Source organism: Sminthopsis crassicaudata, chromosome 4 (genome assembly GCF_048593235.1).
Source record: "Sminthopsis crassicaudata isolate SCR6 chromosome 4, ASM4859323v1, whole genome shotgun sequence".
NCBI classification, from domain to species: domain Eukaryota; kingdom Metazoa; phylum Chordata; class Mammalia; order Dasyuromorphia; family Dasyuridae; genus Sminthopsis; species Sminthopsis crassicaudata.
In genome coordinates, this window is record NC_133620.1 from 306,932,341 (window position 1) to 307,004,429 (window position 72,089).

The 72,089-nt window shown below is 35.0% G+C and overlaps 1 protein-coding gene and 1 pseudogene across 2 annotated transcripts; both read left to right on the forward strand.

Moving 5' to 3' along the window:
* The first annotated feature begins 12,008 nt into the window (after positions 1 to 12,008).
* Positions 12,009 to 49,165, forward strand: PMP22 (peripheral myelin protein 22). 2 transcript variants are annotated; one of them, XM_074265094.1, is made up of 5 exons: positions 12,009 to 12,168; positions 14,015 to 14,118; positions 15,229 to 15,328; positions 35,538 to 35,678; positions 47,883 to 49,165. In XM_074265094.1, exons 2-5 carry the CDS (start codon positions 14,041 to 14,043, stop codon positions 48,044 to 48,046), a joined length of 483 nt encoding a protein of 160 aa, XP_074121195.1. In that variant the 5' UTR covers positions 12,009 to 12,168; positions 14,015 to 14,040; the 3' UTR covers positions 48,047 to 49,165. The 2 variants fall into 2 exon arrangements, with proteins under 2 accessions (XP_074121195.1, XP_074121196.1); XM_074265095.1 differs by having other exon boundaries at positions 12,014 to 12,168; positions 14,018 to 14,118.
* Positions 49,166 to 64,611: 15,446 nt separating this feature from the next.
* LOC141540769 (omega-amidase NIT2 pseudogene) lies at positions 64,612 to 65,391 on the forward strand (annotated as a pseudogene).
* The last annotated feature ends 6,698 nt before the right edge of the window (positions 65,392 to 72,089 follow it).

Below are 72,089 nucleotides of genomic sequence, written 5' to 3' on the forward strand. Positions count from 1 at the left end.
TTTCCGCATCCTCTTGCAGAGTTTTTCTTTCCTTTCCCCATTTTTCTTCTAGCTCTCATTTGAAATCCTTTTTAATTTCTTCTAGGAGAAATTGTGTGATGGAGACCAGGTTATATCACTTTTGGGGGCTTCATCTGGAAACAATCTTCTTTTACTCTCCTCAGAATTTGGAAGCTGCTCTTCTCTTTCACCATAGAAATTATAGAATTCACTTTGCCTTTTTACTCTTTTTTTTTTGTTGTTGTTGGGATGTGTTTTTAGGGCAAGGAAAGTTTTCCAAGCTTCCTCTACAGGCAACAGTAGAGCAGCATCAGGTGCACTGGGATTGTGCTGACTCAATCCCAGTGTTGGGTGGGTGTGGCTCCCAGTGAGACTCCAATGATTCAGGGTTCACTCTTTATTTTTTGTGTTTATGTTGGATGTTTTGTAACTTTTCTGCTGATCTACTGCCTTGCAACCAGGGCAGAGTAGCCAACACTGTGGTAGAGTCCTCCTCATAGATTCTCCACTGCAGAGAGTCTACATCACCCTGTGGAGACTTGGACCTCAACCTGGCTCTGCACAGCACGTACTGGCATCCTGTGCCTGGCCTCTCCCTCTGTGAGCAACCAAAACAAACCTTTTCTGGCTATCTTCAAAATTATCTTCTGCTGTTAATTTGCTCCACTTCCAATATTCATGAATTCTGCCAGTCTGGAACTAATTCAGAGGCTGAATTTGATAATTAGGTGAGGATCCAGGATGAAGATCAGAAAGAAGCATATGTCTTCTCCGCCATCTTGGCTCCACCTTCCCTTGATTTACTTTCTAGGAATTCTTGTTCTTTTGTCCAATTATCATTTTTCTTTGAGGTTTTCTTTGCAGTTGTTTTCAAGTCATTCCATATTTCTTAGTTTTATATTGAGCTCTCCTGTCATCATCTTTATTGCAAAATTTTGTTTGCTTAGTTTCCAGATGACTAACTGATTTTGGACTTCATAGTGCTGATTTCTTCACACTTTTCTGAAGGGATGTTTGGACTTTTATACACTCTGCTGCTTTTACAGTTAAGGCTGAGGGTATGCAAACTTCCAGTGCTCCCAAAATCATATATTTATTAAGAAAAATTAAACAAGCCACAGAAGAACTCCCAAAGAAAAACATCCTAGTACCAGATGGATTTACAGGTGAATTCTACTAAATATTTAAGAAATAATTGATTCCAATACTACATAAATTATTTGGGAAAATAGGAAAAATGAGTCCTGTCAAATCTTCATCAGATGTTGATTCATTTTCATTTATTTGCAATACTTATTATATTTGCTGGAACTATTTTTATCTGATTTGGAAATTTTTATCTAATCTATCTATTCAATGCCATTTCAATCTAGCAAAAATTATTTTATTGAGTTAGAAAAAATAATAATAAAATTCATTTGGAAGAACAAAAGATCAAGAATATTAAAAGAATTAAAGAAAAAAAAGTAAAAAGAGATTTAGCTGAGTCAGATCTAAAACTATATTATCAATAATTAACAAAAAAGTAGATCAATGGAACAGAGTAGACATACAATACAGGGTAGTAAAAAAACTTTGTATTTGACAAATGTAAAGATTAAAGTTTTAGGATAAGAATATATCATTTGGTTAAAAAGTATTGTAAAAACTGAAAAGCAGTCTGGCAGAAATTGAGTATACACCTTACACCATTTACTAAGATGAAGCCGAAATGGATACATGACCTAGATATAAAGGAAAATATAAGAAAACTGGAAGAATGATGAACACTTTACCTATTAGACTTGTGGAGAAAAATTTATGAATAAACAAGAGATTGTCTAGTTGTTGCCTTTTTTCTCAGAGTCAAATGATAACACCATTTTGGAATCAAGATACAGTGTGTCCAATTGTGGCTCATAAGACTGGTGAAGGATCAGCTTATTAAGAACTCTGGCAAGAATCTTGCCAGCAATGATTAAGAGCAAGGACCTCTGTGATTATCACAGGACAATCAATTTTCTTTACCTTTATAGAAATGGATAATGAAGGCATCTTTGAACTCCTGAGGGCTCAATAATCTCTTCTTGACATGTAACTTAGAAATTTTCAGTCAACTTTTGCATAAGCAGTGGACTCCTTGCTTTTTAAGACTCAGCTGGAATAGAAATATCACCCAAAGCTTTGCAACAGAAGAGGAGTCTAATGGTATTCAAAATTTCTTCTTCAAATGGAAATCCAGTTAGAGAGATATTGACATCAACCTGATATATCTGGTCAGTGACCCAAGCATTGATTCAGATTCCAGCATTGACAGTCTATTGAAAACACTATTCTCCAAGACCATATCCATAACATTAATTAATGTGGCTCCATCAGTACTAAGTAATTGAGCTACATAACTAGTCTGTGTTTAGGTAAACAGAAGACAGTGATGGTGATGAAAGGATTACAAAATACACAAGTCTTCATTAGTAAGTGACCATTGCTATTGCTGTTTCTGACTCCATTCCTCTCCAGGACTCCTGGGCACATCTGATAGTCTGTTTTCTCTCACATTAAAGTCAACCAGAATTATGTTCTTGTTGGAACATTGATGAAGATCTCCATGTTTTCACAGCATTTTTCTTTGACTTTATCAGTGTTCATAATGGTGAGAGTATACTTACTGATGAAAAAAGCATGACACTTTATACTACAAATGACAATTACATTGTCATGATCCTGACCTTCATTCTGTTAGTAGTGATACAAACTTATTGACTAGATTAGTTTTGATTGGAAATGTATGTCAAAATAGATAATTTTGATTATATTAAATTAAAAAGGGTTTGTTCAAACAAAACTGGAAAGCAGAAAACTGGGGGGAAATTTTACATCCAAGGGTTCTGATAAAGGCCTTATTTTTAAAATATATGGGGAATTGACTCAATTGACTCCAATTGATAAATGGTCAAAGGATATGAACAGACAATTTTCAGATGAAGAAATTAAAGCCATTTCTAGTCATATGAAAAATGTTCTCAATCACTGTTGATTAGAGAAATGCAAATTAAGACAATTCTGAGGTATTACTACATACCACTCAGATTGACTAATGTTATGGGCCAGAACTCTGTACTTAAAACAAGGATTTTTACAAGGTGTTAAGTTGGTGGAATTGATGAGACAATGGTTATCTAGTTTTGCATGGTGATTAATAGTTCTCTAAATTCAGTATGATTGATTTAATCTTACAATAAATAATGGTTTCCTAGTAATATGATTGGTTTATACTCAGTGTGGAACATATAAACTGTGACAAACTCAGCCAGGATTACAGCCAGATTCATTCACTTCATCTCACAACACTGTGGTGGCTGGTCTCCTGCACTTCCCCAACTGAGGCCAAGGCTGGTCTGAAAGACCAGAAAGTTGGCCCAGGGCTCCAGGCAAGGAAACTAAATTGTAAAAGAGATAATAAAAGATTTTGGACTTTAACACCTGGCTATTCTTGTGGTGATTACTCTGCAGAAACACAGGCTGATCCAAGACCTCCAGAAAACTAAATGAGAACATTACAGATTAAGATGACAGGAAAAGATAATATAAATGTTGGAGGAGATGTGGGAAAACTGGGACATTGTAGTGGAGTTGTGAACTGATCCAACCATTTTGAAGAACAATTTGGAACTAGGCTCCAATAACTATCAAACTGTGCATATCCTTTGATCCAGCAGTGTCTCTGCTGGGTCTGAATCCCAAAGAGATCATAAGAGAAGGAAAAGGACTCAAATGTGCAAAAATATTTACAGCAGCTCTTTTTGTAGTGGCAAGGAACTGGAAACTGGGTGAATGCCTATCAGTTGGGGGATAGCAGAATAAGTTATATGTATGTTATCAAATATTATTTTATAAGAAACAATAAGAAGGAAGATTTCAGAAAGGCCTGGAGATACTTACATGAACTGATTTTAAGTGATGGACTTGGTCCATCTTTGCCCCCAAAAAACTAAAATAGTATCACAAAGAGTTGATTGAACACTGACTGAACTGACTGAACAATAACAACAATTTCTTTTTCTAGTTATTTGGATATTTGTGTTCATCAAACACTATATCAATATATATTCACTTAGTTCTATATACTATATTGTCAATCTGTTCTTTTGATTAACATCTCTATTTCTTAATAAATAACAAATCATCTTAATAATAACTGCTTTATAATATAGTTTGAAATCTGGTACTAATAGACCTTCTTCTCTGTCACAAAAAAAACAAAAAACACCAGAATCTATGACTACCCCAAACCGGAATTGACTCAACACAGATTGAGGCACAGCTGTGCAGCCGCCTTCTGCTGTTCGGGGCTTGTCCTTGGGGCAGTTAAGGACATGCACAGCAGGGAACACAGCCCAGGGCAGCCTCTAATCCACACAGTGGGGGGCTCATCCTGAGGCAGTGAAACTCCCACAGCAGCGAAACTCTTGCAGCAGTAATTGTGCTTCTCCAGCAGAGACACTTCCAGTCTGTGCGGCTTTTAGCTGGTCAGCTGCTAATATCCACAGTCCCACGGTGGGGCTTTGGCCCTGGCAGTGACGCTTTCACTGTTCAGCCTCTAGCCTCAGGGCAGTCGCTAGGCCACACAGCAAGGATTCTTCATCTCTGAGGCATTTCCTATGGGGGTTGGGGGGACTCTCTCCCAGAGCTCCCCCTTAGCCCCTTCACAAGACTGCTGCAATCCATAGTATCCACATTCTGTGAGGAAGCTAGTAAATTTCCTACCCTAAAGACAGACCCCATAGGTTTTTAATAATGAGCAAGAAATTGAAGAGAATGATTGACACCTTCTATACAGAGAAAGAGCAGGTATCCAACCCTGAGGAGGCTAACATTAGACAGTCTCTAGATAATACCCTAAAGGGGAATGATACCTGGCCCCCATCACATAACTCTCTCCTAGAAGAGACTATTCAAGACCTCAAAAGAAAGTTAGAAGAAAAATGGGCAAAGGAAAGAGAAGCTATGCTAGAGAGTAACAACGTCCTGAAATTTGAATTGGAAAACATAAAGAATTCACAGGAAGTGCAGGGAAACAAAATTTGTGAATTGGAAAAGGTTAAAAAATCACAGGAAAGTGGGATCTGTGAATTGAAAAAGATATAGAATTCCCAAGAAAGTAGGATTTCTAAATTGGAAAAAGAAAATAACTCGCTTAAAAAAAAAAAAAAATTAGTGAAATGGAACAAAAATTCCACAGAGAAAAATAATTCATTTAAAAACTCAATTGGATATATACAAAAAGAACTAAAAAAATGTCAATGAAGAAGATAACTCATTAAAAATCAGGACTGAACAAATAGAAATGAATGATTCATCAAGACACCAAGAATCAGTCAAGCAAAATTTAAAAAAATGAAAATTTGGAGAATAACGTCAAATATTTACTGGGAAAATCAACAGACCTGGAAAATAGATCTACGAGAGTTAATCTAAGGACCATTGGACTTCCCGAAAATTATGATGAAAAAAAGAGCCTAGATTCTATTTTACAGGAAATCATCAAAGAAAACTGTCCAGAGATAATAGAAACAGAAGGGAAAATAGGCATTCTTTCAATGGCATTGAAAGAATTCATCTAACACTTTCTGAAAAAGACCCTAAAAAAAAAAAATTTCCACAGAATATTGTGGCCAAGCTGCAGAAATATCAAACTAAGGAAAAAATATTGCAAGCAACCAGGAAAAAAAAACAATTCAAATATCAAGGAGCCACAATAAGGATCACTCAAGATCTGGTTGCTTCCACATTAAAGGATCAAGGGCCTGGAATCTTATATTCCGAAAGGCAAACGAACTTAGAATGCAGCCAAAAATAAACTATCCAGCTAAGTTTAGCATTTTTTCCATGGAAGAAGATGGACATTTAATGAAACAGAAGAATTCCATTTGTTTCTAAGAAAAAAACCAGATTTAAACAAAAAATTTGATCTCAAGAGACTCAAGAGAAGCAGAAAAAGGTAAAAGGAACTCTTGAGAATTGTATTTGTTGTGGATATACAGAAAGTCCACATGTATAATTTGATTTTACTGATATAACATAAAAAAAGGGAAGTAGAAAGGGAAAGGGGATAGTATCAGAAAACAGGAGAAAAGGGGAGATAAAAATAGGGAAACTACATCCCAGGAAGAGGCAAAGAAAATTTACCATATCTGAGGTAATTTAGACAGGGGGAGGAACATTGTGTGACTCTCATCAGAGTAGGCTCAAAGAGTTAATAATTGACATATTTGTTTTTCAGAGAATCCTCACCTCATTAAAAGGGGGAAGAGGAAAAGAGAAAAGGAAAAAAATAATAAGGGAAGAGTACAAGAAAGGGGAAGGGATTTAAAAGGCGGAGGGAGGAATACTAAAAAGAGAGAGCTGCATGACATAAGTGGAGCCCATAAGTTTAATACTGGGGAAGGGGTTCAGGGAGGACAAGGGAAAAAAGCATAATCTGGGGATAATATGATGGCAGGAAATACAGAATAAGTCATTTTAACTATAAATGTGAATGGGATGAACTCTCCCATTAAGCAGAGACAGATAGCAGACTGGATCAAAAGTCAGAACCTTACAATATGTTGCTTACAGGAAACACACTTAAAGCAGGGAGATACTTACAGAGTAAAGGTAAAAGGTTGGAGCAGAATCTATTATGCTTCAAGTGAAGTCAAAAAAGCAGGGGTGGCCATCATTATCTCAGATTAAGCAAAAGCAGAAATTGATCTAATTAAAAGAGATAATAAGGAAGGAAACTATATCCTGTTAAAGGGTAGCATAGACAATGAAGCATATCAACACTAAACATATATGCACTAAGTGGTATAGCATCTAACTTCCTAAAGGAGAAGTTAAGAGAGTTGCAAGAAGAAACAGACAGAAAAACTATAATAGTGGGAGATCTCAACCTTGTACTCTCAGACCTAGATAAATCAAACCACAAAACAAATAAGAAATAAATCAAGGAGGTGAATAGAACATTAGAAAAATTAGGTATGATAGTTCTTTGGAGAAAACTGAATGGTGATAAAAAAAAGAGTATACTTTCTTCTCAGCAGTTCATGGAACCTATACAAAAATTGACCATATATTAAGACATAAAGATCTCAAAATTAAATGTAGGAAGGCAGAAATAGTAAATGCTTTCTTCTCAGATCACAATGCAATAAAAACTACATTAACAAGAAGTTAGGGGTAAATAGACCAAAAAGTAATTGGAAACTAAACAATCTCATCTTAAAGAATGATTGGGTGAAACAGCAAATTATAGAAACAATTAATAATTTCACCCAAGATAATGACAACAATGAGACATCATACCAAAATTTGTGGGATGCAGCTAAAGTGGTGATAAGGGGAAATTTTATATATTTAGAAGCTTACTTGAATAAACTAGAGAAAGAGAAGATCAATGAATTGGGCCTGCAATTTAAAAAGCTAGAAAAAGACCAAATTAAAAACCCCCAATCAAATACTAAATTTGAAATTCTAAAATTAAAAGGAGAAATCAATAACATTGAAAGTAAAAAAAAAAAAAAAACTATTGAATTAATAAATAAAACTAAGATTTGGTTTTATGAAAAAAAAACAAAAAAATAGATAAACCTTTGGTAAATCTGATCAGAAAAAGGAAAGAGGAAAATCAAATTGTTAGTCTTAAAAATGAAAAGGGGGGATCTTTCCACCAATGAAGAGGAAATTAGAGCAATAATAAGTAGTTACTTTGCCCAACTTTATGCCAATAAATTTGATAACTTAAGTGAAATGGATGACTACTTCCAAAAATATAGCCTTCCCAGATTAACAGAGGAGGAAGTAAATAGCTTAAATAGTCCCATTTCAGAAAAAAGAAATAGAATTAGCTATTAAACAACTCCCTAAGAAAAAATCCCAGGACCAGATGGATTTACATGTGAATTCTATCAAACATTTAAAGAACAATTAGCCCCAATGTTATATACACTATTGAAAAAATAGGGGATGAAGGAGTCCAACCTCTTTTTATGACACAAACATGGTACTGATACCTAAACCAGGTAGGTTGAAAATGGAGAAAGAAAACTATAGACCAATCTCCTTAATTAATATTGATGCTAAAATCTTAAATAAGATATTAGCAAAAAGACTTCAGAAATTCATCCCCAGGATAATACATTATGATCAAGTAGGATTTATACCAGGAATGCAGGACTGGTTCAATATTAGGAAAACTATATTAGTATAATTGACCATATCAATAACCAAATTAACAAAAACCATATGATCATCTCAATAGATGCAAAAAAAGCATTTGATAAAATCCAACATCCATTTCTACTAAAAACACTTGAGAGTATAGGAATAAATGGACTATTACTTAAAATAATAAGGAGCATATATTTAAAACCATCAGTAAACATCATATGTAATGGCAATAAACTGGAACCTTTCCCAGTAAGATCAGGAGTGAAACAAAGTTGCCCACTATCACCATTACTATTCAATATTGTATTGGAAATGCTAGCCTCGGCAATAAGAGTCAAGAAAGAGATTAAAGGAATAAGTAGGTAATAAGGAAATCAAACTATTACTCTTTGTAGATGATATGATGGTATACTTAGAGAACCCCAGAGATTCTAATAAAAAGGTATTAGAAATAATTCACAACAGATACAAAATAAATCCACATAAATCCTCAGCAGTTTTATACATCACCAAAACAATGCAACAGCAAGAGATACAAAGAGAAATTCTATTCAAAACAACTGTTGATAATATAAAATATTTGGGGATCCATCTACCAAAGAAAATCAGGAATTATATGAGCAAAATTACAAAACACTTGCCACAAAAATAAAGTCAGATTTAAATAATTGGAAAGACATTAAGTGCTCTTGGATAGGCTGAGCGAATATAATAAAGATGACAATACTCCCTAAACTAATCTATTTATTTAGTGCTATACCAATCCGACTCCCAAGAAACTATTTTAATGACTTAGAAAAAATAACAACAACATTCATATAGAAGAACAAAAGGTCAAGAATTTCAAGGGAATTAATGAAAAAGAAAATCAAATGAAGGTGATCTAAGTGTACCTGATCTAAAGCTATATTATAAATCAGCAGTCACCAAAACCATTTGGTATTGGCTAAGAAATAGATTAGTTGATCAGTGGAACAGTTTAAGTTCACAGGACAAAATAGTGTACAACTATAGCAATCTAGTGTTTGACAAATTCAAAGATACCAACTTTTGGGATAAGAATTCATTATTTGAAAAAAACTGTTGGGAAAACTGGAAATTAGTATGGCAGAAATTAGATATGGACCCACACTTAACACCATATACCAAAATAAAATCAAAATTGGTCCATGATTTAAGTATAAAGAAGGAGATCATAAATAGATTAGAGGAACATAGGATAGTTTACCTCTCAGACTTGTGGAGGAGGAAGGAATTTATGACCAAAAGAAAACTGGAGATCATTATTGATCACAAAATAGAAAATTTGGTTTTACACACATATGTAGGATAGTAGTATGGATGTAGTATGTGGGATATACTGTAACACAGTTAATATGTATGGGATTGCCTGTCATCTAGGGGAGGGAGTAAAGGGAGGGAGGGGAAATTTTGGAAAAATGAATACAAGGGATAATGTAAAAAAAAAAATTAACCATGGATATGTACTGTAAAAAAAAAAAAAAATGTGTCCAAAGAGCTTTTGTTTATGTGGGTTATATTTATAGATATTCACTATAATAGAAATAAAAAATAATTTTGAATGTGTAGACCTTCTGAAAGTGTTTCAGAGACTCCCATTATTCTCTAGACAACTACAATATGCATATGATGTGACAGACTATTTCTGTACTATAAGAACTGAGGAGCTGGTTGATTTTAGAAAAAATATGTAAAAACTTGCAAAAAAATAATAAAAAATGAAATAAGCAGTTCCAAGAGAACACTGTACATAGTAACAGAAATATTGTCTTAAGAACAACTTTAAATGACCAATCCATCTTGAGTACCATAAAAATTCAAACCAGCTACAAAGAATCTATGAAGCAAGATGTCTTCCACCTCTAGAGAAAGAACTGATAAAAGATGTATAAGGATTCATAAAATGTTTTTGTATGCCAACCAAATCATTCTATTAATTTATTCTTGTGTGTAAATATTCAATATATGAATAGCTGTTTCATATTCTCTGTATTCAGAGAGAATACATGAAATATGTCTCTTTAAATAGTAGAGATTATGTAGTGCTCAGACAATCATGACATATACCAGCAGTGGAAAAATGGTTGAATAAACTGGGAAATCATAAGATCTGGGGTTCTAGTAAGCAGAAGGAATCAGCAAGAGAACTGTTCAAAGAAGCACTTTGAAAAGGGATCTGCCAACCTTGGGATCTTTGTTGCTACTGTTGTCAACTGGAGCTTCTTACCACTTCATGTACTATAAGAAAATAGAGGAAAGAATTGCATTTCTGTAGTTTGACAAGTTTTGTTGACAAGCACATACACATACATTTAATATATTCTATTATTTGTTGGAATTGTTGAGTATTTTAAAAGAGAGAGGGGGGGGAAAGAGGGGGAGAGAGAGAGAGAGAGAGAGAGAGAGAGAGAGAGAGAGAGAGAGAGAAAGAGCGAGAGAGAGAGAGAGAGAGAGAGAGAGAGAGAGAGAGAGAGAGAGAGAGAGAGAGAGAGAGAGAGAGAGAGAGAGAGAGAGAATGAGAATTAAATTCTTGGAGTAGTATCTGATTGTTTAGATAAGGAGGTAAGTCTAAAACTTTTATTTTTAAAATCAAGCTAATCAATCAAACAAACAAAATCAAACCCTAAAACTATTCATATCCTAAGCATAGATAGGAGAGATTTAAATCTTGATCAGAAACATTTTCAATCAATTCTCAACCATCAAGCTGATATATGAGGTTTTTATTTGTGGGCTTGTAAAATTCGAACTAGTCATGTCTAGTACATTCTGTCCACAACACAATCACCTCACCACAAGCTGATTACTTTATGGGCTTACAGGGTGGAGAAGATATTCTCTCAATAATTCAACAATGGAACTTGTGGCCTAAGGTGAAGCAAAGTCCCAGGACAAGCAAAGTCTAAGAGAAAAATTATTGCTGCTCCTTTCTCCTAGCCCACATAAAAAACAACAAACAAACAGGACTGGGAAACATATACCTTTACCTATACCATTCTCCTAAAGTTCATAACTTTAGTCCAGGAAGATTTCATTTTTATGAGCAATAGTGACATATGCATTAATGGACACAGCTTTTATCTGATGAGACTCAAGACTTAATGCAGCCAGATTCTAGAATAAGAAGTTAAACCCATTTTGTGGTGCTACCAGTGCATTCCACACGCTGGGACTTTTTCCTTGGTAAAAGTCAGAAAAGAGAAAAAGATAGAAGGGGCACCAAGGTACAGAGTGAGGACGGGGAGATAGTTCTGATCCTGGTTGCTGGGGCTATGGAGAAATGCCATAGGAAAGAGGAATGCTTTGAAGCTGTTTCTTCACGGACAGGAACAGGTCATCCTGTCCCTCCAGCCGCTGAACCTCTTGAGCTTCACAGAGCCCTACCCACTCAATTTCCCTGGGTCTCCTCTCCATCTGCCCCCAACTCTTTCACTATAGGTGTAATATTCGTTCTAAAAGTACGCAAACGTGGGGGATTTCACTATAGACACTGGGTCTGCAAGAGTAGGCTCTTGGTGAGGGAGGGTATTTTGTCAATTTTGGGATTCCGCGCTGACTGCCCTATAGGACCGGGAGAGGCGAGATGTGAGGTGAGAAATTCTCTTTTGAGCAGTGGAAGTATTTGACTGTCTGACAGAATAAGTCCCAAGGCTGCCTTTCTCTAGATCATCATTTTCCCTGAAAGATTTAAAATTGAGTAACAGTCCTTTTCCCTTCCTCCATCCTTCTACAAACAGACACAGGGACACACCCTAATCCAAAAACAATTAGGGCGTTGTTCCTGTAAAAGGCGAACTAGCAGAGCCTCCCTTTTGCTCACTTCATTTGCATCCAGTCCCAGACAGTTGCCTTTGGGAATAGGAACAGAAAATTAGGCTGTCGCCGGAAGACTTTATTTCCTGGGTCAGTTTTGCATTTGGACTACTTCCTGGAGCAGGGACTACTGATTTTTTGACCGTAAGTTGGTTTGAAGTGGAATTTGTAGGAAGCTGAAGCATATGGAATTTATCTGGATATTCTGGCGCGGGTCCCGGGACAAATGATGCCGAAATTCCGGAATTGACTGCATGGCCTGGCCTTTCAGATGTCTTTTGGGCCATTGTTGGCAATCGGGTTAAACCTTGGGGAAAGCGAGATTGTGCTTGTAAACGTGCCCTCCCTTCCCGCTAATTCTTTCCGATGGAAAGGGTCTCGGGATTAAGTGAAGATATGAAGGGGTGGGAAGAAGATATTTCTCGGGATAACAAAATTTAACCGTGTAATTACCCAAATTTCTACTAAGGAAAAATTTCTGACAGGAAAAAATGATCGTTACCTTATCTCCCATAACTCCAGTCATTTGCCTTAAACCCGTTCGGCTTATGTGTTCTCAGAATTCTCTCCCTAACTCTTTTGATGGTAGGTAGATAAACTTAATCAAAAACATTCGAGGGGTTTTGTTTAATTTCCCTCCCTCTTCTACTCCAGTGGTAAGAGGGAGGTTAGGAAAAGGTGTGTAAAGGGAGAGGTTTTTGTTTTTGTTTTGTTTTTTAAGAAATTACCTTGAAATGTTCGGTTCCCTCGGGATTTTTAGATACGTAAATTTTTAGAGACCTAATTCATCACTTATTCCCTTTCCTTCTCAAAATAAAACTCCATCAGATTTCTCTTCTACTCCACTTTAGTACTGCTGCATCCTAGATCCCACAAGGTTAAGTATCTAGAGAACCAGTTTGCCCTGCCCACCCTGAGTTTGGCCTGAAATTGGTGAGAAGATATATATTAGAACACTTAGTGGCAGGCAATGGAAATAAAGAGTGCAGCTTGGAGATTGAGCCAGAACTGGTTTGGAAAAGTCTATAACCTCCCAGCATGGAGACAGAAAGGGAAACTGTATTGTAGCAACCTAGGTTGTGAGAAGTATAAAAGCCTTACAAGCTAAGCAGCAGGAGGACTGCTTAAGTACTATCCTTTCTTCCCCAAACCTGCGGCATATAAATGTTTAAATTCATGGAAGAACACACAAAGACCCAAGAGTTCAAACTTTTTGAGTTTTCAAGGCAGCTTTGCTTGCATTCCTTTTCTTCTCTCAAAATACCTTCTTGCAAACTTAGACATCTAAAGACTTTTTTACATTGCTTCTTTTTATTCAAAATCAGGAATTCTATGTTAAGTAGGAAGAGAATAAAAGAATGGAAGAGAAGAAACTCTTCTGCTGAAGTTTCTTTGTCATGTTTGACACATTTTAAGGAATTGATTCCTTCTGGGTCATTTTTCCTCTTCTGGGAATCTATACAGGATCTTGACTTCCTCTCCTTTTTTCTAGTACTTATGAAGAAAGGAACCCCTTTATTTGTGGAACTACCCAGGAAAGTAGTTTGCAGGGTCTCAAAACCCATAAGCTTCTTCTAGATTTAGGTGGTGTCTAAGGCCTGAAGAACACATTTGGATGTAAGTGGTTGTTTCTTATATTACAAATGTCTTTATGCCCCTTGCCTTCCAGATTTGCTTGCTTCTTTAACGAAGTGTTTTGTTTTAAAGAAAAAAAAAGGGGGGGAGGGTAGAGTGGAGTGGGTGGGAAGAAAGCACAGTTTTCTGTAAGGGGCCCCAAGCCAAGAGAGAAAAGTGTTCTCTCCTGGCAGCCTGTTGCTGCCCCCTCCAGGATGAGGTCAGTCCAGCCCATTGGTCGACCCGCCCAGTTTCGAGATTCCAACTCAATCTGAGACACAAATACAGCAGGCACACAGGCCCTCCCAACCAACTCTCCTGTAGCACGGCCAGTTGGGGAGTACTTTCAACTATATCCCTAATTTCTCACCCGTAGCAGGATAGAAGATCCTTTTCGACAAAATGCTGCTCTTGCTCCTGGGAATCATCGTGCTCCATGTAGCAGTGCTGGTACTCCTTTTCATCTCCACTATTGTCAGTGTGAGTACTGGCTCCCCAACCCCCACCTCCAAAAGACAGAGCTCAGACTTGACAGATACTTCCTGTCAGAATTTGGAGACTTCAGGAAGAAAGATAATCCCCTCCATTATTCCACTATTTAAACCTAGCCCCTTCTTGCCTATATTGTCCTTCCTCCGTAAGTCCTAAATTGTCATTTGGACATATTTTCAAAATGAAAAATTGTAAAATATTTTGCAAGCCCTGGCTCTCTGCCTTCTTTCATGAAGTCTTAGAGAATAAATAAGCAGTTTCCACTGTGTATAAAAATCTCCAGTGAAAGTTCAGTGCCTCTTTCTGAGACTTAAATTCAGTGCAGATCTAGATTTTTCCTTTTCCATGGAAGTTAGGGAAGGAAATGAGGCATTTGTGAAAGCCTATTTTGATATTTTTCAAATACCAGAGATTATTACCAGATCTATTCAATGGCACAGTAGCTCAGTTAAGGTTTATAAAATACTTTTTGCACACTTTTGGGCTAGAGAGCACCAATACTATTACTTTTACGGATGAAGATCATTTCTAAATTATTTTTCAGGATTTTGATTTTATTTAAAAGGAAAATTAACAATTAGTTTTGCTGGACTAAATTTAGGTGTTACCAAGTTTGACTTCTGTTAAAGATAAAACTTTTAAAAGACGTTTTCATGAATAAGAAACACAGAAGCATTGACTCTTAGGAATTAAACACATGAGACTTTTTTAAAATTATGCAACAAAATCTGAGCAAGGCCCCAAGCATTTTGTTTACCTTTAATCCTGTAATTTCAAGTATAACCAAATAATCATATTACTAATTCCTTCTAGTCCTTTTTCTTTTCCCAGGAATCTGTGCAGGACCCCAACTTTCCAGCTTCTTAGGTATGGGAGATATATTAGGAAGAGCTAAAAGAGAGGATGGTATTTTGTCCTCCAAAGAAAAATGGAGTTATATTTGATAACTGCCTTACTGTTCTTACTCTGCTAAAAAATGTCTGCTCATCGAAACAGTAGTTAGTAGCTGACTTTCATATTTTGTTGCTTTCTTTTGTACTTCAATATCACCTTTATTCATAAAGTTCTTTTTTTTTTTTAATTTTGTTTTGTTTTTAGCAATGGATCATAGGACCTGGCCATGCAACTGATCTCTGGCAGAATTGTACCGTTCAGTCTTCAGGCAATGTCCAGCACTGTTTCTCATCCTCTACAAATGGTGAGAATTCCTGATTCTTTCATGAACTTCTAATGTGATTCAAAATTTTTTGAAACAAGGCTTATACTCTCAAATCAAAACCAATATAAATTTCAGGTCAGTAGGCTATTTCTGGGGTTTAAAAAATTGTACATATGACAGTTAAAAGTGAAAGGAGTCCTAGCAAAGAAAAAATGTCCCAAATAACTTTATTTTTATTTTAAAATGTAAAAACCAGTTAGCTCATGGGCAATACAAAAACAGTTAATGGCTTTAGTTTACTGACTCCTGCAATATGCAATTACTATTTATGAGTTCTGATCACTTAGAAAATGTCATTTTTGATAGAACAAAAGGGACATGGTATGATTTTCATGTGCCTGTGGAAGCAGGAAAATATAGAGGACCAAGACTAATCTTCCCAGGACTGACTTTTTGACATTTAACCAAGGTATGTGCCAACATGGACTGAGGTCTGCTTCCTAAATTTCATAGTTCTCAGAATCTTTGATCCATACTTTATAAGGAATCACAGAATCTAAGAGTTTAGAGGTCTAAAATCTGCCTAGGAAATTCTGCTAAGTTTTAATTTTCCATTAAGTGCTAAATGCCTGGGACATACTACCTTTAGAATAAGAGAATAGTTTCAGCCTGTGATTTGACGTTATCTTGCAATTTACAAAACTGCATTGCACTTCATTTCATTATGGTATTCTCCAAGAAATCTTTGAATGGTAAACAGTCCATTTTGACATGATTCACATTATTGCAGTGAGGTATTTTTGTGCTTGCTTTTAAAATCTACCATCTACTCTCATATCCCATGACCATATATATATACATGTACCAAACTATAGATAGCTTAGGATTCTTGCTCGGGCCTCCTTCAGTGAAGGCTAAGCTTTCTTCATGGATGGTTGATAGAGGAATATGGTACAGGGAAGACCTTTGTAGGTTCTCCATGCAGTTACTATAAATGAGTATAAATGTAAGTATGATAAGGTTATTGCCTTCCTACTTAAGTTGGAATAAAGTATTCTATAGTATATGTATTTTGCTTTGAAAAATTTTTTGGAAAAGGTATTGGAAAAAGGTATGTCATTTCCTTCTCTATCTGCTTTTACAGTTGATAAAATAGAGGCAAGCAGGGATAAGTATCATAAGCACAGTCACACAGATAGTATATATGTGAAGCCAGATTCGAATTCAGAAAGATGAGTCTTCCTGACTTCAGGCCCTGCATTTTATTCAACAATTCTCAAATTGCTGTAGAAAATTTTTTTAGTAGTTATGATTATTTTCTGGCAATTGACCTGAATTCTTTCCATCTATATTTATAAACACAAATCTACTGCCAGATGGAAAGATGGTAAAAAGGCAGTGGTATTTCTTAAAAATTGTTAAGATTCTTACAAGTTGGAAGGGACCTGAAAGGTCATCTAGTTCAAACTTTGTCTAAACAGAAAATTCTTCTATAAGCTCTATTACAAGTATTCATCCAATCTCTACTTGATTTCCTACTGGGAGAGGGATTTAACTTTCTCTAGAGGCAGTCTATTTTAATTTTGGACAAATAAACTTATTAGGAAGTTTTTTCTTATATCAAGTCTAAATCTGTGTATTTTCTTGTTTGTCTTTATTATGAGGACAAGCAGAAGTCCATTTCCTCATCCATACAATTGCCCTTCCTTTACTGAAGCGGCATCAGGTCTTCTTTAGGATTTTTCTTCTCCTAGCTGAACATCCTCCATTCCTTCAACTTATTTTCCTAGTCTCAGATCCTCTTACCAAATTGGTTGCCTTTATCTGATGTTCTTCAACTTGTAAACGTTCTTTTAAAAAACTTAGGTTAATACAAAATTTTAGATATGGGTTGAGTAGGCTAGAGTAGAGTAACATTTATAGCCCTCAATTTGAATACTTTACCTTTCTTAATGAAGATGCACATTTAGCTGTTTTGACTGCTGTTATATGTTTGACTCATAACATATTTACAATATACTCAAATCTCCAGATGATTCTTCTTGGCGGCCTCAGGAAGTAGTGAGATTTTTTTTTTCCCCAAATGGAGATTTTCAAGCAGAAAGATGGATAACTACTTATTGTATATGACACAGAGAGGATTTTCTTTCTGTAATGAGTTGACTAACTAGATAGCCCTTTCACTTCTGACATTTTGTAATTCGATGTTCTTCATCACTTAAATCTAGCCACATTTCTTCCCTGAAGAAGTTGTAAAGTTAATATTTTGAATCATATATTCTTATCCTTATTAAATATTCAAATTATTAGCTTTGGCCTTGTTTTCTCCTGTTAAGAAATCAATCAACAATCATTTAATAAAATTCTACTCTGCCAGATTCTGCTTTAGTTCTAAAGATACAAAGACAAAAATGAGACAGACCCTACCTTCAAGAAGTTACTTTCTGTCTCGGGATAATATACATTCACAAATAAATAAATATTACTTATGTACAAATAAAGTGGAGATGCACTAACAATAAAGGTGGCATTAAAGAATGTGGCATTTTAGATGAGCTTTGAAGGAATTCCAAATGAAAAAGAAGTAGTAGTATTCCAAGTATGAGGAAAAGCTTGTAGTATATAAAGGCAGGGAGGTGGGAGATGGAATGTTGTGTACAGAAGTCCAAGACACTACCTTGGTGGGCACACATGCATAGGAGGAGGGATATGGAAAATGATGTGGCAAAGGCTTCAGAAGGATAATCAGACAGATAGGAAGAGTTCCATGTCAGTATTTTTATGTAAACACAGAGAAAGAGAGAATCCATAAAGATAGCAGTGTCAATGCAGAGAAATCCAAAAGGATGTGAACTTGAAAATTAAATTTGGCAAGAAAGTGACCATTTCTGAAAGAAAAAAAAAAAGTCACTTCATTTGAGAAATATGAATAGATTGCAAGGGATTTAGAAGTCAAGTGGAAGATCTTTTTGAGACCTGTTTAGTTATTTTTGTTTTTGTCCAGGAATTGAAATCATGCTCACTGACCTATAGTTTATAGAGTCTATTCTTGACTTTTTGTAAATCCAGAGGTTTGCCCTTCTCTACTCTTATGGTATTTCCATTGTTCTCTGTAATCTTGATCATTTGCAGTTATTCAGATAAAACTTCTACCAATTCGTTTAGCATTCTAGACTGTTGATTATTTGGGCCAGATGACTTGAACCCATTATCTTGCTGTATTCTTACCAGCCCCTTGTTTGTTTTACATGCCAACTTTCTGTTAACCATTTTTAATCTGTCTTCCCAGTCTGTAGAGTATATTTTTGGCAGAAAAGAAAATTACCAAGTTAAAAGTTGAATAGTTTTGCTTTAAAACAAACAAAAATCTATTATTGTCTTATCTATCTCCCACTTAAAGAAGCAATTCTATTCCTTCTTTGATTTTTTTTTTTGCCTCAATAGAGCTTTAAAAATTCTTTTTCATGTGTGTAGAGGATTTGTTTTTGTTATGTGTTTATGTATGCATGAGAGAGAAGGTATGTGGACTGTGTCACTTCTCATGAAGCTGAAAATTCACTCCCTCAAAAAGGCCCTCAAAAGATTATATATGAACAAAGGATCAGGAGTTTACAGGACCATCACTTGTCCCACATTTTTGTTTCTTGACTTGGATAGATTTCTGAGAAAAAGGAAGAAAGCAGAATGGGTAACTTAGAGGTAATTATTATGTGGAGATGCTGGAGGACCCAAATGGTGTTTGCAAACAAAGTAAAAGAATTATAGACAGGAAGAGAAAATGGTGGAAATGTTCAGATTGTAAGCTACAGAACAACTGGAACTATATTGCTGATCCATATAAAGCTCTGGCTCCCTTCTTTTCTTCAAGGAGAAGCCAAATTTCCTGGTTTGCTAGTTAATTCTTTCATTCCCTGTTTTCTATTGATCCTTTCCATATGCTTCAGCCAGTTCTGAAAATTTCAGTTTTCTCATTTAATGTTTATGCTCTTTAATTGGTTACTTAGTGTATATATATACACATACATACACACATACAAACATATATACATATAGTTGTGTTTGGTTGCACAAAAAAAACCAATGAAAATAATTTTAGTGCATTTACAATATAATTATAGATAAATATCTAATTGCATTATGTAATATATAAAATATTGAATATATGTTTGTATATGTATGTATATACATATATATAGTTGAAGAGAAAGAAAACACCATAGTCCTTTAAAAAAAGAGAAACTATATTCCTCTTAGTTCAACTTAGGAATTGGTGACAAGTCAAAATATGTGGAATCAAACAATCATATACTTTATTAGTTGGAGTTGGAGGGCTCAGCTATCATGTGTGTCATTTCTAATAAGGCTATCAGTCCTAAAGTGCTTAAGAGTGCTGGGTGATTTGATTCTGAGCATTCATGATTGAAGCTCATTTTGAGCACTTCATTCACTATTTTTATATGAATGCCTTTGTAGTCATGGTCCATTATTTTCCCTTTTCCATCTTTTGTATATCTCTTTTGAAAATTAAGTTGGTTGATGACTTCCATGTGCAATTTCACTGTTCTCATAATTTCCTACTTTCTCTTCCTTTGAGTTATTTCTGTTTATGACTTCAGCATCTCATTCTTGAAAGCATTCTATTCATTTTGAGCTCATTTCTTCTAAAGAATTTAAGTCTGCTTACATATTATGATGAGGTATAAAGCAGAACTTTAGTGGAGGATTTCACACTCAGTATTAGTTTCCTTTTATGTATATGTCCTCTCTCCCCCATGTGTACTGGAAACTCCCTGACAATAAGATTTGGGTCTTATAAATGTTTTATTTAATAATGTTGTTCTGAGTGCTGAAGTTGGTCATGTGTAGAAAGTTTGTTTCTGCAGTTGTAGCAAACTGAACTTTTTCTGTGTGTTTCACATTGGATTACATGCAACCAGCATACTGGCAATACATGTTAGGTGTTTTAAAAATACCTGTTGGCCCTGTTACAGAGGTTTTATTCTTTAAAAAGCATTTGTCTGATAAATGTTAGACTAATTCACAACCATCTCCATGCTGCGTACCAACTTAGCTAGCCACTTATTTACTTAGTCATTTTAGTACCCATAGACAGGAGAAAGAGAGGGAAATAACTAGGTAAACATTTGCTATCTGTTTCCTTAACTTGAATTTTATTCATTTGGACAACCAAATTATGTAGTCCAAACCAAAAAACCTATTCTTTCAATAAATAGCTAAAAATCTGAAAGAGCTTATATAGAAAACCATTCAGAATTGACACATTACATGGGCTAATTATGTGGTAAAGTAGATAAAACATTTTAGTAGTTCTAATATCTCAGTGGTATAATCAACCCTGGATCAAGAAAAGTTAAGTAGTATATTCTATAGTTCTCCATGTCCTAGATTTGAAGCTCAAAGAAACTTGGAGACCATATGAGCCAACTTTCTTATTTTATAAATAAAGTAAGTCTCAGAGAAGTTAAGTGATTTGCCAAGAGTTCCACAACTATTGGTAGTATTTGAACCATACCCCAGACTACCAATTCAGCATTACACATTTAGTTCTATCTTCCAAGTATAAATCAATTCTTTTCAACCTTATAATCTATGATAATAGTTAATAATATAGCACTAAAGGTTTGCAAACTGTTTTAAAAATATTATCTCATTTTATTCTCACAATAACTTTGTGAGTTAAGTTTTATTATTTATTGTCCCCTTTTATAGGTATGGAAACTAAGGCACAGAGAGATTAATTGACTTGCCCAGGTTCATATAACTGAAAGCCCAGTTGTCTTAACTTCATGTTAAAGCACTCGATATATCCACTGAGGCCCTAATTGTCTTAGTTTTTTATATTTAATATTATTAATGATGACTGATAATTTGAGCCTAATTGTCTCCTTAAGGGAAAAAGTACACAACCTAAAAAGGGAAAAAACTATAATTGATTCTAAACATGCTAGCATGATCTTTGCCACTTTACCATTCTGAGACTATATATATCTAGAGAGAGAGAGAGAGAGAGAGAGAGAGAGAGAGAGAGAGAGAGAGAGAAAGAGAGAGAGAACTATGTAGACATGTGAAAAAAGGACAATACAATAAGCAATTATGTGTTTTCATACACTGATCAATTAAGAGCAGAATAGAGCTCCAGATAAGAATCATATACTTATCCTCTTATACTTATACTTATATCATATACTTATCATATACTTATAGCTTCTCCATATTTCATTACATTAGATTAAAGCCAATGCATTAAAAAATCTTTTTGAATCCTTACAATCTCTCATTGTTACCTAACTCTTCTAGCTTGGTGTCATCTGTAAATTTGATAAGCATACTGATAATGTCTTCATCTATGTCACTAATAACAATGTCTAAAGCATAAGATTAAGTAAACAGCTCCATTTCGGTGAAGACCTGCCAAATTTATACTACATCACTTGGGGCTCAGCTAGTTTTCTGAAGGCCTTCCAGATCTTGGTTTCAGTATTCTCCTGCCACCACTTCTCTGTCTTCCTTCTTTCTGCCCCACTTGTCCCCATCCAGCACAAAGGTGGAAGTTGAAGTGAATCTGACTCCACCTGAGAGAGGGCTTGTGGGCTTCTCTGTCTGGTCCTGAGAGCTTCTTGCTTATATGCTGTGCACAGAGTATACTCCACTTATTACATCACTAGGAAACCATTATTTGTTGAAGGATTAAATCAATGCTAAATTAGATTTAACCATTGAATCCTCAATTCCACTTAATACCTTGTTTCAAGTTCTGGCCCATAACATCTCCTTGTAGGATCAGATCAATCATACTGAACCATGCTAAATTAAATAATTATTGTCTCTATCAATTCCACTGTCTTAGTACCTTGTAAGAATCATAACATGTTTTAGAGAACCATAATATTCCATTGCATTTCATTGACAATGATAAAACCTTTTTTTTCCAATTTTCCCCCTTTCTCCCCTACCCCCACAATATATGTTAAATATGTTAAAGTATATGTTAAATACAATATATGTACACATGTCCATGCAGTTATTTTGCTGTACAAAAAGAGTCAGACTTTGAAATAGTGTACAATTAGCCTGTGAAGGAAATCAAAAATATAGGCTACAAAAATAGAGGGATTGGGAACTCCATGTAGTGGTTCACACTCATTTCCCAGAGTTCTTTCGCTGGGTGTAGCTGGTTCAATTCATTACTGCTCTACTGGAACTGATTTGGTTCATCTCATTGTTGAAGAGGGCCACGTGCATCAGAATAGATCATTATATGGTATAGTTGTTGAAGTATATAATGATCTGGAACTGCTCATTTCACTCAGCATCAGTTCATATAAGTCTCTCCAGGCCTCTCTGAAATCATCCTGCTGATCATTTCTTACAGAACAATAATATTCCATAATATTCTTATACCACAATTTATTCAGCCATTCTCCAGTTGATGGGCATCCACTTAAGCTTCCAGTTTCTGGCCACTACAAAAAGGGCTGCCACAAGCATTCTTGCACATACAAGTCCCTTTCCTTTCTTTAAGATCTCTTTGGGATATGAGCCCAGTAGCAACACTGCTGGATCAAAGGGTATGCACAGTTTGATAACTTTTTGGGCATAGTTCCAAATCGCTCTCCAGAATGGCTAGATATATTCACAGTTCCACCAACAATGTATCAATGTCCCAGTTTTCCCACATCCCCTCCAACATTCTGCATTATCTTTCCCTGTCATTCTAGCCAATCTGAAAGGTGTGTGGTAAATATCTCAGAGTTGTCTTAATTTGCATTTTTCTGATTAATAATGACTTGGAGCATTTTTTCATATGGTAGTGCTGGAACTCTATCTTCCCAGAAATCAGCTGGAGTCAGGCTGATTTATTCTTTATTCTTGATCTTTAACGGCCCCTCCAATGCCAGGTCACGAGTTCAAGAGAGCATGAGTTCCACCCCCCAAGTTTTTCCTACTCCTCCCACACAAGTCACTTCCCCCTCTTTGTCCCACCAATCAAGTCAGCACAGAACAGCTGGGGAGGGTCAACCTTCAAACAAGTTAATAGGGAACTGTCCAATTGGCAATTAGTCTCACGTGCTTCATTATCCAAGTGCATTGCTCAGTTCTAGCCCTTTACATAGTAGCACTATTTTTTTTTTTAAGTTTATTTCTATTCCATTCGATTCACACCAGATATACACCATGTCTAGTTTATATCTAAGATTCTATTCATATCAACTTTTTATTTTTTATTTAAATTTATCTAATTCTGAGAAGGGAAAGTTAACATCTTTCCCTATTATATAGTATTAGTATCATTTTTCAAGTGTAATTCATTTAACTTTTCCTTTAAAAATTTAGATACTTCTAGCATTCCATGCCTGCCTATAACTTTGAAAGGACATATGATCTGTTTTTCTTCTAGTCTATTTTTTAATGTTATACAACATATATTCGTTTTTTTTTTAATTTATTATGAGATCTTGTGTAAGATGTTGGTTTAAATCTAAGTTCTTCCACACTGCTTTCTACTTTTCCCTAAATGTTTCACATTTTATCTCTTCCATTAGAATGTGAGTTCTGAGGCTTTAGAAAGGGCATTGTTTTTGCTTTCTTTGATTCCCCAGCCCTATTAACAAATGCTTATTGATTTGATTTGACTTCATAGCTCTATCAATTATATACCAACATTAGCCTCAGGTGACCTCTTTGGCCCAGTTTTTCTTCCTGCTAGCTTCCTAGTATGTTCTGTTTATTTTTTAGCAACCTTTATATTTTATAAACGACAATAGGTCACCCTCTTTTTCTTTTATTCATTGTTCCACCAAATATTAGAAATTACAGAAAACAAACAGGGGCCCACCATTCCATCAAAATTTCATGTACAGTCAGAAATAGTTAATTCAGGAAGCTAAAGTTAAGTTATGAAATAAACAGAAGAAGACATCAACAATGAAGAAATGTTATGAATTCAGAGATGTCTGATCCAAGCTTAAAGAAGGAAAATAGCTCACAGTGACTGCTGGCAAAGTCTCAGATAAAGGTTAATTGTCCAATTGTTCCTGGAAGGGAATTGTCCAAAGATAGACATGAAATAAATAATAAAAAAGGATATTATAAATGAAATGACTAGCAAAGAGGATTTAGAATGCAAATAAACAACATAGAGAAAACAGAGAAGCTTGCATGAGTTACAGATTGAAAATTAGAATGGATCTAAAGTACTCTGTAAGATAACAAGAGATGTTGAAATAAAATCCAAAATATGAAAAAAAGATATCTCCTATTAAAAACTGTTGTCTTAGAAAATAAAGGATAGAGATTCTAATAATCTTAAGCTATCTGAAAATTAGAACAATAAATCTTAGATATCATTGTCCATAAAAGTATACATTAAAATTATTCAGAACTACTTGAGAATAGAAAAAAAATCTACCCATTACTTCCTGAAAGAACCTTAAAATCCAGAGCTTCTAGATAAAAAAATTACTGCCAGCAGCCAAAAAGAAAGCATTTAAACAAGGAACCACAGTCAGGATCACACATGGGCAGGATAAATGGGAGATAAATCAAAAGAGAAAAAATACTAGAATTAAGATTGGGAAAGGCTTCCTGTAAAAAATAACAATTTTATTCTAGGAAGCCAGGAGGCAGAGATGAAGAGGAAAAGAATTCCAGGCTTATGAAAATTTTAAATGTCTGGGACATTTTAGTTCAAGTTGTAGAATAAGGGAATGGGGTGAAGTTTAGAAGGGTTGGTCTTGACAAGAAGACAGAGTCTTGGGAGTAAATGAGAAATTATCTTTGGCAACTGAGCTGAATTAAAATCATAGATGAAGAGCTGGAAAGAACCTTCAAGAAATGGCCCACACACATTTTAATATTTTATTTTTCCAAACATATGCAGAGACATTCAACATTCTTCCCGGAAAACCTCATGTTCCAAATTTTTCTCTCTCCCTCTCCTCCTCACCTCCCCAAGATAGCAAGCAATGCATTATAGATTAAATATTTGTGATTCTCCTAAACGTATTTCCACATGACCCAAAAGCATGGAGACAGAGTGTGTGGAACAACAAATAGGACTGATTATAAAATGGTGGAAAGGTAGAATGGGAACTTGTTTGAAAAATCCTTAAATGCCAGATAACTATAATTCTTCCTGGAGATGTGAAGCTTTTAGCACAATAGACCATTCATACTTAATACTTCTCTCTCCCCTTCCCTAGATGTTTTGAATTCATGTAGAAGACTTGTAAGTCATTTTTTTTTTTTTTTTGTTAATATCTTCCCTGTTGCTTTATCTGCTTGCACTCAAAGTCTTCCTTGGGATATTTGACATTGTCAGTCTTTTTTCCCATGTATTCTTTCGTGCTCCTTATGCTTTTGTTCCTTGGGGTAGGGAATCTCAAAGCTGTCTCAGCTTCCTATAGTGTTAGGCAATTGATATTTTATCAGCTTTAGGTCTCCCCATTTTTTCCAGACCTGGTAGATCCACACACGTTGGCTTCTTGCCCCAGAGCTCTTTGTTCTTCATTTCTATGGTTGAGACCCACAGGAGCACAGAATATTGTCACATTGTCATCCCAGCCAGGGCAAGCTTCTGGCTTTTGGCTGTCAGTGATCTACAAAGAGGGAGAGGGAGAGTTGAATTCTGTTGCCAGCCCTTGTTTGCCTTGTATGGTGAGTGCTAATAGAGCTGGTGCTGAATATTAGGAATTATAGATTAGCCTTCTCAGCTGTTCATAAGATTATTATCTTGTTCAATTTCTTGATGTCACATTCCCAAAGATCACTGTGATCACTTATCTCTTATCTCTTGTTTATTCTATTTTGGAGTGGTTCAAGAGCTCATGATAATTAGATAAATTGTCTAGGCCTCCATCTTGTCACATCACTAAAAAGACATTGAATTTGTTCACTTTGCAAACTGTCTACTTTTTTGGTGACAAGCTTACCTAAATACAGAGAAAAGTATCACAATTAGAATTCACTATGTAGAAAATTTGGCCATAACAATCAAAGAAAAATACAAAATGGTGCTCAATCTTACCCCTTCTTCCTTACACCCACTTCTTTCATGTTCTGCTTTTGCAGTAATGTTAGAAGATTGGCAAAAGAGTAGTGATAAGAAGTTAAAATTTTAATCTGCATATAGACATTAGTTTAACTATTGCTGCTTTAAATGTGGGCTACTTGTCCATACTACCAGAATAATTGAACTGAAACTTATCTTGGTATATATACTGAAAATGGAAGCAGAAAACAAAAGGAAGTTGAAGATAAAAGAGAGGCTGGCTAAAAGGTTTTCCTTGGAGATGGCATTTGGCAGAGTAGGTTTTACCATGTGTCCAAAAGCAACAAGAGATACTTTACAAGCAACAAGATACTTTATTATCACAAATTTCAATGTTTCTTATTAGCACTTATAAATTAAAATACCCATGTTAACAGTTATAGGTTATATAAATCAATATAACTATTAGTGTTATGAGGATGTAGCATAATTCTATGAGGAACTCAATAAGATCCTCCAAATTGAATCAACATGTATTTTGATTCTTTATTCTATGCAAATGTGAGCCAAGAGGAGAATGGTAAAATATATATTACAATATATATGATGACACAAAATATATGTCTGTGTGTATATGTGTATGCACATACACATTTGTTCATATATGTAAACACATATTTTATATATATATATATATATATATTTTATATATATATATATATATATATATATATACACACACATACACATACACACATGTCTAAATATAGGATTAGGAAGGAATTGATTTAGTTTCCTGGCCATGGCACTGGTGTATTTTTCAGGTTTCATAGGCATACAACAATGAGGTCAGCACATTTCTACAGCTTTGTAGATCTTCAGTTTCATAGTCTTAACACCTTTCTCCTCTCCCACACTTTCCTTCAGAGCCTCCCAAACACTGAGCTAGTTCTGGCAATGCATGTGTCAATCTCATTATCAGAATGACATCCCTGGAAAGTATACTGCCAAGATAAGTGATCTTATCCACAGCATTCAAAGCTTCACCATTTGCTGTAACTGATAGTTCCACATAGATGGTGTGGTGCTGGTTTTCTTGGGTGTTGATTCTTAGGCCAAAATTAGTACAAGCAGCAGAGAATCGATCCATATTTAGTTGCATCTCAATTTTGGAGGCTGCATTGAATGCATGATCATCTGCAAATAAAAAACATCATACACAAACACTTCTTCCACTTTAGTTTTGGCTTGTAGTCTTTTCAAGTTAAAGAATTTGCTGTCAGTGCAGTAGTTGACTTTGATTCCATGTTTGTCCTCCTTGAAGGCCTTTTGATCATGTGGCTGAAAACAACAAAATGAATAAGTCTCAGGAAGATTCTAAAGATCATCCAGCAGGATGGTACCAGAAACTGAACCCCTTCTCAAACTAACTTGCCAATCATTCAAACTCTACTGCATAGAGTACAACTTTGTTGGGCTAGGCACATTATTTGAATGCCAAATGTACACTTGCCAAAAAGATTATTTTATGGAGAACTCATGCATGGCAAGTACTCACAAGATGGCCAGAAAAAGTGATACAAGGACCCTCTCAAAGTCTCTCTCTTAAGAACATTAGAATTGATTGTATTAACACGGGAGAAACTGGTCTTGGCACAGGACCACCCAGCATGGTGGGCCTTCATCAGAGAAGGTGCTGTGGTCTGTGACCAAAGCAGAATTCAGTTAGCTCAGATTCACAGAGAAGTCAACCCAAACGTTCATAAAGACTATTTGTGCCTGACCTATGGACACTGAGCACTCCGAGCTGCTGTTGTTCTGATCATCCACAGTCGGGCACACTATAACTCGATTCTAACATAGCAGTGTCATTTTGATCTTCTGAGAATGAAGAACCACCAGCAGCCAATCAATATACAATTAAGATTAAGAAATAAAAGAGACCAAAGGCTCTGCACATTGACTGCAGACCTATATATCATGAATATGTTTTTAAAAGATGAGAAGCCCCAACAAAAGTGATTTTAATTATATCTTTGACAAGAAATCTCTGGCAACCAATGTGCCTGAATCAGCTGTCCTTCTATAGACAGATCATCAACAAAAAGGAGGGGTAGAAATAAAAAAAAAAAAAAAAAAACAAGTTAAAGGGCCAAAATTGGAAAAATGTTTTCAATTAAAAGAAAGCCAACCTGACCTATTTAAATAAGCTATTAATTGTAAAATAGAGAAATGGATAAAAGAAGTAATATCCAACTACACAATCTAAAAAATTTAACAACTAAAGATATTTAATATTAAGTAAATGCCATGTCATAGCAAGTCTAAAAGCCACTGCAGAAAACCTTGAAATCTTTGCTAAATGGATAGATGTAGTCATGAAAGGTAACAAGGATTAGAACATAAATTAGCTCAGTGACTGCTCTCCAATAAAAGTTTTTTCATGAAAAGTGAAGAACACTTAAGATTACTTGAAAAATGAAAAAAAAGATACATTTTGACAACTCTGATTATAAACAAGGGACATATATAATAATAAGACTATACTCCTAAGTATGTAGGAATTTCTTCTTTGAATTTGTATCCATAGGGTCTATCACAGTTGTACATAATAGGTGATCAGTTGATTTATTCACTTGTCATATTAAGGAGGATAGATTCCCTAAAGACAATGAAATGTTCTAGGTGCTCTAGATGACTATAGATACCATTGTATTGATTGAATCAAGCCCCAAACCCAATAAGACCTTCCTAATTGGGATCCATAATTACTCAGAAGAGAATAACAATTCAATGATGAATGCTAAATTTTTGTATGTAACTTGTATTTTTCAATTAATGACCATTTTCTATCATACTCACCTTACCTGGCTCCAACTTTGAAAAGGCATTTACTCAAATGGCATAGAAAGAACAATAGTTACAGAAAATTTGCTCCCAAAACACTTTACTCTCCACCAAAGAGACTATCTAAGGATTCATAAAATCAGGAAGGATATTGTCAATAAAGTTATAGCAAATAGTAGTTAAGATATGTCGAGGGAACAGATATGACCAAAGCATTTCACAAGTGTGGGATATCAGGACCTTGATATTCTTTCTTTCTCTGAGGAGTCCTCGTGAAATTCCTGAAGAGTAAACTATTTCCCCTGGATGAGTGATTCATCCATCCAATCAAATCATTTAGTTCACTGTAGTGAAGAAAACTATTGTAGTCCCAAAATCCATATCTGGTTAAGTGAATTATTTTAAGTGATTTTTTGGTTACTAAGAAGAAACTAATCTATAATGCAAATATATATCATCAGTGTAGCTTTTTAAGGCTAATAGAATAAACTCCTGCCTATACAATTATTTTTTTTTTCTGTGTCACTTCTACCCAGAGTGAAATTAAAGTATAAGTGGTAAACTTGGGGAAACTATAAACTGATTTTCCTGTCCTTAAAGCTTCATTAAGCTTAAGGACACACACACTCACACACACACACACACACACACACACACACACACACACACACACAATTTTATATACATAGAAATATATACATTTGTTGTGAATAGAGAAATAATATACATAGCTAACATACATATATGTGTGTATATGAATTTTCCTTGGCACGGTAATGAGTTTCCCATCACTAAAAATTTTCAAGTGGAGACCAAGATGACCTCTTATTATAGATGAATAGTTTAGATTATTATGTTCAGTTCCCTTCGACCTTGACTTGATTGACCTTAAATCAATAAAACCTCTAACTTCTCTGTAGTATGTAGAGATGTAGTATATACATTTTTAAATATTCTCAAATATGCAGATATGCAAGATCCCACAAAAAATCAAGTAGATATAAAAATTAAAAGAATATTGTATTCTTTCTTCTTAATATTTTGTTTTTTATGAGATTCTGCATCTTCTAAGATTTTGTTTTCAGTGCCTTAAAGCACCACTGGGAACAAGGAAAGGGAAGGGTGTGGTACAACTCAGCTCTGAAAAGATTGTGCCATGAAGACACTTTCCTTAGTAAGTTAAGATATATTCCAGCATTTTACAAAAATCTTCATTTGAAAAAGGCCCTAAGTCAGAAAAGTACAGCTAAACTGAAGTCACCTTCTACCCAAATATGTTTTAAGTTTTATTCAGAATCTAAGCAATTTCTTTTTGTTTACAATGAACTGTTTTCTGTTAAGGGAAAATTCTAGCAAATTTTCTTTAGTGAACTTTCTGTAGTGAACTTTCTCTGCAGCCTTTCCTATCACCACTTTAGGACCATCAAATGACCATCTAAATGACTTTTCCTAACCATAGGGATTTAGAATGTTGAAGTTTGTCATTTTTTCCCCTTTTAAGAAAACTAGATTTGTCTCCTTTTTCCTCTTTAACATTTAACAAATTAATCAGTCATACAATATATGTGTGTGTGTGTGTGTATATATATATGTATGTGTATATATATGTATATATATGTATGTGTATATATATGTATATACATGTATGTGCGTATATATATGTATATATATATATATATATATATATATATATATATATATAATATAATATAAAATGGCCAAAAGATGCCTATTTTGTTGTTTGTCCTTCATTCTTAAAGAGAACCATGACATCAAATAATGCCATGACTTGCAAGTGAATTAAGATTTGAGGAGGGAAAGCTGTGCAAAGTCACCTGCCTCAGTCTCTCCTCCAGAACCTTCAGGGTCCAGTAGCAAGATTAGATTGGGAAGACTGGGGATGGCCATGGATGCTATGGGAGACCTTGGCTTTTTAAACTCAAGTCTTTTCCAGGTGTCAGTTTTTCTTGAGGCAACATCCATAAGTGATTAAGACTAGGTGTGAAAAGCTAAAAATGGCTTCTTTTACCTAGTCCAATAAATCTTGGGGAAAAAGACCCTCTAGGTTTCTGGCCAACACCAAATAATTGCTATTCACATTCACTGAGCCTTTGGAACCCAAACTGTGACTAAGTGAAGCTTGAGCTAGGACCTATTTTTGGCTAATCAGTGAGAGTTGGAGTGATTTAGGCATAGTCCTTAAATCTAGCCCATAGACCCCAAAATATTTTGAGAAGTTTCAACAATCGAATTTTGTATCCTTTTGAGAAGAGCATCCACAAGTAATTCTGCTGCTACCCCTTTATTTATTGAAGTGAAAAGACGTGGGATCAAATTTTGGCCCTTCTACTTCCTATCTGTGTAACACTAAATGGATTTTTGGACTTTATCTGAGTCTCCTTAACTGAGAAATGAGCACTTTGAACAAGATGATCTCTTAAGTCCATCCCAGTTCTAATTGTTGTGATTCCATGATCTTTTCAAAGGTAAGAATGGAATACATATCTTATCAGAATTGATTTAAGAGATAGGTCTTGCGTTTTCAGAAAAGTGTTTCATTTAATTCAGCAAACAGTTAATAACTATGCAAGATACTAAGCTAGGCATACTCTGCCTGTTAAGATTTTCTTTTAATGAGTTATGTATTAATGATTAACTTTTAATTTTTATAACTAATGAAAGCATTTCAGGAATTAATTTCTTTGTCATCTGTACCTATTTTAGGACTGCATGATAAAAATCAATAAATATCTAACGAGCATCTGCTATATATAAAACTATGTTAGGTTGAGGATAGAAATCATTAGAAATTTAACAAATATTTATTAAGCATTTACTATGTGTTCTTGTTATATACTATACTTGTTCTAGTCTCTGGCAGAAATGAAATTTAAATAGGGCAATGATTCCTATTCTTATCAGACTTTTATAGCCTAAGGAGACAGGATGAAAATAATCATATATAATTTTATATGATAAATAAATGACATGCATACAAAGTATTTTGTGAGGAATTTGTTACCTATTGGAAGAAATCAGAGAATGACCCTTGTGCAAGGTAGCATTTTGAATTAGGATTTAAAGATGGTTAGGAAGCAAGCAGAATGAACAAAACAAATACAAAAGTGATATTAGATGCAATTGAGATTTGCTCCCAGACCTCACAGAATTTGCTGTTTAATTGGGCAGATAAGAAAAAAGCACTTGAAAAGTTAAATAAGATAAGGTATTTAAATAAAAGTTTAAGAAAATAAAAAAGATTAAAGATATAAGGTAGTTAATTACAACCCTTGACGGTCATAGAGCAAACTTCAGTTGTCTTTTCCCTCATTTTCATTCCCCCTTGACCTCCTCTTTCCCCATGGTGTTTTGTTCCATATCTGCTCATATTTTCTGTGGTGCATTCTGGAATGGCTGCTCTAGAATTAACAAACTTTCTTTAATCTTAAACCTCTGCCTTTCTCACTCTTTCCAAATTCTGGCACTCACTGAAATATATCTCCTTCCTGATAATATTCACTGCACTTTATTTCGTATCCACTCTCCTTGTTGACGGAATCCAATTCACTTTGCTTTCCATTTTTATTTCCACTCTCTTACGTTACCACCATCACTCAGCAATCTCTCCCCCTAAGTTTCATTCAGCCCAAATTTAGCACACTCTCTATATTTTGATTCAGCCCCCAGGAAATTCTCTTCTCCCAAAAAATTCAGTTCCTAGTTTATAGTTGTCTTTCCCACACCAACTCCTTTTCTCGTTTTGAGGCTCAACATACTTATGTAAACTATGACATTCAAATATCCTAACTTTCCAGTTATTCTTCTCAACTCTCTTGACCTTTTCATTCTACCAGTGACCTTGCTATTATATACAAATGTTCCACTTCTATGTTCAAGAATTTAAAATTTTCCTTATTTGATTATAATTATAGCTTTCTAACTCACCCTGTTCCTCTTTTCCTCACTGTGTTTGTCCTTACTGTGCGATCCCTCAGTACTGTCCAAGGCTCTGGCTGTGTTCTCCTCCTTTTCCACTCTTGTCTCATTGGTATACTAGGTCAGTTCTACAGTATCTCCTAATCTTAAATCCCTTGATCCCTTGTCCTATCACCACACATGACTAGCCAAACCCCAGTCCTGGACTGTTCCTATTTTTCTTCTCCCTCATTCCTACTTATAAATCATTGAACGGTTCTTGAGGGAATCATGAAACTGCACTGAGTCTATTAAAATTTATGCTAGTTAATCTCAACTGAGCCTTCTCTATAGAATAGGAAAAATTCTATCCCTTCTCCCAGTGATTTCCCAACACATTCTCCATCAAACTTTTTCTTCTATCTTCAAACTTTCCATGCCATTCCTTCCACTGCCTCACCCACTTGGCTATCTCACCCACCTCACCAAATTTGAGACCATGTGCTTGAAACTCCTCCTTAGTTGTTCTCTTCTCCTTGTTCTTCTTGATAGCTTTTGATGATTCTTATCAATATCACTCCCATAAACAGTGTATAACCCAATAACTTTTGTCTTAGGTCTTCTCTTTTCTCAGCATATTCTCTTACTGATCTTATGGGCCCAGTTATCAAATCTGTGCAAATAATTCCAAAATCTATTTGTCATCTTTTTTCTCCTGAACTCCAATCCCACATTAATAACTGCCATTTCACACAGGAGTCTCAAACTCACCCTAACCAAAAAAAAAATTTTTTTTTCTTTTCTCTCCATCCACTCCCCCTTCTGAACTCTTATTATTCAGGGGTACCAATTTACCTATAAAATGAATCATCCAATAACTATGAGTTGCTCAGGTTCACAGTCAATGTGATGTCTTCCTTCCTTAGATCCTTTTTATCATATGACCATATACCCAATCAGTCACCAAATCTTCTTCTTCCTCTCCAGCATCTCTCCTAAATGTCCCCTTCTCTATATTCACACAACTACCATCTTCTTTGTAATAGCTTTCTAAATGGTCAGCCTGTTTGTCTTTTCCCACTCCAATCCAGCTGCCAAAAATTTTTTTTCATTTAATATTCCCAATTATATGTAAAGATAGTTTTCAACATTCACATTTTGAATTTCAATTTTTTTCTCCTTTCTTTCCCTTTCTCCCAACATACCAAGCAAACTGATACAGGTTATATATGTACAATCATTTTAAACATATTTCCAATTAGTCATGTTGTGAAAGAAAAATCAGAACAGAAGGGAAAAGCCATAAGGAAGAAAAAACAAAATAAAGGTGAAAATAATATACTTGATCCTCATTCAGTCTCTATAGTTTTTTTTCTGAATACAGAGCGCATTTTCTATTCCAAGTCTTTTAGAATTCTCTTGGATCACTGTATTGCTGAGAAGAGCTTAGTCTATCATAGTTGATCACACAATCTTGTTACTGTGTATAATGTGCTCATTTTACTTAATATCAGTTCATATAAGTCCAAAAGTGGTTTTTCTAAGACATCAATCACACTCTATTCAATGAACTCAGTTTACTGTTATATTTTTTTAATTGTAAATTTACTGTAAACCCTGTTACTTCCAGCATTAAATATAAATAACTTTGGCCTTTAAAGCCCTCTTATGTATACTTTATATACATCTTATCTCTGTGCTTTTGCTCTGGCTATTCTCTTTTCCTGAAATGCTCCCTCTCTCAACTTTTAAGTCTTAGAATCCCTTAAAAGATTCAGTTCAAGATTCATATCTTCTAAGAATCCTTTACTGGTCTTCTTCCCTTTCCCCTCCCATGGTGACTTTTCATTTACTATGTATTTATCCTATATGTGCTTATTTATGTATTTTATCTCCCCCATTAGAGGCTCCTTACTAATATGGACAGTGGTTGTGGCTAGTAGTGTTTTTTTTTTGGGGGGGGGGTATTGTTTTTTGCATTCCCAGGACTTAGTTATGTGTTCATTATATTCTGAACCCTGATAAGTACTTAATGCTTATTGACTAAATAACCAAAGAGACAAGAAAGTAATTAGTGATATGTTCACAATAAGGAAGAGTGTGCTGGAAAATTATATTTTAAAATTATTTCTCTTAAAGTGGCTAAAATATATCAAGTAGGAGGAAAAGTAGCTTTTTTTTTTAATTAAAATGATTACAGGACCAAATTAATTTTCTGGAGAATTTTATTTATTACCTTCATCAGATCCTGCTATTGGTTTTCCTGTTGACAATAAGATTTCTTACCACAAGTTTTTCTAAGACAATCTCTTTCTTGAGCTGCTTGTGCACAGTGTCTTCAGTGACTACCCTGTTAGTTTCTGTTTGATTTTTCTTAGGGTGTGTAGCCTTATAAATCCCTTTGGTCCTTTTTCAACCAGAAAGCCAATGTATAACCTGTTTTCCTAATTGTTTTTACTCTCTCTTTCCCTCCAGAATGGCTGCAATCTGTTCAAGCCACCATGATTCTTTCCATTATATTCAGCGTCCTTTCCTTGTTCCTGTTCTTCTGCCAGCTTTTTACTCTCACCAAGGGTGGCCGATTTTATATCACTGGAATCTTCCAGATCCTCTCTGGTAAGTTATATCTGTAGAAAGATGGGTGGGATATTAGGAAAAGCAAAAGATAGCCCTTGCTTTCCAGTGGCTTAGTTGGGGAGACAATTATGTATAGTCCATATTACATACATATCAACAGATGAGATTTTAGCTGGGATTTAAAGAAAGGTAGGGTAGCTTGAAAGTAGAGATGAGATGGAAAAACAATTCAGACTTAGGGGACAGTGAAAATGCCCAGTTTGGAGATAAGACAACTAAGGAAGATAGTATGAAAGGAGAAAAGGGTGTGAGACAGAGATCTAGGAGATAACCCATGGTGAAAGGGAATGACAAAGTTACAGCAATAGATATTGAGGAGTACTCATATTAAGTAGAAAAACCAGGATAAAGTAGTGTTTCAAAACTGTAGATAGATAGTATCAAGAAAAAGAATGTGATATAGGCTAGAAAGAATGGAAATAATGGAAAGGGGGGACTTACGACATGTAAGAAGACTAGAAAGGTAGGAATGGGCCAGATTATGAATGGTTTTAAATGCCAAACAGAGGATGTTATAGTTGATTCTGAAGGTGATAGGAAGCCACCAGAATTTATTGATTGGGGAATGATATGGTCAGCATTATGCTTTAGGAAGTTCACTTTGATAGCTGAAGGAATGATGAATGGAATGGGAAGAGATTTGTGTCAGACCAAGGCTGAAACCAATAGATCTTAGAAATAGATCAATATATTATATCCATATGGAGGAGTAAAAGAATTAAGATTTAAGAATAATAGGTTGCAAAGCCTGGATGACTGAGAGGATGGGAAATTAGGAAGAACAGAGGATTTCAAGAGAAAATGTTTTTAACATGTTGAAGTTAAGATGCATAGAGTTCAAAATGTCACACAAGCAATTAAGAGATATAAGAATTAGCAGAGAGAGTTAGGGTAGGGTAGAGCTGAAAATCATTAGCATACAGATGATAATTGAATTCATAGAAGTTGATGAGACCACCAAGTGAAATAGGGACCAGGGCAGCACTCTGTGGGACATCCATGTGGTGACAAAGGGGAACTGGAAAAAAACAATCAGATAGGAAAGAGAAAACCTAAAGAGAAGAGGAACTAAAGAAATAAATGATCAACAGTGTCAAAAGGCAGAGAGACCAAGAAGGATGACAATTGAAAAAATTGACCTTTTCTCAATTTGGTAATTAAGAAGTCTTTAGTAATTTTGGAGAGAGCAATTTAAGTTTAATAAAGAGGTCAGAAGCAAGGCTGTAGAGATTTAGAGAGGGAAAGAAAAGGAAGTTTCCTATTATATCCTTATCAAAGAGTTTTGCTACAAAAGCAATAAAGATGATAATGAAGATGGATCAAGTGAAGGGGGTTTTTTTTGAGGATGGAGCAGAAATGGGCTATTTGTGGATAGTATGGTAGCAACTAATAGATGGGAGAGACTAATGATGAGAAAAAGTACAGATGTGGAGGCTATATGTTCATGCAAATAAGTAAGCCTTGGCAAGGAGAAGAGCCACCTCTTCATATGAGATAGGAATGAAGAGATAGTGACAGAAGGCATATGGGTTTTATGTGAGGGAAGAGAGAAGGGAGCTCTTGGCAAATGGCCTCAAATTTTTTCAGTAATATATGAGACAAGATTCTTGACTGAGAGAATGAATGTGGAGATAGAGGGAGCCACAGGAGTTTTGAGGAAGGATAAGGTATAAAAAAGATTGTCAACCTAGTTGAGATTATGCAACATAAATTTCTAGTATACCCAATCATCATGGTTTTGTAATTTATTTGAAACATCATTCATCCAGGTTGTGGTTAAGTATAATAAACTCTGTAACCACTTTGTACAGTTTAGTGACTGGAATGTTTGAGTCCACCAAGTATAGACAGTCTCTCTCTTGGACAAGTGTTGAAATACTGACAATCTTTCTTTTCTAGACCCCTTAGTTTTGTCTGAGTATATGACACCATGAACTTTTGTCCATAAGGTTTTCTTGGCAAAGAAACAAATTCTCCAGTGTGTCCCCATTTTTCAAATGAGGAACTGAGGCAAATAGGATTTAAGTGATTTGTCCAAGGTCCCACAGCAAATCTGACAACAGATTTGAACTAAGATCTTGACTTCAGGTGTACTCTATCCATTGTACCATGTAGCTGCTCCAGACTCCATGAGGATAATTATCTTATTTGCCTATGCTATTCCTTCACTACCTCTCTTCTGAAATATGATTTCACATGTTACCATTCCCATTTTTATTTTTTTTATTTATTAATTTGTGGTCTCCAGTGACCTATCAGCAGCACCTTAACCTCAGTCAATTACTTCCAAATCTTACATGTGATATTTCCGGAAAAGTTTTCCTATAAAGAATCCCAGTCATAGTGTATATGTTCTTGTAAATTTCAATCTCATACACTCTCTGTGTCGCTAGCTTTTGAGAACTATCTTTATAGGTATTAGGCAGTCTAATCTGCTTAACGTGGAAAATACCAAAAGATCAATAGCTCTCTTATTTAGTTAGGTATTAGATGTGCTAAAGGTTGGCTGGAAATTATGTGTGTAAACTCAAGTTATTCATTTTTTTAAAAGTGAACATAATAAAAGGGTATATCATAGCACCAAATCCCCTTATTACTATCCAGCATATCAATATCATTTCCTTTTAGTTCTGAGTAAAACCAAAACATGATCAGTGTGAGGAACTTTCAACTATTCAACTTTTCCTATTCATTTTCATTATTTCTTTTTGAAATGTCACCATAAGTATCTTCTAGATATAGATTAAGAAATTGCCTGGGAGGTAAGAGCTGAGGGTGAAGGAAAAGAGCAGTTTCTTCAGTGGTCTCTCACTGGTTTTAGTTTCACTAAAGCTAGAGTTGGAAATCATTTTAAGATGCTGATTGAGCTGGATCTTGTTCTGGGATGTCAAGATGTAATGTCCTCTAAATTGTAATGTTCTCTGGGAGCATGTTTCTTGGGGGGCTTCTAGGAGTAGCCTTAGTTTCAGTTCAGTTCAATAATACCATATGTAGGCAGGGATTAAAGTCCAGATCCTTTACTGTCTTTTTCCAAATCTTATCTCCTTCATTTGGGGCTCAGCTAGTTTTCTGGAGGTCTTCCGGATCTTGGTTTCAGTATTCTCCTGCCACCACTTCTTTGTCTTCCTTCTTTCTCCCTGATTTGTGAATCCCCTGAAGTCCTCAGCCATCACAAAGGTGGATGTTGGAATGAATCTGACTCCTCCTCCAAGAGAGTGGGCTTGTGGGCTCCTCCTTATATATGCTCTGTAAAGGTGTGAACTCTAATGTGTGAACTAATGTGTGAAATCTTTAAGATGTGAACTCTAAAGGTGTGAACTAAGTACATAAGCATTGTTTCTTATCAGTGTCTTAGCACCTTGTTTCAAATTCTGGTCCATAACATCTCTTTTTCTGTCTGTCTCTGATGGACAAGGCGAATATGGCTCATTGGCACCCATCCGAGGACAGTGGGGCTTGGAAATGATACAAGAAAGGGAGACTTTTAAAATTCTGTTTAATAAATTTTTGTGTAGTATGTTAAGGTTTTCAAATATTTTAGATTATCTTATTTGAATGTCACAGCAACCCTGTGAGATAACTACTACAGCTATTATTACCATCCTTTATAGAGACACAGAGAGGCTTAATGGCTTTCATATGATTGCACAGCTTACTGAATATATCAGAGTCAAAAGATAAATTCAGGGTTTCACACTTCCAAGTCCAGAAATCTATCAGTTCTACATAAAGCCTCTACCCAGTTTGGAACACTAAAAACAAAAGTGAATCAAATGCCATAAAAATATTTGTGAGACAGAATTTGAGAAATTATATAAGAGTTTTTTATAACTTCATGCTGGTGGCCTTTTGATGATTTGAGAAAAGTACTCATCAAATAATTCTAATCCCCTGTGCCTAGCACAGTTATCAGTCACAGCTTTCAGTTCAAAGTAAGTATTTCATAAATGCTTATTTACTGAATTGGAAACAGTCTATCCAGCTCATTCATATATCTGGCCAATGGGCTCCCAACAGTGTTTTGACAAATAGGCCAAAGATTACAAATATTGCTTACATTGTGTAAATTGTGGTGACTTTATTTGTTCCATTGGTAGTTTGGCTTAATGTCAATCATTTTTACCAACTGCAGTCTAACAGAACCTGACAGTGGAAAAGCTTTATTTGGCAGCAGAGAAGCAAATATTAAGGTAATAGATGGTCAAGAATTGGACCTTGTCATATTCCTAGACAACAAAGGGATTTGTGTTTTTTATGACTTTTATAGATTCAAGAGATGAGTTAATTCCAAAAAGATTGATGTCTCAAGTCCCAAAGAGTAAATTTCTATGGTTTTCAGGCTTTCCTTTAAGAGACTAATATAAATTTATAGTCAAGATAGCTGTGATGAGGTCTAGATTTGGGATACCTAACTAAATGAAATTAGGGTTTAATTGAGGTCTAGTGACAGGTTTGGGGTACAGGAGTCAAATAGAGCTCCCCTGCAATCCCTTTGGATTCGGCGCAAGGAGAGGGAGTTAAATAAGGTCTAGTAGCAGCACAAGAGTCCCCTATAAAGGAATTTATAGACCCAAAAACGTAGATTGATAAAAGAGGTTTATTATGGGATTTGAAAGTAAGGCTGAAGTCTAGTTAGTAAAAGGTGAAGGGAGAGATAAGAGGGCACCAGAAACAGTGTTCCAGTGGGCAGAGATCCTTGGCATGCCAGGCGTAAGGCTGGCATGTTTGGAACCTCTGCAAAGAGAAGACTCCAACTTGGCTTTTTTATGATGAGAGATTTAGCTAAAGGGGCCCATGGGTGGAGTCCCAAGTTGGTTCAGATCCCATGGGGACTGGGAGAGCCTGGATCTCCTATTGAATTCAAAGGGGTGCTTTTGACCAGGATTTGTGAATCAAAGGTCCTAGCTTCCTGAATTGATAATGTATCAGCTAGAAGGGGTTGGGAATCAGAAAGGAATAAATCTATCTGTTTCTTAAAGGGACCACAACCCACATCAGCTGCCTAAACATAGGCAGCCTAATCTACCTAATGTAGAACATACCAGAACTTTGTTTATAGCAATAGAATAATGATTTAGAAATCAAAGGAGAAGCTACAGTGAATTCATCCAAATCAGAACTACACAAAATGTTAGCCAGCAATCCAAAAATAGAAAAGGAGATTGTTAGGAAAGTTATCTCTAAAGTAGACAATTCATACTGTCAACTTTGAAAAAGCCCCACTCCTCCCAAGAGAGTATAATTGAAAACAGTGGGGTTTGGGAGTAGCTCTAGTAAGTGAAAATGTGGTAGCAGAACAAAAATCATTGACTATAGAGACATCAAGAAATATTTAAACAAAATTAAAGGATTAAAAAATAGAAGAGCATGTAAAATATCTGATATAAAAAAAATAATTGAATTAGAAAGCAGTTCAAGAAGAGAGAATTTGAACTCCAAAAAAACTCATTTTAAAACCCTGGGCACTATACTTCAAGACAATACAAATAATACATAACCAAATCTATTCAAAATAGAAGATAAAAAAGATAAAAAAAATTCGTCAATCATTATCTGAAATAGACCCTAAAAGAAAACACCTCAGAGATAAAATCTAGAGCCCCAATGTCAAAAACAAAAACTGGAAGGACAAAAAGGACTTCAAATATCAGGCATCTACACTCAGAATCACATTTCATAGATACTACTGTAAATATGAAGAAATCTTAGAATGCAATATCCCAAAAGGTAAATGTGTGTATGTGTATTAGATAGATTTACAACCAACAATAAATTACCTTGTAAAGATAAGTATAATCCTGGTGAATCTGGAGGAAGTATAGAGTTTTAATGGAATAGAAGACTTTCAAGCATTTCTTAAGAAAAGATCAGAATTGAGAAGAAACATTGAAATGCAAGAAGTCCAAAGGTAATTTATATAATTGGAAGAGACTATATGATGATGCAGTACCAATACTGTTATGGTAGAAAGAAAAAAAGAAGGAAGGAAGGAAGGAAGGAAGGAATTGTCCCTTGAAACCTTAATATCCTAAAGGCATGTTGAGAATGCTAAATTTAAATTAAAAAAAAAAAAAAAAAAAAAAAAAAACCAGCATCTGGGGGATGAAATACTTTTGTTCTGAAGGTTTCAATATGAAAAAAATAAAAGGAAATGTAAAAACTATTAGTGTAAAAAAGTAGAGAAAAAGGTGTAGAACTTATTATTTCTTATAATTGGAGGTTATGAAAAGAATACAAATATTGAGGAGGGTGAAGGTAGACACCCGATGAACCTCACTCTTAACTGAATTGAATAAAGAAAGGAAGTTTGTTAAACACGGACATTTACACATAAAAAGTTTCCTGTAGAAATATATCTAATTCCATAGGAAAATGAGCGAGGAGGGGAGGGAGGATTAAGAGAAAAGAAATTGTCACAAGCAAAACAAACTTCCTGTTCTTAAAGGGAGAATTAAAAGAGGAAAGAAAAAAAGAATCTAAGGGGGTGTATATCATCAGTTGGGCAATGGTTAAAAATTTTTGGTATATCTATGAATCTATCTTTTTATCTACCTACTCTTGGGCAGTGTAAATAAACAGTAAGTTTGAACTAGAAATAAACACCAAGAAAGAAGCATAGATTGCCTTTGGGAAGTTGCAAAGCTCCATTGATGACCCCAAACTTCTCCTAGAAGCAAAGGATCATCTTTTTAATTCCAGTATGTCATGGAACAACATAGCTTCCAAATATTTAAGATAAAGCTCTTACTGGTATATGAGATGACTTTAAAATATAACAAGGAAATGTGAAGAAATAAAATATTTTTTTTTTTCAAAGAAATGTGTTACCAAAAAAGATGAGAGTTAGTCATGTTGTGAGAGCAAAGAATGTATCCTTGAAATGTTAGGAAAAACATTTTCCTTTTTGATCTGATTTTTCTTGGGCATCATGATAAATGATAAATTTAGAAGAACCTATTTTGGATTACTTGCTGTCTAAGTGATGAGGTATTAGGGAACCAAATGATGAGGATTAATTGAGGTCTAGTGGCAGGATTGGGATACAAGGAGTCACATGGAGCGCCCCTGCAACCCCTTAGGATTTGGCACAAGGATATAAAGTTAAATCAGGTCTAGTGGCGGCGAGAGTCCCCTGTAAATGAATTTACAGGCCCGAAAACCTAGATTGATAAAAATAAGGTTTATTGCAGGGTTTGGAAGCAAGGTTAAAGTCTGGTTAGTAAAAGGCATTAGATAGAGGAAGACACCGAGAGCAGTGGGACGGAGAGTCTCTGATGCAAGGCATATTGCTGGCATCTTTCAACTCTCGGACAAGGGATGATTCCATCTTGGCTGTTTTATCTGTTTCAAGGTGCCTAGGGCAGTGCCAAATTCTTGGCATGCTTTTCAAATAAGGAAGAAACTTTTAGGGGAAACCTGAGCAGATAGTTGGGGGTTGAGAAAATCTAAGCCAGCTCAGATCCGGTGGGGGCTGGGTACAGCCCAAACTGGCTCAGATACTGATCTTGTAAATCAAAGGTCAGTCACAAAGGAAAGGAAGTTGTAGATCAGACAAGGAAGATATCTTAAAGGGGCTGTCGCCCCCATCATAAGGAAGGGGAGAGGAGGAAGGAAAGGAGAAAAATTTGGAATACAAAGTTTTGCAAGGGTGAATAATTAAAACTATGTTTTCATGTATTTTGAAAATTAAAAACTTAAAAAAAATTTTAAAGAAAAATGTTAGGACAAAGTAGAAAAGGCTCCCAGGATATTGTCATATATGGATGGGTCATAATCTGCATTATTGGGAAAAGCATCTACAGTGATAATGATGGGATTTGAGCCTTGGCTTGGAAACAAAGGCAGAGGAGGCAAGTTCTTGTGACAAGAATTCACAAAACCGAGTTATCTGTGGCAAAGATAAAGTTTATTTCTGAATATCACTACTCTCTTAGTGGACAAAAAGCCCCTAATACAATCAGGAGATTTTGTAAAGCAGTTTGTTGGGAGTACTTAGTTTTCTGGGCAGATCCTAGAGTTTGGGTCTATTGAAACAATGGAGAATTTTTGGAATTGAATAGGTTTTCTCTATAGAGAATCAGTAGTGAGCAGTTATCTATGTGGATGGTCTCTCAGGATAATAGAATAAGGCTGGTTATCCTGTTTGCCTCCATGGGGCACAGAGTTCAAGGTAGCTTTCTCCTTGAGAGAAAGTTTCTTCAGGCTTCCCATTTCAATGACATTATAGATTCTTCTGAGTATGTCAGCACTTATGAAACTCACTTATCTCTTTTTCTGGTCTTGAAACAATCCAAGCTGACTATTCTAATTTGAGTTTTTTTCATTTCTGAGGTTCTGTCAAGCTCTAGAAACAACACAAATAGGTGACTTTTCTAACTCTGTCATTTCTTTATCTGTAGGCTGGAGATTCAACCTGGAATTTCCCATGGAGTTAAATACAACTGGGATGATACCATATTTCTCAAAAGAAACTTATTGATGTATTTCCTTCTAACTGAAACCCTATTTGTATTATAAACTTTTGACCTAGATTTAGCTTATTATTATTATTAATATTTAGATTTATCACTTATTATCACATCGTTTGTAGGCAGCAAACTATTAGCTCCTCATTCTTTAACTGCCCTTCACTAAAGTCATGTCATATACTCCTTTTAGTAAGGTAGACTATTGTTCAGGTGACAACTTCACTTTTTTTTTTTTTTTTTTTTAGTTTATTGAATATTTGTTAAATAAGACTGAAGAAACTAATTTTTCTTATCAAGCTCCCTACTTTTATGTGCAAGTAAACTTCACTGTTACTGAATATACAATTTCTTGTCAATGTAACAAGGAATGAAACAAAGAAATATTTTAAATGTTTCAGTTGAAAGATGGTTTCACCACTAACTCATCATTACTCCTGCTAACTTCTCCCCAAACTTGGAAACAGACCTGTACCATTGAGTTCTCCAAGTTGGAATCCAGTATCTTTTCTTCAAAAATTTTTCTCAAAAGAGGGTTACAATCAGATTCTTAGTAAATAAGTTCTTTTAGCCCTTTGTACCTCACTTTCTCTCCAGGCAAATATTTAGAAGAATATTAAAGTCTTACTATCCTAGACTTCATAGATAACAGTTAAACTGTCATCCTCAACATTCCATCTTAAAGATAAAGCATATTTAAAGATACAGTAACTTTGGAGTGAGTTGGATGAAACCAACTAAGTTAATTAGTCATACACCTATGAATCTAAAACATCTTTATTAAATTTTTACTTCAAGAAAATTGAATTCACCTCTTTTTTCATTTTTTAAAAAATATTTGTTGTTGATCAGTTGTTTTCAGTCATGTTCAAATATTTGTAACACCATTTGGAGTTTTCTTGGCAGAGATACTGAAATGTTTTGCCTCATTTTATGGATGAGGAAATTGACGCATACAAGATTAAATGATTTAGCCAGGGTCACACAGCTAGTAGTTGTTTGAGGCCAAATTTGAACTCAGAAAGATGAGTCTATGACGCCAGGTCCTGACACTTTTATCAACTGTGCTGCCCACCTGCCCCAAATTTTAATATACTTCATATTTAATTTTTACATCATAATTTCTTTGATTCTACTTCCTGACCTGATTTTTTGTTTTTAATAGTATTTTATTTTTCCAAATACATTTAAGATAATTTTCAAAATTCATTTTTGTAAAAATTTGTATTCTAAATTTTTCTCCAACTTTACTTCTCTCCTCCACAAGATAGCAAGCAATGTGGTATAGAATAATAAATATATGCAATCCTTTATATTTCCATATTTATCATGTTGAACTTCACACTTTCTCAAAGAGAAGCTGCCTTCTCAATGAAAAGGAAATTATTTTTTCTAGGAGTGGTAACTTGAGAAAAAGGAAGCTAACAGGATAAATGTACTTGAAGATCAATGGTTCTAAAAATAGTCATAGTGGTACCAGCAGATTAGAACTATGGCTTCTTCAAACTGCAATGTGTCATTAGCAGTTGTTTTCCTTTCTCAAAGAATTATCAAAACCTTACTCAGCTTTCTGTAGGTAAAAAGTACAGTAGCAGTTTGTGATCCTAATTAAGAGTTTTGAGACAATTGCCTAGCTATTTAACAGAGACCAATGGAGTAGGAGTACAAAAAAAAAGAAAACTATCTGGACCTTATTAATTCAACATGTTCCAACTTATGCTCTTTACTAAAACAAAGTGGCAGTGTACAAATAGCTCAAATAGTATTGAGGTTAAATGTAGGTGGTCCTAAGGGCCATCTGAGAAATTCAGTATGAAAAAATCTCAGTGGCATGTAGAATTTAGAAACTCAAAGGCCTTATTTTTAGTGATGAACAGAGTAGACTTTGTGTAATCATAAACTAGAGCTGTTGATATCAGTGGATTTTTCACCCTCTATTTCAGCAGAGATGTGACTGACATTATTGAGATGCTAGACTGGAAAGGCTGCTATAATGGAACTCAAAGTGGAGTCTTCTCTCCCTTCACTAAAGAATTCTCATGCTGAGAGAGGAAAGGATACTTTTCTTTCTTGTTTGTCTTGTATCTATTCATCCTTATCTAAGGTTCAGAGAGTTATCTCATTCTTTATATTAGTGGAAGATAAGTAGACAAAGCTGCAACTGATTAGCAAATTTACTAATACATTCATTACATAACCATTCCAGACTCTTTTCCTTTCCTTTTTTTATTTCCTTCCTTTCCTTCCTATATTTTTCTTTCTCTTCCTTTTCCCATCCTTTTCCTTAGTTCACGCATTTATTTTCTTCTTTCTCTCTTTTGCTTAGATATCTAAGGAAGTATTAGATATCATAAGTATTAGAATCTTTGAGTCATAAAATTGGAAGGGATTGCAAAGGTCATTTGGTCCAATTTGGGTGTATTGTAATTCCCTTTACAACATCTCAGCTATGATCATTAGGAAGATATTGCTTATATTGAGTAAAATTTGCTTCTGTAACTTCCAACCTTTGCTCTTTTTAAAGTTTACTCCATTAAAGCCAAGAAAGACAAATTAAATCTTCTTCCATATATGGCAGCACTTCAAATAATTGAGGTAGATATCATCCACTTCTCTATACTTTCTCTTGCCAAGGTAACCATCCCTATTTTCTTCAAGTTATCTTTATATGATTTTAACATATTTAATGTATTGGACTACCTGCCATCTAGGGGAGGGGGTGGGGAAGGAGGGGAAAATTTGGAACAAAAGATTTTGCAAGGATCAATGTTGAAAAATTACCCATGCATATGTTTTATAAATAAAAAGCTTTAATAATAAAAAAAAAAAGTTATCTTTATATACCATGAAATTTTTTGTCACTATGCTTCCTCATAACTAAACACAGTATTCTAGAAGTTAAGTATTCTGGTTATTACAGTGAGAATACTACATAGCTCTTTCTGGGACACTTTTCCTGGGGTTGGGACCTATGATTTCATCAATGAACATTGAACATTGAAAATATGATAATGGCCTTTGATAAGAATGAAGGACATTTTCCTCATCTGGGGTTGATTTGATGTGGATAAGAGTGTCTCTTTTTTCTGAGTTTCATTTCTTTTAGACTCTCTAGATCAAAGAACACTCAGGGCTTATTTAGATGCAGCCTCTTCTCTGCAAACAATTATAGATGTGACTGTAATGCCCTCTAATGTTCAGATTCCACTTTTGCTTTTCTGACTTTATATAACTTCGTTGATTAAAATGCATTGAAATAAACATCAGAATAACACTGACATTTCATTTCTTTTGTGGAGTTAATAAAAATAGTGAATAATGAAGATAACCCTCCTGGTCACAATATCATCTTTCTAAGAATTTGTGGAAGGCACACTCCATGTTATTTTTGTCACCGGCTTTCCCTAAAATTATAGAAATCTAAAAGCTTGGGAACTTCCAGTGAAGAAACTATCAATCAACACCTACTCTTACTTAGAGTGTTACCTGGAACCATGAGAGGTTGTGACATATGCATAATTGTAAAACCAATGGACATCAGAAATAGGACTTGAACTCAGATCTTTTAAACTTATAATTCTTCTTTTGCCTAATATATTCCATAATAGTTGGTAGATGCTCAATAAATATTTAGTGACTTACTTCAAACCATCTTTACCTAAGATTACTATGTAAAATTTGATTCTATTCTCATATTATGTGACTCTTCCTTTCACAGGCCTGTGTGTAATGAGTGCAGCATCAATCTACACAGTGAAACACATGGAGTGGCAGCACAACATGGATTATGCCTTTGGCTTTGCTTACATCCTGGCCTGGGTGGCTCTTCCTTTGGCTCTCACCAGTGGAGTCATCTATGTCATCTTGCGAAAACGCGAATAACGCCCCCCCCCCATCCATCCAAGTTACTTGTCGGAACTTCTGGATATCCCTGTGAAAGGGAAAAAGAAAACAATGAAATGCAAAAAGAAATAACCAAAAAATCCAAACCAAACCACAAAAATGGAGGGAGGTTACTGTGTTGATATGTATATAATATCTATGGTTTTTTTTTTTTTTTTAAAAAAAAAAAAACCTATTTATAACACTTTCTACATGTATGTATATAGCATTGTTTGCTTTTGTCTTGACAGTATGCCTTGAGCTAAAACCCTAAAGAAGTGCCTAAGAAAGTTGAAATACTAACAGCATAATCAAAGTTCAATAGTTTCTTTTAATTTTTCCTTGAAATTAAATGATAACCTGATATTTTTCCTTCCACCTTCCACTCCATCCCTTACCATCCTCACCTGAAATTGAATGCATCCCACATATCTGTACCACTTTCACTCATTTAGAAAATAATTTACGCCTATCTAATCCCAAATGGGCAAAAACCAGAAGCCCCTTTATGCTGTATGAATTGAACAAAAATGTTTAAATTTCCGAGGGTTAGTTCTCCCTTGAAAAATAGAATCCATGCAGAAAGACAGCTAGCAACTTTGAAGTATTTCTCCCTTTCATGTAGATAAATCAGTGACAGCCAAATGAGCTTAGCCACATCTATAAAATGGTGCTATGTATTTGCATTCCTTATATTGCTAGACATTTAATCTACTCACTGGAAAACTCAATTAACAATTTTACAAGATAAGGTAAATGGAAAATTGAATACTTCTGTGTAATATAAATGGGCTACAACTGCTTTTGTACTTGAGCTGCTATTATTTCTTTCTTCTTTTATTTTTTTAATAAAACCATCATACTCCCTCCTTTTTTTTTTTCCCTTATGACAAGCCTCTAGACTTTCCGGGGCCATGAACACTCAGGGCTCATTTGGGTGCAGCCTCTTTTCTTTGCTTCAAAGGAATGTCTGGCAATGACTTGTATTGGCAAACAACTGTAGATGTGTATGCAGTGCCTTCTGGATGCTCAGACTCCAAACTTTTTTTGCCTTTCTGATTTTATACAATTTTGTTGACTAAAATGCATTGAAATAAACATCAGAATAACTCACTGATATTTCATTTCTTTGGTGGGATTAGTAAAGATAGTAGATAAAAAAAAAATTTAAAAACTGTGCAGGGAGGGAGGGGGTTGGCGAGAGCAGAGTATTGATGGTATCCTGAAAGATAGGTCATTCTGTTTCTGTCTTTTGGTTAGAGCATATTGCAGAGGCCAGAATCAAACTGTGGGGTTTTTTTGCTCATCAGAGAAACCATTGAAGATATCTAATAATTTACTACTTTTGGAAAGGGCTAAGATCTAGAGCTAAAATACATTCTGTAAGTACATGATTATAATCTATTCTCATGAATTAAGACCTGAAGACTCTAAGACATCTATTAAGTGATTTCAATATACAAGTTTCATTATTATTTAGGAGGAATTATAAGATTTCATGAAAATATAAATTATAGGGGCAGGTAGGTGGCGCAGTGGATAGAGCACCAATCCTGAATTCAGAAGGACCCAAGTTCAAATTTGGTCTCAGACACTTAACACTTCCTAGCTGTGTGACCCTGGGCAAGTCACTTAACCTCAGCCTCAGGAGAAAAAAAAAAAAAAGAAAGAAAGAAAGAAAATATAAATTATAGGCATCTGAGACCAAATTTAAATCAGTTACAAAAAATTGGGGCTTAGATTTTATTTCAGGAAGTTTCCAAGTATGAAAGGAGCTGCCATCTCTCTCTACCTTTGGATCTTCTCAGGCCCTTTTGACCAAGGGATCAGGAAAAATGAGAGGGAATACCTTCCCTTGCCAGAGTAATACCCTATATTTTTTCATTCCTTTTGTTGGTGCCAAATGTTCCTGCTTATTGTATATGGTCCATACTACCTCTGCTATAGTCTCCATTCCTGGGAGGGACTATAAATACACAGTTTTTAAGATCCTACAAAGGCAATCCCAGAAAATTGGAATGGACAAAAATTGAAGACAAAACAAGACATTAACCTACAGCCAGAGTAAAGAAAGGATAATTTGATGCTTCTATATTAAAGTCCATTTACAAGTTCTACTTTTTGATGGGCAATCTCTTTTCACTTAACTCCTTTCTCACCTTTGTCCAAAATTTTCTGTGAAGTACCCTATCCAAAGATATGTCAGAAGTGCCTCCAGCAAATCTGTGTTTGGTGATAATCTCTTATGTCTTCTGATTGAATTATCTTTATTCTTGGTCCTTCTGTTCTCCTGTCTATCTGTATCTCTCCTACATACCTTACAAATACCTGGAAAAGGACTCATACAAGAGACCTCAGAGGATGACTTGGTGACTGACTATAACTGTAAGAAAAGAGAATTCAAAGGTTTTGTTCGAATTAAAATCCATTCAAGAGGGCACATCAAAGAGAGAGCTTCAAAGAACCTCCTTTCCAAGGTTTGCTGGTACTATTCTTACTCTTTCTAATGGCAATCCTAATGTAATAATCTTTCTCAAGATTACACTTGAAGACTTTAAGATTAAAGTTTACTTATTACAGAAAGCCAATCTAAAATACAAAACTTTAAAATATAAGTTTTTCAGTGTGATTCTTTTCTCATTATCCATCCTATCAAATCAATTGCCATATCTTAGTAATTGAACTTCCATTATATTTTGCCATCAGTCCTCTTTATCTCCATCCTCATGGTTACCACATTAGTTCAGTCTTTCATTGTGACACTCTCCTAAGTGGTTCCTATACCAGTCATCCAAACAACGTAATATTCATAATGCCCACATCTGATCATCTTACTGAGTCTCATTTTAGAGATGAAGAAATTGAAGTCAAAAGAAATTAAATAAATTGCTTGTTGTTCAATAGCCATTAAGGGTCTGAAGTGAGATTTAAATTCACCTCTTTCTGACTCTTAGTCACTTAATCACACTCTGGGCCCCTTTGCAATCTTCTCACAATTTGGCTTCCAAGCCTCTTCCTATTCTCTACTTTCCAGCCAGTTATATACTTCCTTTTCCTAAAACTTACCCATTAGATTGCCTGCCATCATGAGTTTTCTCCCTGTAATGCATTCCTTCATCACTTCTGCCTCATAGAATTCCAAATTTCCTTTAAGGTCCAGTTCAAGGACATCTTTGTTTAACTATCACCACCATGTGAACAACTGTCAGATTTTTATTATTAGCTCTCATTTCTCACTGGAACTGCATACCTCAAAGATAAATTGATTTCACCTCAAAGTCAAAATTGTACTTAATTTCTCTCCCTCCTCTTTTTCTGAATCCCCAACATGAAATACATGGACTATTTTCTTCCTTATAACTATTGGTAGTCAGTCACCAAATCTTACTGATTTTGTCCCTTCCTTTTTTTATATTTCCTATACTTATTACAATCCTGAGTCTTCATTACTTTATATTTGCAACAAACTTAATTTTCCTTTATTCTCACTTTCTCCAATCTATATTATAAGAAGCAAGTAGAAAAAGATCCTATGCAATTAGTCTTCCTAGTATGCCCTAGAAGAACTTTTTACTCCAATCAAGTTTTCCTCTTCCATAAAAATTTGGCCTAAACATGCTCACTTTTTTCTCATTGTTGTGTTTTTGCTTGCTTTGCTCTTATCTGAAATGGCCTTTTGTCTCCTTCTTTTCCACTCCAAGGCCTACCTCAAATCATAGTTCTTCTAGGAAGCTTGACTTCAACATTTATTTTCTCCCTTTTTTCAGCAATTATTGCATATTTAGTTAATCAGGTTATAGTCACATTTATGCAAGTTTATTATTTAAATGATTAATCTCTTTTTCCCAACTAAGAGACAAATTTCTTAAGGAAAGGTACTAGATCTTACATTTCCTACTCAACACCTGACATGGTATTGAAGATATTGTGTTGGTCAATAAATTGAGTTTCATTCACACAATGGTTTATCTCACTTTTGTATATGGAGGTAAGATTGATGAGGTGTGGACACGAGTTCGAAAGTGAAAGAATTCACTAACTTCCAGAAGTTATGACAAAAGAGGAGGCTTTATTGTTTAAAGAAAAACACCAAGAGGCATTCTCTTAGCAGGCATATCTTTCTCAATGGAGAGAGATCTGCAAAGAATCATTTTCCAGATTTTATGTGTAAGCCTAGGGGAAGTTTGATAATTATCAATTGAATGTGAAATCTTTCCTGAGATTGTGATTTCCTGACAAGATCAATAGGAGTCTGATTTGCTCTTGAATGGCACAGTTTATTGCACACTGAGAGGATGTGAGACCATTTGGAGCTATAGATCAAAGGGGACATGGTTTCTGTGATTTTACATAATTTTACAGAGTTCACTCAGATCACACAGAATTCACCCAAGTCATGATTAGGTAACCTCTAAGGTCCCTTCCAAATAAAAGACTTCATGTGTAAAAACTCTTGAGTCATAAGATCAAAATGGGTCCATGATTTAGGCATAAAGAATGAGATCATAAATAGATTAGAGGAACAGAGAATAGTCACCTCTCAGACCTGTGGAGGAGGAAGGAATTTATGACCAGAGGAGAATTAGAGATCATTATTGATCACAAAATAGAAGAGTTTGATTACATCAAACTAAAAAGTTTCTGTACAAACAATACTAATGCAAACAAGATTAGAAGGGAAGTAACAAATTGGGAAAATATTTTTAAAAGTAAAGGTTCTGACAAAGGTCTCATTTCCAAAATATATAGAGAACTGACCCTGATTTATAGGAAACCAAACCATTCTCCAATTGATAAATGGTCAAGGGATATGAACAGACAATTCTCAGATGATGAAATTGAAACTATTTCCACTCATATGAAAAAGTGTTCCAAATCACTACTGATCAGAGAAATGCAAATTAAGACAACTCTGAGATACCACTACACACCTGTCAGATTGGCTAAAATAACAGGAACAAATAATGATGAATGTTGGAGTGGATGTGGGAAAACTGGAACACTGATACATTGTTGGTGGAGTTGTGAAAGAATCCAGCCATTCTGGAGAGCAATTTGGAACTATGCCCAAAAAGTTATCAAACTGTGCATACCCTTTGACCCAGCATTGCTGTTATTGGGCTTATATCCCAAAGAACTACTAAAGAGCGGAAAGGGACCTGTATGTGCCAAAATGGTTGTGGCAGCTCTTTTTGTAGTAGCTAGAAACTGGAAGATGAATGGATGTCCATCAATTGGAGAATGGTTGGGTAAATTATGGTATATGAAGGTTATGGAATATTCTTGCTCTGTAAGAAATGACCAGCAGGAGGAATACAGAGAGGTTTGGAGAGACTTACATCAACTGATGCTGAGTGAAATGAATAGAACCAGAAGTTCTCTGTACACTTCAAGGTTGTATGAAGATGTATTCTGATGGAAGTGGATATCCTCAACATAAAGAAGATCCAACTCACTTCCAGTTGATCAATGATGGACAGAAATAACTATACCCAGAGAAGGAACACTGGGAAGCGAATGTAAATTGTTAGCACTACTGTCTATCTACCCAGGTTACTTATACCTTCGGAAGCTAATAATTAATGTGCAACAAGAAAAAGGTATTTACACACATATATTGTATCTAGGTTATATTGTAACACATGTAAAATGTATGGGATTACCTGCCATCGGGGGGAGGGAGTGGAGGGAGGGAGGGGATAATTTGGAAAAATGAATAATAAATAAATAAATAAATAGATAGATAGATAGATAAATAAATAAATAAAAAGAAAGGACAAACCACCAAAATTTACAAAGAAAACTCCAAATGAGATCACAGAGAATTGGACCAGACTGAGAATGCCTGAACAATTATACTGAGATCCACACATGAGGGCCAGCCAGGAAAACAAAAAAGTGTTTTGTTTTAGGCAAATTCATAATTAAAACATTGAGCAAGAGGAAAATTAATTCAAATATTATAAAATATAATAAATAATATATAATGTACCTTCTAGATTGTATTATGATATGTAACTCATAACAAAATATGTAATATATTATCTATAATAAAGCAATGGCTGCTTATATTTCTAATTTGAAGAAAAAAAAAACTCTTGAGTCTTCATGATTGGCAAGAAGCAGTTAAAGAATATTATGAGTGTTATTTATTGTTTAGCATAAATGTGGATCCACCTAACTCACTAATGCAACATCTCTACAAAAAGAATATGGAAGAATCATGGGGATATGTAGATATGTGTCTTAGAAAGATTGATATGGAAATGAATATCCTAGAGATATTGAAGGAAAATATATCTTGTTTTTGCTATAACTTTAAAGTATATTTAAATGATTAATCTCTTTTTCCCAACTAAGTTACTTGAAATAACATGGTTCGATGGGACTAGGGTTATATAGCATGGTTATATAGGTTTATAACATATATATAGGGTTATATAACATGGATAAATAGAACAATTAGGCAACACAATCAGTGAGGTCTTGAGCCAACAGCAAAAAGGAAGAGAGACATCCAAATTCCCAAAGTATTGAAAATTCTGAAGGAGGAGATGTAGCAGGCCTAAAGAAAGTGAGACCAGAATATCCATAATATAGGTGCATGCTTTGAAAGGAGATGGAGGAGAAGAATTCCACCATTATGTAAGCCCTCCAAAAGCAGGACCATTTACTTGACTGAATGAGTCATTCACAATATTTACTGGGTATAGCTCAAAGTATTTACTTTGCCAATATCTAACTTGTGTCTACTTTTTACTAACTTATTTACTGAGAGAAAGGAAAAAAAAAAAACTAAACAAAAGATAATAGGGTCAGGAAAAATTGGCACATGGATCTTATAATTAATTGGCCCTTCTCTCTTATACTAACACTTCAGTCACTTTAAATAGGATTTCAGGACTAATATTGGAGAGGCTTTTATTCTTTCTAATTACTCTACTTTTATCTAGCTATCAGTTAGTTGTATCTTATTCAGTTAAATCAAGTACATAGTGGAGAATCATGAAATCAGATAATGACAGTATTGGAAGAAACCCTAATTAGAGATCTAATCTAAGTACTTCATTTTACAGAGAAGTAACTTTCCCACTGTCCTCACAGCTCTTCAGTGACAGTTGTAGAACTCTATCTAATAAACTACTCCACCACTTAAGTATTCCACTTAATTTGCTTAGATGTCAATATGAATATATGCTTAAAAAATGTTTTTCATGAAAACAAAAATGTAATTTAAAAAACAAGAACAGAGACTTTCTATATATAAATCTTAAAATATAGCAATCCTTAAAATCCCCAAAATGTAAGTATGAAAGAATCAATATAAAATTTTCTTTAAAGATTAGCTCTTTAAACAGAAACACCATAGTAAATTGTGTGATTAGATACAAACTACCTGAGTTCCAATTTTTTCACATATAAAATCAGAATAATAATAATATCTATACTATCTACTTCATCAAGATGCTCAAATGATGTATATGTATAAATACATATATTTTATAAATTTAAAAGTCCTATATAAATGATGGCTATTATTAATGTTTTATCTATGCCTATAGCAGATTATTTTCACCATTTTGGGCATCTTTAAGCTTACTTGGAGTTAAAAACCTCACTAGGGGCATCTAGGTGGCGCAGTGGATAGAGCACCAGCCTTGAATTCAGGAGGACCCGAATTCAAATCTGTCTCAGACACTTAACACTTCCTAGCTATGTGACCCTGGGCAAGTCACTTAACCCCAGCCTCAAGAAAAAAAAAAACAAAAAACAAAAACCTCACTAGATCTTTCAGTTATACTTCATTTCTGTTTTTAAATATCTCACAACTTCTCTTAGCCCTCTTTTTCTAAAATGAAGTAGATAGTATAGATATTACTTTTTTTTTCAACTCTCAGGCTTTTAGAATTTAAGCCTTATATTCTATAGTCAGCTATCTTTCCTCCAATCTCATTTAAAGAGAAGACAACCAAAAATTGTCTACCCTAATAGTTATTTTCAAAAAAATTATTAAATTTTATTTCAACTCTTGAATTCTCTCCCTTTCACCTTATCCTCCCTACATTGAGAAAACAAGAAAAGCAAAACTCTTTATAAACATGTATTAGCCATGTCATAGCAGGATCGAGGAGGAACAGGTGGAATAGTGTGTGTGTGTGTGTGTGTGTGTGTGTGTGTGTGTGTGTGTCTAAATATATATCCTTCTATCTGCATTCTGAATCCATCACCTCTCTATCTATAGGTGGATAGCATGTTTTAAATGAGTCTTCTGTAATTGCTCTTAGTCATTATGATGCTGATTCATTTCCAAGTATTTCAAACTTATTTATTATTATATTATTGTTACTATGTAAATTTTTCTCCTAGTTCTGCTCACTTCATTTTTATCAGTTGCTACAAGTCTTCCCACCTTTCCCAGAAGCCATCTCCTTCATCATTTCTTGCAGTACAACAGCATTTCATCACTACCTATTATACCAAAGCTTTTGCCAATTGTTGAACCTTTAGTTTCCAATTTTTTTTGTCACCATGAAAAGAGCAGCTATCCCTATTTTTATACATATACTTTGATGTAACAGTACTACTACAAAATAGTTTAATAGAGGAATAGTTTAATAGAGGAATCATTATAAAATCGCTTTCCATAATGACTCCTGTAATCCAATATTTTGATAATTTCACAGACAGGATATTATTATACTTGTTTTCTCACAAACCTCCAGCATTTATTATTTTCCATTTCTGTCAACTTTGCCAATCATCAGATTGGTGGTGGTAAGGAGTAACTTTAGAATCATTTTAATTTCCATTTCTCTAAAAGTTAGTGATTTATAGCATTTTTCATATGGCTGTTGATAGCTTAAATTTCTTCCTCTGAAAATTGCCTATTTGTTTCATTTATCAATAGGGAAATGGCTTTTATTTTTATAAAATTTAATCAGTCTCTTATAGATTTTAGAAATGAGACTTTCATCAAAGATATTAATTGCAAAAGATGTTCCTCCTCAGTTTCCTACTTCTCATTCAATTTTACCTGAATTGGTTTTGCTTATGCAAAAACTTTTCAATTTTATGTATTCAAAATTATTTATTTTACCTTCTCTGAATCTCTGAAATTCTTATTTGGCCAGTAACTCTGTCCTAATATTTTCTGAACAAATCAGAAACAAAACAAAATGGTTGTAATTAATGAAAATACATTTCTTCCAGTAGCAGAATCTTAAACTGTTATAGATACCACCTAAAACCCCCCAGTTTTGCACTTAAATCATTTTACCTTTGAATCTCAATTTCTTCATCTGTAGAACAAAGATGTTTCAATTAGAAAATCTTTTATCCTTATTATTGCAGTATTTAATAATTCCTTGAGTTGCCTTCCCATCAATATTCTTTGATTTTTTTCTTTTTTTCAGTTTTTTTCTCTTTAACAAATAGCACCTATTCCCTTGCCAATTTCACTGCCATTAACTTTAAAATGTTAATTGCTTTGATGATATTTTTTTTCTTTCTGAACATATTTGAGGAATGTTTAAATAATAGGAATAAGCAAAAGTGGCATTTTCAAATAGAAATTCTCAACTATGTTGGAGAGGGTGTCTGGCATCCACCAACCACAGAGGACAGGAATAGGCAATAGTATGGAAGGCGAACAAGTAAGCTTGGCTTTGTTTCTCCTTTTCCTCCTACTCTACCCACTATTATGCTGACTCTTGAGAAAAAGAAGAGTGTTTTTGTCTAAGACTTGGATTTCAACATGTGGCTCATGGTACAAATGCTGCTTGCTTAAGATTTTTTTTTTTAAACAAAAACAACTTTTTTCTAATAAGCTAGAGAGCATGAACATATAGGCCAATAAGCTTTAACCACTTGCTTACTATTATACTTGTGTATAATTGACTCTTGTCATACTAATAGGCTAATATTAATCATAATTGAAGCAAAATGTATTCAATAATATAATTATAGAATATAGCCCTTATAATAGAAATTTTCATTATTGAAAAGCTGGAAATATTTTTTCCAGAAATTTTTTCAGTTTTTTCAGAAAGCCCAGCTCTAATATTTTCCTGAAAGAATCTCTTATGTTGAGTTATGTGATATTGATTACTGGTACTGTACTGATTAGTTATGATGCTATGGCCATCCCAACCCTTCCTTTTGTGAATTATGTGCATTTAATGCAGGGCAGAGGGGGGGGGGATATGGCATCCTTTTAATAGCTTTCACAGCATCTGTCTCCCCCAAAATTATTTTTTATGTTTTATTTCTCTGTCATGCTTAAATCTGAGACAGAGCCACAAAGTCAACAGTGCTCAAAGCTTAATGCTCTGAGATTTGAAAATTATAATTCTCCATTTAGCAAAACCTTCCCTCTGATAACAAGAAGTAAAATAACACCAAGCTGCATCATATTATAGAATCTTAGTATTTTAGAACTGGAGGAGGCACATCTAATTCAACCAGGTTATATATGAGGAAATTGAGACCGAGATAGGAAAACTTATTGATATGCATGAAAGATGCAGTTTTTCAAGATGCATTCCACAATGCTTCTTATTTTGAAATAGTTCTAATTCAATTCAGTTAGGACATTTATTAGATTCCCATCCTTCATATGAAGAATATTATGCCAGATACTGACAAAAATACAAAGTTTTAATAAAACCTGATTCTTAACCTCATATTTATATTCTAATCAACTCTCTAAAATTCCACCTGACACCAGCTCTAGGATTTTCCTATGATACCCGACCCAGAGATTACAGAGCTCCTACCTCATCTTTGTCCTCTTCTTTCCATGATAATAAGCTACATTACAGAAAACCCTTTAAACTTTTCTCCCCTTTGAATAGCAAAGAGCACATAGTTTGGTTGAAGTAGAAGACCCAGGGATTAGAGACAATGGAAAATTCCATAATTTTATTGATCTTGGCATCTCCCAAAATAGATATAAATGATGAGATTCTTCCCTTCAACTAGAAATAGGTATCTCAAGAAAATACCATGGCTAAAGATCTATGCCTCAGTTTTATTATTATTTTTTTTTATTATATCCTTTTATTTATAAGATATATGCATGGGTAATTTTTCTTTTTTTTTTTTTTTATTTTATTCATTTTTCCAAATTATCCCCTCCCCCCGATGACAGGTAATCCCATACATTTTACATGTGTTACAATATAACCTAGATACAATATATGTGTGTAAATACCTTTTTCTTGTTGCACATTAATTATTAGCTTCCGAAAGTATAAGTAACCTGGGTAGATAGACAGTAGTGCTAACAATTTACATTCGCTTCCCAGTGTTCCTTCTCTGGGTGTAGTTATTTCTGTCCATCATTGATCAACTGGAAGTGAGTTGCATCTTCTTTATGTTGGAGATTTCCACTTCCATCAGAATACATCCTCATACAGTATTGTTGTTGAAGTGTATAGTGATCTTCTGGTTCTGCTCATTTCACTCAGCAACAGTTGATTTAAGTCTCTCCAAGCCTCTCTGTATTCCTCCTGCTGGTCATTTCTTACAGAGCAATAATATTCCATAACCTTCATATACCACAATTTACCCAACCATTCTCCAATTGATGGACATCCATTCAACTTCCAGTTTCTAGCTACAACAAAAAGAGCTGCCACAACCATTTTGGCACATACAGGTCCCTTTCCGCTCTTTAGTATTTCTTTGGGATATAATCCCAATAACAGCAATGCTGGGTCAAAGGTATGCACAGTTTGATAACTTTTTGGGCATAGTTCCAAATTGTTCTCCAGAATGGCTGGATTCTTTCACAACTCCACCAACAATGTATCAGTGTCTGCATGGGTAATTTTTCAACATTGACATTTGCAAAATCTTTTGTTCCAATTTTCCCCCTCCTTCCTCCCACCCCCTTCCCCAGATGCCAGGTAGACCAATACATGTTAAATATGTTAAAGTATAAGTTAAATACAATATATGTATACTTGTCCATACAGTTATTTTGCTGCACAAAAAGAATCAGACTTTAAAATAGTGTACAATTAACCTGTGAAGGAAATCAAAAATGCAGGGGGACAAAAATAGAGGGATTGGGAATTCTATGTAGTGGTTCATACTCATTTCCCAGAGTTCTTTTGCTGGGTATAGCTGGTTCAATTCATCACTGCTCTATTGGAACTGATTTGGTTCATCTCATTATGGAAGAGGGCCACATCCCTCAAAATTGATCATTACATACTATTGTGTTGAAGTATCTCCTGAATTGATCTCCTGGTCCTGCTCATTTCACTCAGCATCAGTTCATGTAAGTCTCTCCAGGCCTTTCTGAAATCATCCTGCTGGTCATTTATTACGGAACAATAATATTCCATAACATTCATATACCACAATTTATTCAGCCATTCTCCAATTGATGGGCATCCACTCAGTTTCCAGTTTTTGTATGTTTTAGCAAAACGACTAGAGAACCACAGACCTAGGAACAAGTTGGATCATCATGTGCCAAAAAGATTTTATTCCAAGTTATAGCTATTGTAAACACCATTTCCCCCCTGTAGTCTATTAATAGTGATGCCAAACATAGAAATAGAATTGTGAGATGGCCTGGTTGGACATGAAAAATCCATTTGGTTCAAGCATCCTCAGACTCTTTGATATAAAAATTTTAAAGAATAACAAGAAAAGGGAGGTGAATTTGCTGTGGGTATCTGTAAATATAAATATTAAACAGGTGGTTCATGGAATGGAGTTATTTGCTTCAGTGGACCTGGGTCAGTTTTCTCACCATTTCCTTAAATATTACACCTAGGGATAGAATTAAGCAGGACCCTAGCCAGAGGATCTTGTCATTTATTTGAAGAGTTCTATTGAGGAGGGATTCAGAAATAATAGAGCATGTGAATCATACATCTGGTTCTAGTAGCAGGTAGCTTCATATCAATTGTCCTCAAAAATCCAAATTGAGTGGAAAGAAGACCACACTGTTTTAACTATGACTGATAGACAGTCCTATTGACTCCAAATTGGAGCAAAACTAGACTCAGTATCAAACATAAATTACCAGAAACTGACTTGTCAGGCAGACCTTAAAATAGTTAATATAGTCATACAGAATTATTTTGTTGAAGTAGGGAATGTGCAATGTAGAGGAAAGAGAATTCACACTGGCCTAGTTGTACTTTTAATGATGCTCCTAAAATGGTAGTTGCTTATTGTGAGGTACCCTCTATTCCTGGGAGAGTAGAGAATAAACTGACTGTGATCATTTATCTAGAATTATAAGTGACTTGTTCCTTAAGAAAAAAAAGTAATTTGTAATTGTAGCAAAGTGTTGTTTAGGGTTGTCATTATCTAAGTATAAGTGGAATGATTCTGAACTGAGAATTGCTAAACTGGTGGCAGATGAATTGGAGATGTCCCTCAATGTGGGTGCTGACTGACAGGAGAAACTTCCTGCATTGGAAAGGAGGAAAATCAGTGAAAGTATAACTAAGCCCTAACATAACTGACCAGAAACCTTTGAATTATATGAGCTATCCTTGTATCAGTTCCTGACCTCATCATCTATGGAAGACCTGCCAAGGTCAGTGACACTTTGGACAACAATACCAGGGCCCTACTGAATTAGGTCCCAGGTTATCAGCATCCACAACACTCCTACTGAACACAAGGGAACAGTGGTCATGAGGCCTGCACTTGTACTTTGAATTGGAGTGTGGTAGCAGGCCTCGCCATAAGAAATGCATCACTGACCCCAATATAGGGAAGCAATTCTCACTCAAAATATAAGAAACCTGCTATTTGAGGCAGACTTTTGCCCCAGCAGTGTCAACAATAGTTCTCAGACTGATGACAACACTCTGCCCCAGAATTTAGGCAGCCAAGCAGTCCCCCATAATAAATTTTGTCTAGTCCTAGCACAGAGTTGTAGCAGTTGATCCTGAAAGAGCAGGTAAAGACCACAGATATGATAATCCAGTGGCCAAGGAAAAGTGGACTACTGTCCCCAGCAGCAGAGGTATAGTAGCAGAAGGAGAGTGGCTCTTAGCAGCAATGGAAGTTCAGCAAAAGAAGAATGGGTGCTGTGTACAGTGTCAAACGGTAGGTTCACTGTAAACCATTGCTTGCTCTAATCTAGAACAGTCTGTTCCTTTCACATTGCTGCCACTACACCACCCAGTGGTCATAATACGACTCCTCCCTGGAAAGGACTCAGAGGAACAAGAGCCAGCATTGCTTTCTAACATCAAGGAGGAGGTAAAAATGTTTACCCAGCCTTTATAGAATAAGGGAATTCAGAGACTCCTCATGTATTAAAGATTCATTTTCCCCTCAAAAAGTTCCCAGAAAGGGGAAAGATGTGGCTACCAGCCAGGGAAAACTAGATGGATGGTAGTGATTAAAGGTAATTTTCACTTATCCATAATCAGGGATAGTGCCTATGAAGGAAGTACTTACTTATATTGTTCCTTGTGTTGCTTCCCTAATGCTAGTCTTATTATATCCAGAAAACCACTATGAACTGAAAAGATATCTGGGACACAGGTAAGGAATTCCAGAGGTATGAAGTGAAGGGGGTCATGAAGCTTGAGATTTCTGGGCTTTGTTCTCCAATATTCAGTCACTCCTTTTGGGAATATTACATTGTGTTTTGTTACTACTATGGTTTATTTGTAAAATTTGTGTTTCTCTTTTAATTTTTTTTTCCCCTTTGAGTGCTGCTGCTATCAAACATTAAAGATCACTTAAATGGTTGAAAATCCTTAAGGATTTTGCCACAATAGAGGGGGAGAATGGTGACAGCAATATTCTAATTCTTGCCTCCATGCAAGTTAGATTGATTTTTTTCCTTAAAGGTGCTGAAATCATGCTTGACATTTGATTGACTCAGGGGACCAAAGGCTCAAACTGTTATATTAGTTCCTGATAAAGTGAGAACAAAATAGCCACAAGGAGCTCCAGGCACATTGTGGCTTTACTATGGATAGTATTGGATGGCTTATGTAAAGGTCAACTGAATAAGCTGAAGATGTCCTCAATGCATATCCTTGTTGAATATTTTTTCCTACTATTTATTTCCTCTTGTTAATTATTGAATGACTTAGGATGCTTCATTTTGTTCCAATATCAAACAAACCTAAATTACCAGGGAATTAGCCTGTCAACTCCAGATCAAAACAAAATTCAAACATAATTAAAATCTAAAATTTGACCAATAACTAGGAAAACACAATCCACACATTGTCTGGATTGGGGAAGTAGGCACAAACTTAAAGAGTCATATCAGAAAGTAAGGAACAGATTATCTGAGCCAACTCCCAACTTCACTGACATGCCTTGCCTCTCATAAGGATAAACCAAAATTCATATTTCTTCCATTTACACTGATATACCCCTACAGGATCACTGCCTAATAAGGCAGTGGCAGAAGGGCTTGCATAGTTCAATAAAATTGTGAACTATGACATGTAAGGTTACTCGAGACAAACAGGTCATAATGGAGAGTTCTGAAAAAAGGTGATTCACCAGAGAAGAAAAAGGCAGATCACCCCAGTATCTTTGTAAATAAACCCCATTAGATGGCATAAAAATATTTTTTTAAATAACAAAAATATAACAAGACGAGCCCCTCAGGTAAAAGGTGTCCAACATGCTATTGTGGAAGAGTAGAGGACTGCAAGGTAGCTCCACACTAAGGAAGGGGTTGGGTCAAAGCTAAAAGGAAGCTCATCTATGGATGTGTCTGGTGACAAAGTCCAGTGCTACAAAGGAACCTGGATCTATAAGATCTATGAACCAAGGTAAAGTGAATGTGGTCAAATATCCATTTGATATCTTGAGTATCAGTGAATATAAATAGATAGGAATGGATGAATTTCATTTATGTCATCATCATACATACTACTGTGGGTAAGAAATGCTTAGAAACAATGGAATAGCCTTTATAATCAATAAAAGCAGTACTAGTGTATAATCTCCTTTTACTCCATTATGGACCACGCTAAGTGTGAAAGGCAGAAAGCCTATAAAGGATTAAAGGGGACTGTACCATTAAGGGGAGGGTCAGTTCTCTGAAAATCCTCACAACTCTAAATCATAACATATTTGAAGGAATTGCAAATCAGTCTTTACTGATATAGATGTTGCTTGTGAATTGGGAATGAAATAAATCGGAGGCAAGAAGGAAGAGGAGAAAGATCAGAGAATGCAACTGCCTCTCAGTTTCCTTGTATTGTTATCATCCTCTCGCATGAAAGGATCTATTCTGCTGGTCAGAATAAGAGCCCCAGCAGCCACTATCAGGTTGCTCCCATAACACACTCTCCTCCCCTCTTTTCCTTTTCTATCTCTTCCCTTCTCTTCCCACTCTCATCCTCTATTCTTCCCTTTCTTTCCTCTACTTTTCCTTTGTCCCTTCCTTGCCTTTCAAACCTCCCCACTGTGGATGGGATCATGTCTTCCTGCTTCAGACTCTAGGCTCCTGTGTTTTCACTTTGAGGGGCCTCATCCTTCATAATCCTACATAGGCCCCACAGCTTCCTCTTCACATGCAGGGTACAGAGTGGGAGTGAGGGGGTTCTTCCATGGAACCTGTGGCAAGAGTGATGACTCAATTTTGTTTGTTCTTTATCTAGCTTTCTGTATCTTTGGTCAAGGTGGATAATCTGATTTGAGTTGATGAAGGCAACAAGCCAAGGAGCCAAAATTATGACTCTTCTTAAATGCTTTGATTCTATGGCACAAACTACTTTCCTAAATATGAAGAATCAATCCCCAATGAATCCACCAAAAGGTTTTCTGATTTAGCCAAGGAATACCAGTCTTATTGGAGATTTAATTCTTAATAAAGATGATGGAAAATTTTACAATATTCTACTGTATTGTTCCTGATGGAACTCTACTGATAAAGCACTGATAAAGCACAGAAAATCTCATTTGTTTAACATTGATGTTCCTAAAAGAATTTGATTCCAAGAATGAGAAATTTTGAATACGCTTCTCCATGTTTGAAATTCCTTATTACAAAGTGTGCATGGGGATTTGCTATGACATTCACTTTGCTGAAGTAGGCACAAATCTACTCTTAGAGAGATTGCCAGCTGATAATGTGCCCTAATGCTTTTAATTTGACCAGTGGATCAGCACATTGGAAGTTGTTCAGCAGGACTGTGTTATAGACAACCAAGTGTTTGTGGCCACCACTTGCCCTGCCAAAGATGGATACCCCATATGTTGCCTGGAGACATTGCACTGTTATGAGTCCTTGGGAAAAAATCCTGTCCCGAGCCAGTATTGAGGAAATCATTGTGTATGCAAGCATAGACCTGAAGAAGTTGAAGTTCACCAGCAACATTTTCAGTTAGATGAGGTGAGACTTCTATGCTAGGGAGTAGAAAAAGCTCTAAGAGACTAGTATTGCTGAGGAGAAAGGTCTTCCATATATGGATCTTTTGAACTCTTATCTGAATCTCCCTTTTTTTGTTTGTTTGTTTGTTTTGTTTTGTTTTTAAAGTTTCGACCTTTTTCTAACAGGAAAGAATAAAGAATTACATGATAGACCAACATAGTTTCTAACATTTTATTATCCATGGGCTTGTAATGGAAGGAAAACCAATACTGAACTAGAATAGTGTGTGAGAATGAACAAGATCTTGCCATGCAAATACGCTAACTAAAGTAGTTAGTAGAATGAATTGTTAGATCTTTGGTTAGTTGCAAAATTCATATAAAATCAACATTCCCTATGCTCAAAAAGTTATCAGACTGATCTTTGATCCTTTGATCCAGCACTGTTTCTACTGGGATTATATCCCAAAGAGATCTTAAAAGAGGAAAGAGACCACATGTGCAAAAATGTTTGTGGTAGCCCTCTTTATAGTGGCAAGAAACTGGAAACTGAAGGCATGCACATCAAATTGGAGAATGGCTGAATAAATTATGGTATATGAAGGCTATGGAATACTATTCTGTAAGAAACGACCAGCAGACTGATTTCAGAAAGGCCTGGAAAAACTTATATGAACTTATGCTAAGTGAGATGACCAGAACCAGGAGATCATTGTACCCAGCAACAACAGGACTGTGTGACAACGATAAGTTCTGATGGATGTGGCTCTCTTCAACACTGAGATGATTCAAACCAGTTCCACTTGTACAGTGATGAAGAGAAACATTTACACCCAGAGAAAGAACCATGGGAATAGAGTGTGTTCCACACAAAACTCTCTGTTGTTATTTGCTTGCATTGTGTTTTCTTTCTGTTTTTCTTTTTCTTCCTTCTTGATCAGATTCTTCTTGTCTAACAAGATAACTGTATAAATATGTATACACATATTGGATCTAACATGTATTTCAACATAATTAACATGTTAGAGTACCTGCCAGTTAGGGGAGAGGGTGGGAGAAAGGAGGGGAAAATTTGCAATAAAAGGTTATATAAGGATCCATGTTGGAAAAATTACCCATACATATGCTTTGTAAATAAAAAGCTTTAATATATATATATATCAAAGTTCCTGTGAGCACTGAGGTGACCACTCCATTTTATGGAGTTGAAAGTTCTATAGCCAGAAAATTTTAGTTATATTGCTTTTCCCCAGAAAATGCTTAAGATTTCAGACTTGGCCATTGTACTGAATTGTTTTACTTGATTACATTTGCATGTTAAATTTATCCTGTGGCAATTACAGCTGAGTGTTGAGTTATTGTCTGCTGATAGAGATAGGGGAAAAGAGAAGGTAGAATATCAATAAATACATTAAAAACAGGATGGGAAGAGATTTGGAGGGAATTATAGAGGCAATTTTGTGATAGATTAAATTTAATATGTTAATTTTTGAATCAATCAACCCATAAGTTTGTGGGTTTCCTCTTTATATCTTTAAATGTTTGTGTTTACTAAGTACATTAAAAAAATACTGAAAGCATGCCTTTAAAATAACAGAATGATATTTGTTCAAATCCAAAGCAAACTATTCACATCACAGTAATGCAAGTCTATGCTTCAACCACTGATGCCAAAGAGGTCAGAATTGATCAGTTTTATGAAGATCTACAACATTTTCTAGAAGTAATAGCGAAAGAAACAAAGAAAGAAAAAGGAAAAACTGTCACATTCATCAAAGAGTATTGGAATATTAAAGTGGGAAATCAAAAGGTAATTGGAACAACAGGCAGATTTGTTAGAGTACAAAATGAAGCAAGGCAGAGACTAACAAAATTAATAAAAGACTAAAAATAATCTTTTGTTAAGATAACTTGCTGATCCTATGAAACACTTTTTCAACAACCTAAAAAGTGACTTTACAAATGAACATTACCAGATAGTCAGTATAAAAATCAGATTGGCTTTGCAGCCAAAAACAAAAATGTTCTGTACTGTCAGTTAAACAAGCCTTGGAACTGACTCAGTTCTTGAGCTTCTTATTGTAAAATTTAGGCTTAAATTGAAGAAAGTAGAGAGAAACCCAGATTGTAGAGGTATGACCCAAAAAACATCATATGAAGTGGAAATGATGAATAGATTAAAGGGATTATATCTGCTGGAGTACCTGAAAAACTATTGATAAAAATTCACAATATTGTACAGAAAGCAGCAAAAAAAAAAAATTTCCAAGGAAAAGAACAAGAAAGAAAAATGACCATCTGATAAAGCTTTACAAATAGCTAAGTAAAACAAAAGAGAAAGGAGAAATGGAAAAATATATTTAACTAAATGTGGAATTCCAGAGAATAGAAATTAGATTAGATTTTCTTAAATGAGCATACAAAGAAATAGAAGAAAATAATAGAATGAAAAAGGCAAGAGGTGTCTTCAAAAAAAATTAAATCAAGGGAACATTTCATGGAAAAATGAATATGATAAAAGACAAAAATGGTAGAGATTTAATAGAAGCAAAAGAGACTAAAAAGAGGAAGCAAGATCTTGACAACACTAATGTTTATACTGATCTAGAGTCAGAAATCCTGGAGAATGAAGTAAGCAAACTGGATTTTAGGAAGTATTGCTAACAAGAAGGCTAGTGGAGATTATGGAATTCTGAGCTATTTAAAATCCTAAAAGATGTTGCTGTTAAAGTGCTGCATTTAATATGTCAGGAAATTTGGAAACCTCAACAGTGGCCACTGGATTAGAAAAGATCAATTTACATTCCAATCCTTTAGAAATAATTCAGAATTTTAGCAAAGTTGCAGGATACAAAATAAATCCACATAAATCCTCAGGATTTTTATACATTACCAACACAATCCAACAGCAAGAGATACAAAGAGAAATTCCATTCAAAATAACAGTCGATAGTATAAAATATTTGGGAATATATCTACCAAAGGAGAGTCAGGAATTATATGAGCAAAATTACAAAACACTTGCCACAAAAATAAAGTCAGATTTAAATAATTGGAAAGACATTCAGTGTTCTTGGATAGGCCGAGCGAATATAATAAAGATGACAATACTCCCCAAACTAATTTATTTATTTAGTGCTATACCAATCAGACTCCCAAGAAACTATTTTAATGACCTAGAAAAAATAACAACAAAATTCATATGGAAGAATAAAAGGTTGAGAATTGCAAGGGAACTAATGAAAAAAAAAGTCAGAGGAAGGTGGTCTAAGTGTACCTGATCTAGAACTATATTATAAAGCAACAGTCACCAAAACCATTTGGTATTGGCTAAGAAATAGACTAGTTGATCAGTGGCATAGGTTAGGTTCACAGGGCAAGATAGTGAATAAAAATAGCAATCTAATCTTTGACAAACCCGAAGATCCCAAATTTTGGGATAAGAATTCATTATTTGACAAAAACTGCTGGGAAAACTGGAAATTAGTATGGCAGAAACTAGGCATGGACCCACATTTAACACCACATACTAAGATTAGATCAAAATGGGTCCAAGATTTAGGCATAAAGAACGAAATCATAAATAAATTGGAAGAACATGGGATGGTTTACCTCTCAGACTTGTGGAGGAGGAAGGAGTTTGTGTCCAAGGGAGAACTAGAGACCATTATTGATCACAAAATAGAAAATTTTGATTACACCAAAGTAAAAAGTTTCTGCACAAACAAAACTAATGCAAACAAGATTAGAAGGGAAGTAACAAATTGGGAAAACATTTTTACAGTTAAAGGTTCTGATAAAGGCCTCATCTCCAAAATATACAGAGAATTGACTTTAATTTATAAGAAATCAAGCCATTCTCCATTTGATAAATGGTCAAAGGATATGAACAGACAATTTTCAGATGATGAAATTAAAACTATTTCCACCCATATGAAAGAGTGTTCCAAATCACTATTGATCAGAGAAATGCAAATTAAGACAACTCTGAGGTATCATTACACACCCGTCAGATTGGCTAAGATGACAGGAACAAATAACGATGAATGTTGGAGGGGCTGTGGGAAAACTGGGACACTGATGCATTGTTGGTGGAGTTGTGAAAGAATCCAACCATTCTGGAGAGCAATCTGGAATTATGCCCAAAAAGTTATCAAAATGTGCATACCCTTTGACCCAGCGATACTACTACTGGGCTTATACCCCAAGGAACTACTAAAGAAGGGAAAGGGTCCTGTATGTGCCAAAATGTTTGTGGCAGCCCTTTTCATAGTGGCTAGAAGCTGGAAGATGAATGGATGTCCATCAATTGGAGAATGGTTGGGTAAACTATGGTATATGAATGTTATGGAATATTATTGTTCTATAAGAAATGACCAACAGGAGAAATACAGAGAGGCTTGGAGAGACTTACATCAACTGATGCTGAGTGAAACGAGCAGAACCAGAAGATCATTATACACTTCAACAATGATACTGTACGAGGATGTATGCTGATGGAAGTGGATTTCTTCAACATAGAGAAGAGCTAATCCAATTCCAATTGATTAATGATGGACAGAACCAGCTACATCCAGAAAAGGAACACTGGGAAATGAATGTAAACTGTTATTTTTACCTTCTGAATCCAATTCTTCCTATGCAACAAAAAAATTCGGTTCTACACATATATATTGTATCTAGAATATACTGTAATATATTTAACATATATAAGACTGCTTGCCATCTGGGGGAGGGGGTTGCGGGAGGAAGGGAAAAAATCTGAATAGAAGTAAGTGCAAGGGATAATGTTGTAAAAAATTACCCATGCATATGTACTGTCAAAAAAATGTTATAATTATAAAATAAAATAAAAATTAAAAAAAATATAGTTCAATTAAAAAAAAAAAAATTTACATTCCAATCCTAAAGAAGGGCAATGTCAAGGTGAACAAGGTAATTGCAGTTATTTCATATACCAGCAAGGTTGTACTTAAGATTCTGCAATTTGTGAACTGAGAATTATCAGAAGAGCAGGCTGGTTTTCAAAGAGGCAGAGAAATGAACTAAAGACCAAATTGCCAGCATTCACTGGATTATAAAGTAAAGAAGTTTCAGGAAAAAAAATCTACTTCTGCTTCACTAAACTAAAAGTGTTTAACTGTGTGATCATAACAAATCTCCTCAGAGAGATGAAAGTGCCAAATCATCTTACTTATCTCCTGAGGTCAAGAAGCAACAATTAGAACTAAACATGGAACAAATGATGGGTTTAAAATTGGAAAAGGAGTACAAGTCTTTATATTTGCACCTTATTCATTTAATTTATATGCAGATTATATTATGCAAAATGCTAGGCTGGATGACTCAAAAGCTGGAATTAAGATTGCCAGGACAAATATCAACAATCTCAGATATGCAAATGATACTACTCTGATGGCAAAAAATTAAGAATTAACAAATATTTTGATGAGGATGAAAGAGGAGGATATAAAAGCTAGCTTGAAGCTTAACATTAAAAAATCACCACCTGACATCTTGGCAACTGGTTCCATTACTTCCTGGAAAATAGAGATAGAAAAAAATGGAAGCAATGTCATATTTTATATTCTTGGGCTTAAAGATCATTGTAGACAGTGGCTACAACTCTGAAAAATTAAAAGATGTCTGCTCCTTGGGGAAAAAAAAAAACACTATGATCCATAAAATCACAAAAAGTTGGACACAACTGAAGACTGAAGAATAAACACTAATTTATATAGACAGTTCTAGGGACCAGCTATGTACTTCAGTCTTCATATTAGTGATATGTGTATATATGTCTTTTTTAAATCTCTTTTTATATGAAGCAGTTCGTTACTGAAAATGAATGGCAGAAAAATATTGTATGCCAAGGAAAATATGTCAAATGTAAAATACAACCATTGTTGCAATCTACATTTTGATTTCTAAAAGGATCCAGAAAAAAAAATTGTTTCAATTGAAACTGCCAATATGAACATAAAGAAATACAGCTTTCAAATAGAATTTAGACAGATTAGGACACAAGAGAACTGGAGTATAAAATATAAAGATTCAAACCTCTTCATGAATGATGTAAGATAATGTTTGCTTGTGTAAGAAGAGTTTTATGTCATAACGAAGCACAAAGAAAACTATTCGTTGAATGTAGGCAGCCTGATTGTTCATGGAGTACTGGAATCAGAAGAACTAATCTTTCTGTTTCTAATCTTGCCTCAGCACTAGCTGTGTGTATCATTTAACTCTGGACAAGTTATTTAACTCTGATTGCTTCAGTTTCCTCATCTGTAATATGAACTGGAAAAAGAAATAGTGAATCACTCTGTCTTTGCCAAAAAAATCCCAAACAGGATCACACAGAATTGGACATTGAAACAAATGGTCGACAGCCACAATGACAGTTATGTCATGTGGAGAATGTGAAAAGTTGTGATTTTGTAAGTGGGATATCAAGACGCTCTCATTTAAGTCGTTATAGGAACCAGAGAGAAGAACCTGAAGAGAAATAAACACGTAGATTCAGGGCTAAAGAGATGCTTTGTTGGAGCTGCAGAAGTCAGAAGCAGTTAGCTTAACAGAAGGCTTCATCAAAATAATTCATAATCAATTATGAAAGAGAACTTCATTGACAAAAAACTTCCCTAATACTTATTGCTCTTCAGCACCATCTAGATTTGGAGAGTGGTGAAGCACCTCATAAGAAATTTTTGGTCTC

Excerpts from the sequence above, each read along its gene's own strand:
- PMP22 (XM_074265094.1), top strand. The coding sequence starts at position 14,041 with ATGCTGCTCTTGCTCCTGGGAATCATCGTGCTCCATGTAGCAGTGCTG. Across the intron at positions 15,329-35,537 it reads TTTCTCATCCTCTACAAATG|AATGGCTGCAATCTGTTCAA; the intron begins GTGAGAATTCCT and ends CTTTCCCTCCAG. Across the intron at positions 35,679-47,882 it reads AATCTTCCAGATCCTCTCTG|GCCTGTGTGTAATGAGTGCA; the intron begins GTAAGTTATATC and ends TTCCTTTCACAG.